Source organism: Cynocephalus volans, chromosome X (assembly GCF_027409185.1).
Source record: "Cynocephalus volans isolate mCynVol1 chromosome X, mCynVol1.pri, whole genome shotgun sequence".
In the NCBI taxonomy this organism is placed as follows: Eukaryota; Metazoa; Chordata; class Mammalia; order Dermoptera; family Cynocephalidae; genus Cynocephalus; species Cynocephalus volans.
Window position 1 is genome coordinate 179,621,913 of NC_084478.1, and position 72,089 is coordinate 179,694,001.

Sequence of the window (72,089 nt, forward strand, 5' to 3'; positions counted from 1 at the left end):
AACTAAGACGGGAGAAGTGGCAGGTGAGGGAAAAAGAGGAACTGAGGACAGCGCACAGGTTCCGGCTGAGGTGTCCATGTGCACAGTGGCCCCAGTGGCAGACGGTGACTCCAGAGAGAGAAGTGGGCCCGAGAAGGGGACGAGCTCCCTCGTGTGCTGTGATCGCTGTGGAAGTCACCGTGGAGGAGAGGCTGACCGACGTCGAGCCAGGGGGGAAATGCAGGGGAAAGAAGAGAGAATTAGGGTGAAGCGCCCGGGGAGGGGAGGGAAGTCGGGCCGAAGCTCTGGAAGGGCTAATTGACTCCTGCTTAGGGGCTGGGGAGCTAGTGCTGATGCACGGGAGCCACGAGGCCATGGAAAAAGCAGACGAGGGCAGAACGGCTTCGTGCATGGAGGGGCAGAGCCACATGGTCCCCAGACCCAGGTCACTACGGCCAGTGGACTGCAGGGCTCTTGCTCAGAGGGTGGCCCGGACTCCCCGACAGAGAAAAGGCAGCCAGAGAGTCTGAGAAGGATTTTAATTACAACCCGCAGCGAACTGAGGGACAAAGCTGTGCTAAGCTTCAGGAAAGAAAGGGTGCCCTGGCAGGGCAGCGCAGCAGGGCCTTCAGATGAGATGCACACAAGGCAGGGAGAAGCGGTGCGGCCGCAGCTCCTCGTCTCAGCGGGGACCAGCTGCTTCTGTACGTGCTCCACGCAGCCTGTCAAAGACAGGAGAGTCAGGCAGGAGCCTCCCGTTGGGGCCAGCCCCCGCCCTCCCTGATGGCCGAGACTGTGACCAGGGCTATGGGATGTGTACCACTGACATCAAAGCATCCGGAACGTGTCAGTCAGGCACTGCACGGCCACCGAAACACAGAGAGGCATCACTGGGCACTCCAGGCACACGGAGATAGAAACCCTCCTCTCACCCACGGGACAGGCCCAACCCAGCAACCCAAACACCCCATCCAAACCTGGCAGTACCCAGCCCTGGGACTGGCCCACCCACTTGTCACCCTAATTAAGTGCAGACGTGTTTTCCAAATGGGAACACAACGTACGAGTAGTTCTTAAACTTCGGTGCGTATCAGAACCATTCACAACCTATTAAAACATGTACACTCCCTGCCCAGCAGCGGCTGAGGAGAAACGCAGTGTCTCCACATGTGCTAAATCAGATCTTCAGGACCTACTGGCAAAGTGGTTCAGACAATGTATTATCTACATGGAGACAGATGCGTGAATGGGTGGATGGGTAGGTGGATGGATACAGAGATTAGATAAGTTAGACAGGTAGACTGGATGACGGATGGATGGGTGGGTGGACGGATGCACGGACAGATAGCCAGACAGACAGACAGATACGTAAATGCACAGAAGGCTCCAGGGCCAGGCCTGCCAGACTCTCCCTCCCACAGAGATGGTGGTCCCTGAGCGGCTGCCTGCACCCCCAGCCCCAGCCCCACAGTGTCGCAGGTTCTACACTAAGACACCCAGGTCCTCCCCCGCCCCAGCCTACCACGTTGACCTCTAAGTTTGTCAATTTCTTTCCGCCGCACACGACACTAGCCCAGCAGATCAGAGGGAGAGTGAAATGGTTACACGTCCTTGCCTCCTCTCCCTCCTCAGCCCTCTCTGGCCCTGCCCACACATCCCAAAGCCCAGTGGCTCGACTGGAAGGGAATGTGCAGTGGGAAGGAGACACCCTCCCTCCAAGTGGGTGGGAGGCAGACAACACGAGTCAGTGTAACTGACTGAGTCAGTGTCACTGCTCAGCTTGGAGAGCAACACTTGAGGGCAGCACTGCACTCCAGGCGGTGGCTGCTGGCTTTCTTGTCGTGGAAGATGGAGAGGTGGCTGTGCTCCACTACAACTTTATCGGCAGGCTGGGTGGCGGCCACAGGCCATAGTTTGCCAACCCCCGAGTGAATTCAAAGGACAGGGAATTCCAGTGCTCACCATTGCTAATCTGGAAATGCAAAGTGAAACCAGAAGTAATTTATCCCACATCATATTTGCAACAGTTAAAGAAGGTAACATTCCAAGGTTATGAGGAAACCAGTATTTGTGCACATGGCTGGTGGGCATGGAAACTGGGACAGCCACTTGGCAGGGTAATCTGGCAGAATCTGTGGACAGGAAATTATAAAATTAATTAGGCTCCTGGCACTCTTGTCAATGCTGCAGAGAAGTATTAACTGATCCCCACAACAGTCCTCAAATTAAAATATGTACTATTATCGCCATCCGTAGGTGAGGAAATGGGTTTAGAGAGGGCCAGCGGCTGGCCGAGGCCCCTTCCACTTGTCAGCAGGATTGAAATGAAGCAGTCTGGCTCCAGGTCCTTGCTTTGAACTGGAAGTATTAAGAGTTTCAATGCCCGTTCCCACTGTGCCCCAGCAGATCCATTGCCAGGTCATCTCCTGGAGAAACATGGGTACGTGATGTACATAAGGATACATGCCCAGGGATGTTGGTGGCAGGAAAAACCGGGAACAATCGAAATTCCCATCAGTAAGGAAATGGACAGATGCAATGAGGCCTATTTATCCAGCAGATTAAAATGCAGCAGTAAAAAGAACGAATGAGCTTCTGTTCACGTAAATGTCAAAAGCATTCCGATCACTGTATAAAACTAGGTGCAGAGCAAGATACAGAACAGGCTACAATTTGCAAGTTCACAGCCCCCGCACCCCCAAGTCCTGTATGTGGTGTGTGGATACATATATACATGTATGTAAACATCTACGCATACTTTTAAAACATCTAAAAGGACACACACCAAGCACCTGACACTGGTTGGGGAACGGCAGGGGGTTGGGTGGAGTGGGGAAGCCAGTTGTTCGTAGTACTTTCCCTGAACTTACGGGTTCCAAGCTTCCCAGAGCTCAGTGCCCTGACATCTGAGGAGCGGCCCTTTCCTGGGTTTCTGTAAGGCCCTCGAGCGTTAGAATTTCTCATCCCCAACAGGCCTCCACCCTTTACATACCTCCCTTCCTTTCTTTCCCATTCACACTCCTGTCCTCCCTTGCCTCTCCCCCACACATCCTGTCCGGGCTGATTTTGCAGAACAGAGGACCGCAGTGTCTGAAGACCTCTTGCCTGCAGGAACTCGATGTCTGATTTTCCCGGGCCTGCACCCGAGAAGCCTACGCTGCTGCCGAAGATTACAGAGCAGGGCACATGGGGTGCAGCATCGATTCACACTTTCCCATCATGGGCCAAGTCTGGCTAGCTCCCTCGTGTCCCTCGATGTCAGGCATACCGGAAGTGATAAAGGAGGAGATGGCAAAGTCAGTGGCGTTGGTGACGTACCTCTCCTTTGCCATGCCCTCCTTCCCCTCGCCTCACCTCAGGCCCCATCTCTTGCTGCCCTCGCTGCTGACTACCTTCCCCTCCTGGACACTTAGCCTCTCCCGTTCAACCACATCCTTCCCGTTGTTTCAAAACAAGAGAGGTTTTTTAATTTTTACCTTTGTAAGAGTGACGTGTGCACATGGTAAAAATAACCTGCAGACCTACGCGAAGGTACACAGTGGAAAGTGACTCTCCCACTTACCCTTCACCTGCAGTCTTCCTCCCCAGGCCATTAACCAGGTTGCTCTGTATCCTTCCAAAGTCATGCCACGGAGATATAAGCAGGTAGGAATAGACATCCTTTTTTGCTTTGCACAAGCATAGCAAACTATATTTGCTGGCTTGCACCTTGCTTTTACACGACATACCTCAGAGCGCGTCCCATACACTCACATGTAGGTCTAATGAGTTATCTGTCACATCCATCCCGCCGAGGACACACTGCCTGCCATTTCAGGACAAAAGGGGCCCAGTGTAGTTGACTGGCACTGAATGTCCAGTTGGTCGCTTCAGGGAGTCCACGTCGGGGACTCAGCGTCAGTCCCTCTTGCTGGCAGGTTGGACATCCACAGGCAGCAGTAGACGGATTAGCCTCGGTAAAGGGAAATCTTTACTCTTGAAGCTTCACCTGGGCCTCCTGGGCCACTCCGTGCATGTGCCAACAGGACATTTTGGGGTCACCCACGGCAAACGTTGGCTAACATCAACTGACCAAGTCATTTTGTCTACTTGCTTGTTCAGCGCCTCTTCCATGGTGGGTACTTTCTGCTGGGTGTTTGCACGTGGTTCAAATCTTTACACTTCACGCCCACTCCCAGATGTCCACCCACAAGCCTCCACTCCAGACCTCCTCCTTGTTCATGACCTTCCAGTCCATTCCCTCCAGGCCGCTGACCAAATGACCAGGCCATGGCTGACAGTGGCAACTCAGACCTTGAGCCCAATAGTCCTCAAGATGTCTAGGTAGAGTCCCCTCTCCGCAGCGTACAGTCACCTGAGTCAATGGCCGCAGTCCCTTTGGAGAAGAGTTGGGAATATCATCGTACGGTTTGCTTGCCATGGTGTTACAGGGTCCTTCCTCCTAGGGACCCAGCCACCTCTTCAGTCAATGGGTTAGGGCTCTTAAAATTTGGCTCAGGACTAGGAACTGGGCCAGGGATAGAGACTTTGTGTGCTGGTGGCTACTCCACCATCCTTGCCTTCTTTGGGTGGTATATGCCACAGCTCGTTCATTGGCTGCCTGTGTATGGTGCCCCTAGGGATGCCAGGCTCTCTCATCCATCTCCACAACTCCTTGCAGCTCAAGCTCCCTCCACTGACCCTCCAAACTTGACAGTCATTACGGGAACGGCGGCCTCCTGACTTCCGGTGTCTATGATCTGCCACCTCGCCTCTTTGAAGACTGGGCCCATCATCCCCACGGATCCTTGACCCTCTGCCCTGCAGTCGAACATGGCCTGCAGAGGAAGCCACGGCTGGGCTTCTGAATGATGCCGGTGCCCTCTCACCGGCGCAGTCCTGACAACCTTCATGAAGTGGAACGCAGTCCTCGGCAGAGACGTCTCAGCCTCGTATAATACACACATTCCAGCCCATGGTGTTGTCTTAGACGGAAGCAGCCAGTTCCGGGATGGGGGCTGACATTAGCATCGGCTGCCGTCTAGAAGATAAACACCCTAACCCCGCTGTTTCAAGCTCTCAACATGACACTTGAACTTGGAGGTGGGAAGTGACGTTTTCAGTCGATGCCAGGCTAGGCAGTTCCCACACCACTGATTCCAGTACACCCACGGTCCTGGGTCTCTTTACACCTTTCTCTACCACCTGCTGGGGCAATTTCAGTATTTCCATGTCATTCGACACAGGCCATGGCTTTCTCCAGGCTTCTAACAGCCACCCTAGCAGCAAGTCTGCCCCAGTCCCTAGGGTCTTTGCCAAGATATTCAATCCCGTGTCCTGAAAAACTGCCCCCCCAAATCAGTCAGTTATTGCTTGTCCGGTGCACGCTAGCTAATTCCTGCCACTCTTGCTGTGCACCTCTTTCCTCCCTTACCAGGCCTGTACCAAGCAGGGGACGCTGCTAGTGAACCCTGGCTGCTGGCCTCTCAGCCAGGAGAGGCTGTGGGGGCAGCTCGTCTAAGTGGGCATCTGTTGCCTCGCAGCGGGGAGGCCGCTGGAGCATCTTCCAGCATGGAAGAAATGCTCGCTCTACTGGGAAAGGGCAGCCCCAAAGAGCCCAGGACTCTGCAGGGCCAACACCCTCGGGGCCATCCCTTCATGTAGCTCCATCTCGAATATTAGAGTCCCAGGTTTTCCAACCAGGCCTCTACCTGAGCATGATAGACCTGCCCTGGCTGAGCAGTTCCCACGGCCTGGAGTCCTGCCACTCTGCTCGTCCTCTTCCTGACTTCTCTGCCATCAGGCCCCCTTGCTCTTGGCGGCTATTAACTGCTTGTTAGCAGCCCTCCATCTCTTTTTATCCCTCTGCTGTGCACCAGCATCACTTAGCAGACAGGCACGTCCCAGAAGAACAAATTGAAACGCCAACAAACATCAAAAGATGTGCAGACTCACTGCCAACATTTAAAAGACCAGCAACTCTTATTGCTGTCAGGGATAAAGTGGAAAACGTGCTCTGGCCCATTCAGGAGGAAATGAGCGAGCACAGTCTTTTGGGGAAAGCAACCAGGCAACACCTATTCCCAGAGAAAGAGAAAGAAAAGCCCCCAAGACAAAGATGTATGTGAAAAGGATTTTTATTGACACTTTTCTCGCAGTGGCAAACAATTGGAAATAATGTGAATGACCAACAGGGGGGAATAGTTCAATGCACACCCTCCAATATTATGCAGACATTAAAAAGAATGATCAGAGCTACGACAACTGATTGGGAGAAATTCACATTAACGACTAAGTGAGAAAAAAGTTGTCAAAAATGTGTGTAATGTGAGCCCAATTTTATGAAACAGAAGTGACAAAAATACCTACGTATTTATATAAGTGTACGTATACAAACGTCTGTATTTGGTTATGTGGAAGGACACAAACTATGGTGTTAACACAATTTACCTGGGCTTGGGGTTGGATACAGGGGCCAGAGGGTGGGGTGGGTAAGAGTCAAAACAAAAAAGCAACAAAAAAATCTGCACCACACCCCGCAGATGTTTAATGAGAGCACATTTGTGTACTTTTGTATTCAAAAACGAATTAAAGAGTTTCCCTCACTCACTCATACACACACACACACACACACACACACAGAGACAGACAGAGAGAGAGAGAGAGACAGAGAGACAGAGAGACACAGAGAGAGACAGAGAGAGACACAGAGAGACACAGAGAGAGACAGAGAGAGACACAGAGAGACACAGAGAGAGATAGAGAGACACAGAGAGACACAGAGAGAGAGAATGAATAAGTACAAAACAAAGACATTTTCAAACACAGAAATATAAAAGGATTTCCACCCACTGGCCTTCATTGAAAGATCCATTCAGGATGCGCACGGTCAGGAATACGATCCTGAGGGAAGGGCGTCAATGATCAGCCCACACGCTAACTATGATGTGCTGGAGATTTCAATTCACTTGTGACAGGAGGAGGAGCAGGAGGAAGAAACTCTAATTCTTTAATATTTAAAAAAATAGACATCCAAATACAGCTCTAGCAGCAGTCACAACATGAGGAGAGATGTCTGATTCATAGTAAAATTATGTCAAGGTCCATGTCGTGTTTGAGAGGAGGGTAGAAATACTGAATAAGTTAAGATCGCCTTAGAAATAATTATGGCCGAGTATACTGTTAAAACTTTTAAGGGAAATTACTAAAATTGCAGAAATTGAAACTATAGCTTCCAAGCAAGCAGAGGGTGGCAAAATTAAGTGAATAAAAAGATAAACAGATACCACTACATAAGATCCTAAAAATACATTCAAATAGATCAATAACTACTAAATATAAAGATATGAAAATCACCTACTAAAAGACACAAATAATTGTGCAGTTTGTTTTAGTAATTTTTAATTTTTATTTTTATTGAATCAAAACTGATTATACATATTTTGGGGTTCAACATTGAGATATGTGGATCAAATCAGTATCTCTAGCATATACATTGTTACAAATTGTAATTATTCTTTACGCCCCTTGTCCAATCTCTCCCATTCCCCCTCTGCCCTCTAATTACCCTAGATTTCTTCTCTCCTTCTGAAAGAACAATGGTTACTCTGTTGATTTGCTGCCCAAATGATCTGTCCAATGCTGGGAGGCATGATCAGGTCCCCCAATACTATCACAGAGCAGATGTTTCTTCCATCACCATGAAATGGGCTCTGCAGAGACAGACATCCTCCTCCTTTCTTTATCTCTGCTGGTGACTCTCCTTGTGTCAAGGCACTCCACTGGCTGGCGGACCATCTGCTTGGTGGTTGTGGCATCAAGCCGCCTTCGCGGCAGACATGGTTATCATGGTAGCTATGGTGGGCCACCCACATGGAGGAGATGTTTTTGGCCTGCTCTACGGGGCTGGCAGTGTGCCTGGTTGTGGAGAGTGTCTGATCCACAGTTCCATGCCCCGGGTCACTGAGTGTGTTCCAAGGCACTGGCACGGGGTGCCTAGTTGTGGGAGGAGTGCTCGGGTCCCAGGCTGCAAACCCTGGATCCATACCCTGGGTCCCCGGGTGGGCCCTGAGGTGGTGGCATGGCTGCCTAGTTTGGGAGGGGAATCCAGTCCCCTTCTCCATGCCTCAGGTCCACGGGCACACCTGAGACACTGGTGCAATGTGCCTGGTTGTGCGATGGGGGTCCTGTCCCCTTCTCCATGCCTTGGTCCATGGGCAGGGCCCTGATGCACTGTCCCAGAGTGCCTGGTTGTGTGGGGGATCCGGTCCCCAGCTCCATGCCTCAGGTCCATGGGAAGACCCGAGGCACTGGCGCAGTGTGCCTGGTGGTAGGAGAGGGATCTGGTCCCCTTCTCCATGCCCCGAGTCCCAGCACAGGCCCCAAGGCACTGGTGCAGTGTGCCTAGTTGTGGGAGCGGTTCCGGTCCCCTTCCCCATGCTCTGGGTCCCAAGGAAGTCCCTGGGGTGCTGGCATGGGGTTCGTGGTTGTGGGAGGAGGCTCTGGTCCAATTCTCTATGCTCCGGGTCCCAGCACAGGCCCCAAGGTGCTGGTGCAGTGTGCCTAGTTGCGGGAGGGGTTCCGGTCCCCTTCCCCATGCCTCGCGTCCTTGGGTGGACCCCAAGGTACTGGTGTCGTGTGCCTGGTTGAGGGAGGGAAGTCTGGTCCCCTTCTCCATGCCTTGGACCCCCACGTGGGGCCCTGAGGCACTGTCACAGCATGCCTGGTTGTGGGAAGGGGGTCCAGTCCCTAGCTGCTAGCCTCGGGTCCCCAGGCAGGCACCTAGGCATTGGTGGTGTGCTGGTATCTGGGAGTGGGGTCCGGTCCTCGACTCCAATCATCAGGTTCTGGGTGGGGCCCCGAGGTGCTGGTGCTGTGAGTGGTTGTGGATGGGGTCCTGCCCCTGGCTCCATGCCTCACGTCCCTTGGTGAGCCCCAAGGCATTCATGGTGTGCCTGGGCCAGAACTAAGGTTTTGTGCTTTGCTTGCTTCTAAAATGTGAACTTCCTGTGGGAACCAATACTTCAGCTGTGTGGTTGACGTAAATTGCTGCCTTGCTGCTGTTTCCCTAGGAAAGGCTTTTTCTGCAGCTCAAGGTTTAATGGCTGACCTTGTAGGTACTTCCGGCTCTCCAGATTCTCAGTGCACCTGGGTTGTGTAGAAACTCTGATCTGGGCCTGAGTTTTTTCATCAAACTGCACCCCATGCAATTCTATACTCCTGACCATTCTCCTCTGAGTGGTCCTGCTCTGATTGAGGGGCAGATCGGCTGTCCTTGCTGTGCCCCAGTGTTCCCCTGGTGGGCCCGTCTCCCCCACCGCCCATACTCCAAACACTTCCCATGGGATGGGTCCTGGGCCTGTCCCTTGTGATGACTCACCGGCCTCTGAGTGGTTCCCCTTTTTCAGTTGTTCTGGCTCCTCACTCCTGTGTGGGTCCACAGGAAAACGCTTAGTGGTCTTGCTGTCCTGGGAGCCACCAAAGTCCTCTTCTCCCCTTCCACCTCCAAGCAACTCCATCTAAAGGGCACAGCTGTGGCGTCAGCCCGCTCCTGATCCATGTACTCCAGCATTAAAGTGGCCATGGTCTGAAACACTGAGGGCAGCTTTTTCTTTCTCTCTTCGTGTGCTCTCCTGCCTTCATGAGTTCCATAGGTCTCTCCTCCTCTTCCTGTGAACTCCAGCAGCCCCAGCTTGGCTGATGCTACATTTTTGTAGTTGTAAATTCATTGTTTTGTGGGGGAGAGTGAGGCTGGGGACCGTCTATTCCGCCATCTTGAGCGGAAGTCTCTATAGAGTTTGTTTTAAAGTCAACCCTATAGTGCTCACAAGAGACACACCTAAAATAAAGCTGTGCTAAAATGTTGAAAATAAAAGGATGGAAAAAATATACCATTGAAATACTAAGAAATGGAACCAGGCAAAATAGAACTTGGGGCAAAAAATATTATTACCAATGAAATTAGGACACTACATAATAAGGAAGAAATAGTCTACTAAGTATAAAATCATGAGCTTAGATGCACACAATTACGTAACTTTAAAATGCATAAAGCAAAAGCTGACAGAATTACAAGAAGAAACTAACAAATGCGCAATCATAGAGAAAAATTTTGAGCCACATCTACCAAAAATGAGCAGGCCAAGCACAGAATATTGGTAAGGGTATTGATGACTTGAACAACAAACTTAGATCAATCAGAAAGACCCGCGACATAGAGAATATAGGCTTTTTTCAAGTGCACGTGGGACAGGCATAAAATCTGACCATATAACTAGGTCACAAATGAAGTTTCAACAAACTTCAAAGAATCATTATCGTACAGAATACATGCACATTCTCTGACGATATAGACCCATTGTTCTACATTATATGTAAAACAAACTTAAAATGATAGCTTAAAATCAAACACACGTGTATTTGGAGCCTTAAAATGCCCTCCTAAATATCTCACTGGTAACAGAGCCAATAATGGCAGAAATTGTGAAATATTTAGAGCTTGATGACAATGAAAGTGTTGCATATCAAAACTTATAGAAGGCAGTGGTCCTGAGAGAGGAAGTTTTAGCCTGAAATACATGGATTTAAAATCTGCGGGGGTGCACCTGGGGTCCTCCTGCAGACCCAGAAGGAGAAGGGGCCGACAGGGTTACCCCCGGTGTTGGGACTGCAGGACCTTGCGGAAAAGTGAGCCTGCTTCCCACCAACCCAGCCCCGTGAAAGAGACACTCAGACACGGCAGGGGTTCTGTCAGGGCAGTTCCACTTTATTGCCCTTACACTGCAATTTATATAAGCAAGCAAGTAGGGGCTTTCCATGAACTAACCAATCAATTAAAGGATCACGCGGGCATGCATTTTGTACTAACATGTTGAGCATAGCAATCACGCAGGGTTCACGAGTGCGGAAATACTGGAGGACCAATAAAACCTTTTGGAGCTATCTTGGGTTATGCCTCCCCTACTTCCCGCGGGCGCCATCTTCATCCTCCACCCATAGGCACCATGTGGCTCACAGATAATGTTTGCTCCTAAAAATGGGCCCAACAAAAATCGTGAAAGACTGGAATGGGGGAAATAGAAAATCACCATCCCATCTCTAGGATGAGAACGACAAACCACTGTAGAGAGAAATTAGAGAGGACACAAGAAGATGGAAAGATATCCCATGCTCTTGGATTGGAAGAATTAACACTGTGAAAATGTCCATAGTACCCAAAGTGGTCTACAGAGTCAATGCAATCTCCGTCAAAATACCAATGACATTTTTCTCAGAATTGGAAAAAACAATCCTATCATTCATATGGAATAACAAAAGACCACCAATAGCCAAAGCAATCACGAGCAAGAAAAGAAAATAATAAAGCCGGAGGCATAAAAGTACCTGACTTTAAACTATACTACAAAGCCATAGTAACCAAAATAGCATTGTACTGTTATAAAAACAGACACACAGACCAATGGAACACAATGGAGAATCCAGAAATCAACCCAATGACTTACAGCCATCTGATCTTTGACAAAGGCACCAAGACTACACATTGAGGAAGAGACTGCCTCTTCAGTAAATGGTGCTGGGAAAACTGGACATTCACATGTCGGAGAATGAAACTAGACCCGTACCTATCACTGTATAGCAAAATCAACTCAAAATGGATTAAAGAATTAAATACACGTCCTGAAACAATAAAACTCCTTAAAGAAAACATAGGGGAAACAGTCCAGGAAGTAGGAGTGGGTAAAGACATCATGAATAGGACCCCAAAAGCACAAGCAACCAAAGAAAAAATAAACAAATGGAATTGTATAAAACTAAAAAGCTTCTGTACAGCAAAAGAAACAATTAACAGAGTGAAAAGACAGACAACAGAGTGGGAGAAAATATCTGCAAAATGTACATCTGACAGAGGATTATTATACAGAATACATAAAGAACTCAAAGAAATTAACAGCAAAAAAAAAAAAAAAAAAGCAAGTAAACCAATTAAAAAATGGACAAAGGAGCTGAATAGGCATTTCTCAAAGGAGGATGTAGGAATGGCCAACAGACACAGGAAAAAATGCTCAACATCACTCAACATTTGGGAAATGCAAATCGAAACCACTTTGAGATACCATCTCACTCCAGTGAGGATGGCTAATATCCAAAAGACTGAGAATAATAAATGCTGGTGAGGTTGCAGAGAAAAAGGAATTCTCATACATTGTTGGTAGGACTGCAAAATGGTGCAGGCTTTATGGAAAATGGTATGGAGGTTCCTCAAACAATTACAGATAGATCTACCATATGACCGAGCTACTCCACTGCTGGGAATATACCCAGAGGAATGGAAATCATCAAGTCGAAGGGTGACCTGTACTCCTGTGTTTGTTGCAGCACTATTTACAATAGCCAAGAGTTGGAACCAGCCCAAATGTCCATCATCAGATGAGTGGATAAGGAAAATGTGGCATATCTACACAGTGGAATACTACTCTGCTACAAAAAAGAATGAAATACTGCCATTCACTGTCGGAGGCCGGCTCCGACGAGAACAAAGGTAACCTGAAAGTAGAAGACCGCTGGGAAATAAAGACAGAGAAAAGCGGGGATCGAGGGGGCTAAGAGCAGGGATGCTGCTCACTAGCAAGTTTATTTAAGTTACAATCTTATTTATATCCTTCTAGCTGAGGTCTAGTGAAGGAATGTAACAAACAAGCTTTTTCAAAAACAATACAGGTGGCCTTGGTATTTCTTTGTTCCCTGCTCTCACGTCAATGGCTCATAAACATCTGAGGAACATGACGTTTATAGCAAGTACCAGATCTAATCTCAAGATGTTTTCTCAAGCAAGAACACACGCATACACTGACCTGTGCATGACCCTTAGCAAGGACACCATTATTCCAGATCTCCTTACATACTTACAGGACATACAAGAAGGACCCTTTTCAAGGCCCTCTTTAGCACCCCGCAAGCTAGTCAGGCCTGCACAGGTCCCCACAATTCCCCCTTTTTTATTTTATAAATGTATATAATCTTTGTCTTTATCTTGGTATAATTGTAATTTTTTAACAGCAACAAATAATTTCATAAAATGGGTCAAGACAATTTTACAGCCAGTGATGAGAGCAAGAGATACAAGGATTACACCAAGAGCCAATATTCCTAAATAGATCAAATGAGTACTTAATTGTTGCAAGGTCGGGAACTGCATTTTAAGATTTTGAATAAAGTGTTGTTGGTATATATATTGGAACATGATCATCCTCCCAGGTGACTGGATGTAGCAAAGGTGGGCTGGGGACGTAAGCCCAATAGTTGTCTCCCGACACCGGCACAAAAGGAAAAAAGATGATCCAAAATATGGAGCAGAGATGTGCCAGGGAGTGTAGTGTGAGGGTCTTCCGATCAGACTCATTCTTGCGCCGAGGCGTTATCCTCAGCCTCATCATTTTTCTGCGTAGTTGAGCCACCCGACTTTTGGGCATGGCGGACACACCGCTCCGGTAACCAGCGAGGGCTATCAGCGTCTGTGGGAAAAACACAAACATAACCTCTCCCCCACATTAGTACTGGATCAGGCCCGTGGAGGGCCCCAGTAAGAGGGTCCCTCCATGTGACCAAAGGGTGAGAAACAGCTTTTGGATTCCAAAACTTTTCTGCTGCAGAGCGTCCTTCTGCATCGATTTGCAAAAAATTTAAGATATAAATAGCATGGGCAAGGAGGGAATGGGGAGACTTGTAGTCCAACTCCCCCTTTTTTATTTTATAAATTTGATTTTTGATTGTCAAATGTGCACGCTCAACAATCCCTTGACCTTGGGGATTGTATGGGATGTCTGTTTTAAGTGCAATATGGAATTGAGAGCAAAATCGCAGAAAAGAGCGACTGGTGTAGGCAGGGCCATTATCAGTTTTAAGATGTTTAGGTGTGCCCATCACTGCGAAACAGGACAACAAATGAACTTGTAGCATAAGCAGCAACAGTTTCCAAAACAGCATCAGTAAATGGAGCAGTAGGTCCATACTGAGCACAAGCCATTTTTAATTCTTTCAACTGTTTGTAAGGCAAAGGCTCGTGAACACGGCGAACATTGCCTTGTTGATCTCTTTGTTCAACAACAGGGAATGCTCCCAATGGAGGGCGATAACCCTCCAAATTTTCTCCGTCTTTAGATGCCGCCCTAAGGACTAACTGTAACGGAGAGATGACATCATCTAGGGTAGGAGGAGGAGGAGGAAGTTTAAGGACACGATACTCTGTCCCCTGAGCATCTAAGACTGGAGCTATTAAGGGAATCTTAGTTAAAGGAAGAGGATCAGATTGCCTTTTTATATCTTCAGAGGGTTCCTTTTGCAAGCCCTTTACACACTCGGCAATTGTTTGAATCTCTTGCCGTAAATCTTTTAAAAAATTGATAGTACTTCCGCCTTCCATGGCAGCGAAAATTCCCTCATCATGATGGTAACAGGCAGCCTGCTCCTCGAGATCCTCCCAATCTCGAGGAGATAATTGTTTTTTGCCCTTAGGAGCCGAGACCTCCAGGTCAGTTAGCATTGGCTCCTGGGGATGAACATCATCTAAAGCCTCTAAAAATTCTTGATAGGTTTGAGTCTGGCATATTTTATGTAAGGCTTCCTTAGGAGGGTCCTCCGACATGTCAGAGGGTAGAGGAGCAAAAGGCTGCATGGGCTCCTCATACCCTGGCGGCCCTCCGCCAGACAGGGGAGGGGGCATTCCAGGCGGCGGAGGTAATGGACACGATGGAGGGGCCAAGTCAGCGGAAGAGTGGGAGCGTCTGATAGAGCTCCGCGCAGCACGCCTCCATCTGTCTGCCTCACTTTCAGTAACTAAACAATCTTTAATTAGAGACCATAATGTAAAAGCATCAATTGGAACAGCTTCCGGCCCATGAGCCTGATAATGCCCCTGAATGCGTTTACCAACTTTCTGCCAAGTTTCAATATTAATTGTGCCAGACTCAGGAAACCAAGGACAAACTTGCTTTATAAAGGCAATAAATTTAGACAGCTGTTTAGTTTCAACTTTAACACCTCTCAAACTAAGAGAACTATGTAACACTTGAATAAACAACTCAGAACTATTAGATTGCCCCATTGTTGATAACCCTCGATTGTAACAACAATACCGAAACCACGAATTAAAAACAATTGCATGCACTCACCTTTCCTGTGGTTCGGGCAGTCTTCAGTGTTTTCAGGTCCCTGTTCGGGCGCCACTTGTCGGAGGCCGGCTCCGACGAGAACAAAGGTAACCTGAAAGTAGAAGACCGCTGGGAAATAAAGACAGAGAAAAGCGGGGATCGAGGGGGCTAAGAGCAGGGATGCTGCTCACTAGCAAGTTTATTCAGGTTACAATCTTATTTATATCCTTCTAGCTGAGGTCTAGTGAAGGAATGTAACAAACAAGCTTTTTCAAAAACAATACAGGTGGCCTTGGTATTTCTTTGTTCCCTGCTCTCACGTCAATGGCTCATAAACATCTGAGGAACATGACGTTTATAACAAGTACCAGATCTAATCTCAAGATGTTTTCTCAAGCAAGAACACACGCATACACTGACCTGTGCATGACCCTTAGCAAGGACACCATTATTCCAGATCTCCTTACATACTTACAGGACATACAAGAAGGACCCTTTTCAAGGCCCTCTTTAACACCCCGCAAGCTAGTCAGGCCTGCACAGGTCCCCACAATTCACAGCAACATGGATGGACTCAGACACAATTATATTAAGTGAAATAAGCCAGGCACAGAGAGAGAAATACTGCATGTCCTCACTTATTTGTGGGAGCTAATCAAAATAAATAAGTAAATAAACAAACAAACGGGGGTGGGGGTGGGGAAAGAAGACACAACCATCACAAAGTTTCCTTGATTTGGTTAAGACAAGTGAACAGATATGATGTTGATGGGGTGGAGGGGCGAGAGGGAGGGAGGAAAAGGAGGGATTGGTAAAGAGACACGGAAATCAACTCTCTTGTATATTGATAATTAAAATAAAATAAAACATGAAATACGACCATTCGCAGCAACATGCATGAACTTAGAGAAAATTACGTTTAGTGGAATAAGCCAGGCACAGAAAGAGAAATACCTCATGTTCTCACTTATTTGTGGGAGCTAATAAAAATAAATAAATAAATACACAAAGAAATAAACAGCGGGTGGGGGCGGGAATAAAGTGAATATGTATCAACAAAGCTAAAAAAATACACTTATATTCTTCAATAATAATCATTAAAATAAGAAGCCATAGAACTAATTAGCTCTTTCCAGCATGTGAGGATCCAATGGGAAACTGAGAGTTTGCAGCCTGAAGCAGGGAGCGCTCAACAGAGCCCGACCATGCGGGCACCATCACCCTGTTCTTCAGCCACCAGAACTGTGGCGTATCAATTTGTGTTGCTCATAAACCACCCTATCTATGGTATGCTGTTATCGCAGTTGGAACTAAGACACCCTCATCACACAGCCATTCTACGAACACACCTGAAGTTTTTCTCTTCTATCTCGTGCTTCTTCCTGTGTGTCAATTGCTTTGCAAGTTCTGCTGAGAATCGTGTGATATGCAGATGTTTTGGTCATGTGTGAGCACACACGCTTCTCCATAGGGTAACCAAGAGGCCTTGCATTTTATAAACCCCATGCATGTGAATGCGTCGTCTGATTTTTCAGCCGAATTTCTTCTTACTCAAACATTTCACCTTCAGAAAGGTTTACGTACTTCCCACTCATGAATACTAAATATCAACCACATCCTTCATCCACGATTCCTACAGTTTGGCTAGGACTGTGTTTAACATCTAATGTACTGCACAGGTGGCATATGGATGTGTCGATTAAGTCGAGTGTAATAATTATTAAACAATGTGTACTTAAATCACCCCATTGTACACCTTGAATATATACAAATTTATTCCTCAGTTAAATAATTTTAATAAAACATAATAAAAATATAAAATCAAAAAAGAAAAGATTTTAAATAAAATAAAATAACCATGATTATGAGATGATTTTTACCTTCTGTCCATGTTTTCCCAGAAGTTTTCAAGCAAAATGGAAAACATACTGGTCTCTGCTCATCCCCCATAGCCCCTGATATGTTAGTTATTGCACCTCATTACTCTCATTCCCCCGTCCTTTGTCCTCCTCAAGACACATTTGTAGGCACTGGGAACGCGGTTGCTGTGCCCCTAGACCTTCAGTCACAAGTTCCCACCCCACTGTTAACCCGACCACCTGTTTTCTGCCCTGTTGTCCATCAACTGTGGTGCACGGCTGGAGAAAATGAGAGGTCGGCGCTGCTGGAGACTCAGGACCCCCAATCTACTGCGCTGCCTCACTCCCCTCAGTGCTTGTTCTCTCCACAACCGTCACCCCCGCGGTCCGTGATGACCCAGACAGAAGCAGCTCCCAGCTCCACTACGTGTGGCCTACCTGAAAACGCTTGCAAATCAAACGTTCGGAAGCCTTGAGCAGCAGACGTGGGAGCCATGAGTGGGTATTCACCGCCGAGCCACCCAGGACACAACTGAAAGGACCCACCCTCACCGGGGGCTCACAGGTGGAGGCCACTGCTACCCAGAGCCACCAGCTACGCGCACATCCCACAGTGGCAGGGTCGGCTACATGCCTGGAGTTTACTTCCTCCAACACACGCATCGGCCACACGTAAAATTGCCAGCTTCGTTGCCTGCACCCGCGCACCGCCTGGCACTCTGGGGTCGTTGCAGTATCTTCCCCATTCCTGGTCCTCCCCTTCAGACACGGCCTTAGCTGCATGAGTCTGAAGCTCTTCCTTCTAGGGACAGGTTACATTCCCCTATCCCACTGATACTGAGCTTGACCGCGCGGCTACCGCTCGCTCACGGAATGGGGACAAGAGCGACAACGTGCTCATTTGATCCTAGGCCTTAAGAGGCATCACGATCACTCCTCTTGCATGTCTTCCACCATCACAAAAAGAACATGTTCAGTAGACAGGTGACCTTCTGGTCCCAGAGGAACGGAGTAGGCCCCCGTGGAGTAGGGCCATCCTAGCGCCATGATGTTCTTTGCTATGGGTGTACGGTGATTCACTTAAACATTGCTCTCCTGCTAAACACTTAGGGCTTTTATTCAAAATTCTCACACGTCCAAAGAGTGCTTGAGCAAGAATTCTTGCACATTTATGTGCCGTGCATGCATTGAGGTGGCATGGTGACGTGTGATGTCAAAGCGGGTCTTTCCCATTTTCCAGGAATTGATGACGAAAGTCCACAGCTATCTAAAGAGGTCCTCAAAATACCTCCCATTCTAAATAGTGAGGACCACCCCCATTCAGGACCAACCACGTCCCTACAGGGATTTCCAAAAGGTGCCATTTCAAAGGAGCCCATTCTACGACTTCCTCATAAAGAGGGTGGAAGTGGAGGAGTCACCTTGGGGAGGAACCACCCTTCTCCCGAAGGCTCTCCCAGTGCTGTGAAGGGTACAGGGGCAAGCACCTCAAGGGTACCATCTGTGGGAGTCTGAAAAAAGTGGATATTGACATCTTGCTCAGGGCAAGGCATTTTCAGAGCCAGCGGGCTTGCAGATCCACCCTAGGCCTCTCGGAGCAGCAAACTCAGAGGCCAGGGCTGCTGCTAGCTGAGGGCCACCTTCCCAAACAAATGGGTCACCAAAATGTTTGGTTTTTACAGCTACTGAAACTGCCTCCCCCAAAAGCCGTAGCAATTTCCATGAACCCAATGGTATTTTCCCAGATCCTCACCAACATTATATACTATAAATGGTTTTCATTTGTGTTAATCAGTGAAAAGTGATATTTTGTTGTTGCATAAGTGTGAATGATTATTCCCTCTTACTGAATTGTGTGTTTGTGCCCCTTGGCCATTTTCTTCTTGTATTTATCTTCTGTCTGAACGCTTTGCAAGAGGTTTTATATACACAGACTATTAATTATTTTCTTATTATGTGTGTTGCAACCTTTGCTTCTCGTGATAGCTTGCATCTTATTTTTATTTAAGATGCACGTGACATATAGTAGTTTTATATTTTAATGTCATCAAATGCTGGTCCTTGTGTGATTGCTTCCACTTCTCAGATGATTTGAAAGTCCTTTCCCATTTCTGGACTCCCACTCACAGATGTGAAGTTGCCAGGGCAGCTAAATCATTTGTGCTGTCCTATCACCCAGCAGGCTGTCATGTGCTTGAAGCATGAGGACTTGGCCCCACAAGTTACTCTCCTGAGAGCAGCTTTTACATCCTTATTTCTCAGGGTGTAGATGAGGGGATTTAGCATTGGCGTCACTGCTGCATAAAATATAGAGACAATTTTGTCCTCATCTTGGGACTTTTTGGCCTGTGGTCTCATATAAATATATATTAGTGTCCCAAAGTAGATGGTGACCACGACCAGGTGAGAACCACATGTGGAAAAGGCCTTAAGCCTAGCCTCAGTTGGATGGATTCTTAAGACAGCCCTGAGGATACAAAGGTAAGAGATAAGGATGAAAGTTAAAGGTACTGGCATTGAAATGACAGCACATACCATCATCATAACCTCTAGGGAAATGGTGTTAGAACAGAGCAATTTGAAGATGGCTTGGACTTCACAGGAGAAGTGATTGACTGCATTATGCCCACAGAAACTGATGGGGAAGAGCAGAATGGGCACGACAGTGAGCAGGAAGGCTGTCACCCACACAGCCAAAGCCATTAAAGTGCATTCTCGAGAAGACATGACCAAGTTGTATCTGAGTGGATTTGAGATAGCCACGAATCGGTCGTAAGCCATAATGGCCAGAAGGAAACACTCAGCCAGTGCCAAGAAGGCTCGGATGGCAAGCTGGGCAAAACAGGAGCTGTAGGAGATGGTGGGATAGTTCTGCAGGGAGTTCGCCATGATCAGGGGTACAGCACTGGTGGAGAACAGGAGATCCAGTAAAGACGAGTTACCAAGGAAGAAATACATTGGGGTGTGAAGCTGAGAACTGACTCCCACCAGGAAAACGATCATGCTGTTTCCTGCCAAAGTTAGTATGTAGAGAAACATTAGTGCCCAGAAAAGAACACTCTGGGATGTGGGGTCCTTGGACATTCCCACGAGAACGAATTCGGTCACTTTGGTGTGGTTTCCAATTTCCTGGTAATTCATTTCGTCTATCCACAGCTACAGGTGGGGAGAGAAGGCAGACGAATCAGCTCTTTGTCAGCAAGGAATTCACCGAGTATACTATCAGGTTGCTTAAAGCACAGCAGCCCTTGACGCAAGCTCACCTCTGAAGTTTTCAGCCCCTAACCTGCCAGCAGCTTCAGTGACCCACGCCCGTGTCTGCATCCTCTGCGGGGAAAATAAAAAAGCAGTCCTCCAGGAAAAATGACCGGGACCCCTAGATTGTGTGAACACAGTATTGGAGGAAGAGAGAACAAAGGACCCACCCAGCCTTCTGGCCAGCAAGCCTCCCATGAGCTCCTGCTCCAAACTAAATGAGGCCTGACCACGAGAAGAAACCGGCTGCCTCTTCATTCAGGAGCAGGAGAATGACAGTGTAGCGGCACAGGGAAAGGTCCTCAGGACAACATTGGCTTGTACTCACTCGAGGTCAACACTCAAGGTCCTAAGTCCCTTCCCACACTGGGGCTGAGACCAAAAGATCCACAACGCTTTCCTCCCACCTCTTCAACCAGCAGCTCGTCACTCCTCAAGGCAGAGAAGAAAGGAGAAAGGGAAGGTTGGAAAGTCAGCATCCTCTAGGACTTGTGAGAGATACAGATTCTCAGGCCCCACCCCAGACCTGCGGAGTGAGGAACTCTGGGAGTGGGGCCCACAAATCCAGTCTACCTGTCTAACTTATCTAATCTCTGTATCCATCCACCTACCCATCCACCCATTCACGCATCTGTCTCCATGTAGATAATACATTGTCTGAACCACTTTGCCAGTAGGTCCTGAAGATCTGATTTAGCACATGTGGAGACACTGCGTTTCTCCTCAGCCGCTGCTGGGCAGGGAGTGTACATGTTTTAATAGGTTGTGAATGGTTCTGATACGCACCGAAGTTTAAGAACTACTCGTACGTTGTGTTCCCATTTGGAAAACACGTCTGCACTTAATTAGGGTGACAAGTGGGTGGGCCAGTCCCAGGGCTGGGTACTGCCAGGTTTGGATGGGGTGTTTGGGTTGCTGGGTTGGGCCTGTCCCGTGGGTGAGAGGAGGGTTTCTATCTCCGTGTGCCTGGAGTGCCCAGTGATGCCTCTCTGTGTTTCGGTGGCCGTGCAGTGCCTGACTGACACGTTCCGGATGCTTTGATGTCAGTGGTACACATCCCATAGCCCTGGTCACAGTCTCGGCCATCAGGGAGGGCGGGGGCTGGCCCCAACGGGAGGCTCCTGCCTGACTCTCCTGTCTTTGACAGGCTGCGTGGAGCACGTACAGAAGCAGCTGGTCCCCGCTGAGACGAGGAGCTGCGGCCGCACCGCTTCTCCCTGCCTTGTGTGCATCTCATCTGAAGGCCCTGCTGCGCTGCCCTGCCAGGGCACCCTTTCTTTCCTGAAGCTTAGCACAGCTTTGTCCCTCAGTTCGCTGCGGGTTGTAATTAAAATCCTTCTCAGACTCTCTGGCTGCCTTTTCTCTGTCGGGGAGTCCGGGCCACCCTCTGAGCAAGAGCCCTGCAGTCCACTGGCCGTAGTGACCTGGGTCTGGGGACCATGTGGCTCTGCCCCTCCATGCACGAAGCCGTTCTGCCCTCGTCTGCTTTTTCCATGGCCTCGTGGCTCCCGTGCATCAGCACTAGCTCCCAGTCCCTAAGCAGGAGTCAATTAGCACTCCAGAGCTTCGGCCCGACTTCCCTCCCCTCCCCGGGCGCTTCACCCTAGATCTCTCCACTTTCCCCTGCATTTCCCGCCTGGCTCGACGTCAGTCAGCCTTTCCTCCGCGGTGACTTCCACAGCAATCACAGCACACGAGGGAGCTCATCTACTTCTCGGGCCCACTTCTCTCTCTGGAGTCACCGTCTGCCACTGGGGCCAATGTGCACTTGGACACCTCAGCCGGAACCTGTGCGCTGTCCTCAGTTCCTCTTTTGCCCTCACCTGCCACTTCTCCCGCCTTAGTTTCGGTAGAAGGGTGGAGGAAGGAGTCACAGAACAGTGGGTTGTGGATCAAAAGGGGGGACATTAATCCTTTCTGCTGACTTGGTGCCAACTTGGGGGAAATTGCCCACAGACAGTAAGAACTGGCATGATCAAGGGGGTGGGGTTTTGCAGCCTTCGTGTCCCAGCCTCCACTGCCTCTGCCAATCTGGGCCCAGGTCCACCCTGGCCATGCTCTCAGGGCCCCGTGTCACCCCCAGACTTCACCAGGCATGGCACACCTGCTGCCCACGTGCCTGTGGTCTTGGGTCCGCATGTTCACAGGCCGAGACCTGTGTATCTTCTTTGCTCATGCACATGCCGTGCTGTCCCAATGGACTTCACTTATGTAACACAAGTGCAGATATAAAGTGATTTAAGGAGTTTAGACTATGACAGGAGAGCATTGGGAGCAAGTATGAGGGCCTTCTGAGAGCAAGGCCCCGTGCAGAGGTCACACGCGCAGGAAGCTGGCTCTAGTCACATCTAATGCCATGTAACTACAAGGGAGGCTGGGTGTAAGTCTCTAGCACGTTGGGAATGTGCACAGATAAAACTTGAAAGAATTTTATTGCTAAAAGGAGAGAGGGGAGCTTAACTACTGGAGGACAATTCGAAGTTGGCCAGAAGTGGAGAACGGGGGACACACGGCAGTCTCTGGTCCACAGCAATGGAACAAATCGCTCCAGGGAGGAGTAATACGAGCACCAGCCCCAGCAGCGGAGCAAAGCCCGTGGCTGGCCCAGCAGGCAGCCTGTGGATCTGTCCTCTGAGAAAGAGGAAAGACTCACTTGTTCTCACACTGTCCTCTATAGCCACTGGCCTTGCCATCCGGGGTCCTGTCCTTATCCATTTGTCCCCCTGGGCCACTCCTGAAGTGACAATTGGGGAGTATGCCCTTCTTGGAGGCCACATGGCATTGGCAGCCTGCTACCTACTGGTACAGGTTTGGGGGCCCCTGGAGGGCGGCTTGAGGGCTGGAGCAGTCACTGGCTTTGGCAGGCCCAGCTTGCACTGTCTTTGCCAGTATGATTCCCTCAAAAGATTGGTTGGCTTCCAGCCAGGTCCACATACATAAATTGATGATCTAGACTTGGTTCTGAAGCATGAAGTCTCTTACCTTTCACTTAGTGGCCTCCCCGCTGGACTGTGCCCCTCTCTGACAATGAATGGCACCTGTCTTGAGGCCATCTGCCTCATCTTAAACGTTGGGCTCAGATGGGGATGCAACACTCTTAAGTTGGCCTTGCGCTGGCCGGTTAGCTCAGTTGGTTAGAATGTGGTGCTGATACACCAAGGTCGAGGGTTCGGATCCCCGTACTGGCCAGCTGACAAAAAACAAACAAACAAACAAAAGAAAAACAAGAACGAAAAAGACAAACAGAAAAAGAAAAGAAACTGGCCTTAACGGTTCGGCGGACTCCTGCAGTCTCTGTCTCTTCCTCAGGAGGATGATTCCAAGCGACCATCACAAACTGCTGGAATTGGGGCTGCAGAAGTGGTCAGCTCTCTCAACGTGTAAAGTTCTAAATGACCAGGCCATCACTGAACAAGGACTGCGGGTCTCAGGCAGAGAGCACCACCCTCAGAAGAACGGCATTCCCTCCCAGCTCTGCTTGCAGACTGCTAGCTCTGGCCCAAGTTCATCCTTCTCTTGTAGAACTTTCCTGAAAGTGGCAAGAAGCCGCTGACGCATCCCCAACATTTTGATTCTTTCTACCATTTCCCCCAGCACTTTGGCATTGGACAGCATGTCTTCTGCCTTACAAGGTCCCGTGGGAGGCAACAGTTTAATCTTAGCAGCTTTACTGAGGAATAATTCACATACGAGGAACTGCATCCGTTGAAATCGTCCGTCAGTGAGTTCTGGAAATTGCACCCACCTGTGAAACCACCACCAGGATAAAAGCAGAACATTTTCATCATCCCCAAAAGATCCCACGTGGCTCTTTGCGGTCGCTCTTTCTCACTACCCCCAACCACGGGGCCCCCTGACCTTCTTCCTGTCACTCTAGATTACTTTGCGTTTTATATAATTACGTAGCATGTCGTCTTATGTGTCTGACTACTTTCACTTGGCATAATGACTTTAAACTTTGTCCATGTCATTGTACTGATGAAGCAACTGAAGCAGGTTCGCAAGCAATCTCTGCCGTGTGTCAAGTGTCATGTTCTCAGGGTCGACATTTTTTTCTTAATCTAAGGATAGAAAGTGGTCAGCTGGAACACACGATGAGTGTAAAATTTGCTGACTGAAAGCAGTCACATCATTGTTTTAAACAGCTGAAGCATGAAGATTTTCTGCTTGAAACTGCACATAGACATTGTTCACTTTCTGATGTCACTTGTAACCGGTGATTGTCATTTCTGTATTTGGTCCACCAACGAGAATGGAATAAGTCCTTCCGGACGTGGTCCCCGCTCCTCTGTCACCTTCCCTGTAAAATCTTTGTTAGTCCTGACACACTCCCAGAGCACTTCCCAACTCTGTTGGCTGGCCTTTGCTGGGCCGATCCTCCCATTTGGCATCTAGTAAACCTTATAAAATTATTTTGCCTCAACATCCTGAATTTTGGTTGACAATATGCATCAGTAGCTTGTTCTTTTTATTGCTGCCATGTGAGCATGTCACATTAGGACTGTTTGCAGTTCTTGGCTACTGTGAATGAAGCTCCTGTGTGCATTCATGTCCAAGTTCTTGTGTGGACAGTACAGGTTTTCTCTCTCTTAGATCCATACCAAGGCATGGTGTAGCTAGCTTCTTTGGCAGGTGTATGTTTAACCTTTTCAGAAACAAGGAAGCTGCACCATTTTGCGCCCCACCCAGCAACGGATGAAAGTCCCATTTCCTCCACAGCCTGGCCAGCATCTGGGATTGGAAAGCTCGTGCCGAGCCACAGACCGTGGTGCACATGTACAGCAACGTCACTCTATGCAAGGGTTGTGTTCCTGCTTCTGTCCATCCCCGCCCTGGGGACCAGTGGCCTTGCGCCTCCCGGGGCAGCGCCCTGGTGCTAGCCTTCTTCCCCAGGTCAGAACTTGCCTGGACGTCTCAGCAGCCAGGAACCCTGGTTGGAAAGCCTCTGCCGAACTTATTCAACCACACAGCAGCCTGCTGGGTAAGCCCCTCAAGAGATGGCCTTTCGAGACAGTGTCGACGTCTTAGCCTAGGGAGTCAATCACATCTTAAGTGAGGGCGTTCTCTTTTCTCTTATTACATAAAATTAGGAAACACCACAATATTATTCTCTGCAATTTCTATGCCTATGTCGTTACTCATGATTAACCCAGTTCTCTTATTTGTTTTATGGGTGATAAAACATTTTTAAAACCACCTATTTTAGTGCCTTTAACTGCATTCCCCCCCCGCCGGCTGTTTGACAAAGAGTCCCACATTTTCATCTCGCACTGGGCCCTCCAAGTTATGCAGCCAGCCCTGCGTGTGATTAAGTTCTACCAGAGTGGTAGGAGCATAAGCGATATGTGCAATTGCTGGCTCATATTCCCTATGAAGTAAAATGCTTGTCTTCTGCTGTTTGCTGCACCTGCCCCTTCCGCCCCCTTCCTTCCCGCATTGGTGGGAAAACAGCCACAGCTGAAGCTGTCTTGGAGCTGGGGTGGAAGTCTCACGTCAGGTATGGAACAGCCACTCCATCGGCCTGCTTCTCTGCATGACCTCGTTCATCAGAGGTTCCCACCTGCCGGGCTCGGCCTGCCTGCTCGCTGCCACTGGACAAGTTCACTTTCATCTTCTGACTGTATTCTAGGGTGTCCTTGGTGGAGTTGCTTGGCTAGAGAGGCACGATCTGGCAGAGATGGCATATTCCATGTATCTTCTTTGCTCCTTCCTTTTAGTAATAGAACTTTCCTCCTGAGATTTTAAAAATTGACATATAATCCACATAACATAAAATTCACAGAGTTGCGCGACCATTACCACCAGTTAGTTCCAGAACATTTCCATCACCCTAAAAAGAAACCCCATATCCATTCGCAGTCACTCCCCATAACCCGCACCCCCGGCCCCTGGTCCTCACTCAGCGCTTCCCGTCTCATTGGATCTGCGTATTATGAGCTTTTCATATGAAAGGAATAAAGCGGTATGTGGCCTTTTGTGACTGGCTCCTTTGGCTGAGCACAAGATTTTCAAAGTTCATCCATTTGGTAGCATGTAACAGTACTTCATTCCTTCCCCCCCCCCCCCCACTGCTAGAGTATAACTTTATTTATTTAGTTTTTTATTGCTTACCACTATTCACGGGGTACAAAGCTGATTGTCACCGTTCATGTTTTATGGACAAATAATACAATAATATTCCATTATATGGATCGATTGCACTTTTTGGGGGGGCTATTATGAATAATGCTGCTATAAACATTTAAGTACATGTTTTATTGCAGCCATATAGTTTCAGTTCTTTATCATTATAAAATGTCTTTCTTGGTCTGTATGAACAATTTTTATTTTAAGGTCTATTTTGCCTGATATGAATACATCCACTCTAGCTCTCTTTGGTTACTCTTTGCATGGTATATCTTTTTCTGTTCTTTTACTTCCAACCTCTTTGTGTCCTTGAATTCTAAAGTGTGTCTCTTGTAGATGGTATATAGTTGGATCGTGTGCTTTTAAAACTTCATTCTGTCACTCTGTGCCTTTTAACTGGAGTGTTTAATCTTTTACATTCACTTTGACTAGGTAGTATTCACATCTGCCATTTTGCTATTTGTTTCCTGTATGTTGCATCTTTTTTGTTCCTCTATTCCTCCATTACTGTTTATTTTGTGTTAAATAGGTATTTTCTAGTGACCGTTCGAATTCTCTCATTTTTTCTTTTACCAGATTTTCTGAGTTTTATTTTTAAGGCGTTACCCTGGTGATTACAAAGAGCACCTTAACTTCTAACATTCTATTTCAGACTTATGCCAATTTAATTTGAATAGCATATAAAATTTTGCTCCTATAAAGCTCCTTACCTTCCCTGCCCCCTCTTTTGTGCTCTTTTTATCACATGCATCACATATTTATACATTATAAGCCCATCAATACAGGTTTATGATTATCACATTATAAAGGGTTTTCTGGAATCAGATAGGAGGAAAAAAACATTATAAACATAAACGCAATTATGCTGTCTTTTATGTTTACCTCTATAGTTACTTTCACATAATTTTTCTGTGTATTTGCATGTCTCATAGCATTTTGTTGAAAACTTGACATTCTAAATATTATAATGTGGCGACTCAGAAATCAGATTCTGCCCCCTCCGCTAGATTTGTTTTTGTTGCTGTTTGTTTCATGAGTTTTCCAAACTAACCTTGTAAAATCTGTATTCTTTCTTGTGTGTGGCCACTGGAGTCTGTGGTTGGTTAGCTGAGTGGTCAGATAATGACTGCACTGATATTTCCTCCAATTCCTGGAACCAATTTGTCTCCAAGTCTTTGCTGATGGGCTGCGTGTGTGTGTGTGTGTGTGTGTGTGTGTGTCTGTGTCTGTGTGTGTTTGTGTTGGGGCACACCTTCACCTCTCAGCCAGGCAGTTCACAACTCTGCCTTAGCTTTCACTCCCTGCTTGGGCAGAGCTCCAAGTTTAGCCAGAATTGAGAGCTTAGGGCCTTCTCAGCTCTTTTCTGAGCAGGAGCCCAGCCTTATGTGTGTTCCTGGCTTTCTAGATTCCCAGGAATGTGTCAGAGCTTTTCAAAGCTCCCAGTGGACATCTCATTCCCCAGCTTTTCCCTTTAAGCTTTTAGGTTAGCCTGTTGTTTGTCTCAACTGTTATCCAAAGCCTGAGGTGGTCACAATGTTAAACAATTGCCTCTGACTGTTTTTTGGCACCCCTCACCCAGCCCCCAGAGAAAGGCTGTTTGCACCAGGCGAGCTCTGACTCAGGTCACGTCAAGACAGCCTGCGGGTGGGCTTTTCTGGGGAACCACCAGACAGATCAGATAATGACGATTGTTTCAGAATGGGGCTTTGAAGGAGCTCCAAACCTGTTCTATCCCTTCCAGTGGCTGCTAGGCTCCTGGTTTTCACCCCGATAGCAGGCTGCTTGTTTGCAAGGCTACTGCAGAGTTGGGGAGAAGGGGCTAGGAAGAAAAAAAGTTAACATGCCACAAAGCTCACTGTCCCCACTAAGATTTAGCTAATGATGCCAGCAGTTCTGGCCCGTGGGCCCCAATGTGAGAAAAACTGGTTGGAGATGAGGTACATGAATGGGGAATAGAGTGAGGCTAACCGTCCTCTTCTAGGAAATCAACTCACTCAACTGGCCTCCTTTTTCTTCTTTATTCAATCTGATCACTGAGTCAGTGGATGTATGAGAAAGAGGGGCATTTTCTGACTTTGGTGGATATTTGAAGGTGAGCCTGCCCCAAGGCACCTCTCAGTGTTCTTTTAAACCAGTGCTTGTAATTGGAAATACTTTTCCTAAGTACAGTCTCATTTGAAGCCCTGCTTGGCAGTGGGATGGGAAGAAGTAGACCAGAAAATGTGGACAGAATTCTCCTTCCCGAGGGCCAATTACACAGTTTGTGTCAAACAAGTAGGTGTGGGAATTGCCCTCCCAAGGTCCTAGGAGTTCCTGAAGCTTCTCCGTTTTCATTCTTCCAACAGTGCTGCTGGTGTCTTCTCACTTCATTCACCCTGCCTTACGACCACAGCCTCTGCTCTCTTGCTCTCGTGGGTCAAGGCTCCAGGGAGTCCCCTGAGCTCCTTGTAAGAAACTTCCTGGTGAGAGGTGCGTGAAAGGACAGCTGGTTCCTACGGGTGGCACTAACGCCAGGTTGGGACGCTAGGTACATACTTAGCTACAAAGATTTGAGTCTTGGCAGTTTGCTTTCCCTGGGCTCAAAAGAACTTCTGCTCCCCTTTGCCCCCCGGGCGGATGGAAGAACTCCCATTCCCATTTCCCTTGGTTTCCAGGCCTGTTCCCAAGATGCTGCCTCTTGTGCCTTATGAAAAAACGTGAGGGCTTGAGGTCCCTGGGCCTGGACAGAAGTGCCATGAACACTGGACACTAGGTAACGAGGGCACTGTAGGGAGCTGTGGCCAACCGAGCATGAGGAAGAGAGTGACAGAAGGCACAGGGGAGCCACAGGGTTTCTGATGCTGGTTAAACAAGGAGACCTGGCCTGGGGACCAAAGCTGCTGTCCAAGGTGGGCAGAGGCCCACACAGAGCACAGCAGAGATAGCTGCTGTTCCTTCCATTCCATCAGTCCATGCCATACACGCGCACTGCTTGCCTAGCATCAGCCAAGACCTGGCTAAGAGTGGAGGTGCCAGAGAGCTCATGGCCACTTGCAGGGGTACGAGGAGACAGGATGAGATATCTACATGTGAGACGTGACCTGGGCAGGAAGGGACAGAAGTCTGGAGGCATCTGGGAGCAGACAGGCAGGCAAAGCTGGATGCTGTATCAATGCTGCACACCTCCAGTTTTACATTGTACATTAGTGTGCAAGTTTGCGTGTGCTCACATGTGTATGATGTGTACACATTTAGCACACGCAGCTAGAGCTGCGTGTGTGTGTGTGAGTGCGTGCATGTGTACAGCTCACGCTCTCAGTAAACCTGGCCCGTGCAGCAGACTGGAGTCTGTTGCGTGCCCGCAGCTCCCAGGAGAGTCTTCAAACTCACGGAGGACTTTGTGTGTGGACAGGAGAAAGTGACCCCCGTCCCGGATAGGCGGACTGCTCTCCATCCCAGTGGCCAGTGGAGGAGCTGGAGAGGGACTTGGCATATATTTGAGTAGGATGGCGGCCTCGTCCCAAAGAGACTGCAGGAGGGAGACTTATAGGTGGGGCAGGGGCTCCAAGAAGGGGAGACTATGGGCGTGAGCATCAGCTCCAGAAGGAAGCAAAAGAAGCCTCCTGGGCAGGGCCTTTAACCCAGCAGGAATGCCCACTGGCACAGGCCTTCCTTTCCTCAGGGACTGAGGACTGAGCAAAACCGCTTTCCTGGCAGAGGAGCAGGGCAGAGTTGCCACCGAGGAGAGAAGCCCATGTGCATGTCGTGGGCAGCTGAGCAGGCCCTGGTCACCCTGTGGCCCCTTTTTGGGGGGCTTTGGGGTCGGTCCCTTAAGCCAGGCCTCAGTGCAGAGGCAGCCCTGTGCTCCCCATGCAACCAGACGAACTGTGCTTTCCAGAAGGCCCTGAAGGAGGGACCCCGGCCAGGAAGGTATGCCAAGACCACGCCTCTAGGTCCCTGATGGAAAGAGCAGGGTGGAATGGAGAGGGGTGAAGAGGCTGTGGCAAAATGGGACACGAGTCTGGGAAGTGCCCAGACAGGGGAGGTGGCACCCCACACGGTCACCGGTGTCCAAGGCCCAGCCCTCTGGTGTACCGGGTGACAATTCCATCCTGGGTGCTCCCGTAGGACAGGTAGGGCCCGGAAGTGGTGGCCCCACATCCCTGACCTCCTGTCCCCAGGGCTGGGCCATTTGCAGAGACTAGAGGTACGGGACAGGGTGGGCTTGGCCCAGAGGCGCCCGAGTGCCTCCTAGAACCTGATGACAGGGCACTGTTGGTCAGCAAGCTGGTCGCGTGTGGCATTGGCCATACCAGCAGGGCACAGCCTTCCAGGCCAGCAGGGGCACAGTCTTCCAGGCCCATGGGAACACTTGGGGCAGGACAGGCTTGGTGGGAACCAGTCACCACGGGGCCTCAAGGGGTCTCCAGGGGCAGGCAGCAGGGCCTATCTGCACAGGAGCCCACAGTGCGACACACGCTAAGGGGTGGGCCGTTCTGGATCCCCAAGGTTTTCGTGGCCCATGTGGTCTTGGGAGTCGAGGCAGCGTGAGCTTGGAGGGATCTGGCCGTTTTGGGGTTTCTCTCTGCAAGTGCACTGGGTAGAGTCATGGGCTCGTGACTAGGCAGCCTAAGGGTGCCCAGGGCTCGTGACAGGGATCTAGTCCTATAGGATCAGGGCCATATCCATATGATCTCATTTAAACTTCATTACCTCCTTAAAGGACCTATCTCCAAATACTGTCACATTGGCAGCCAGCGCTTCATATGAATTGGCGGGGGCAGGGAACAATTCAGCCCACAACCCCAGACAGAACATTTTCAATCTTTTAAAACTTTCTCCATATGCTAACTGTATTGGATTGAATTATGTCCTCCCAGAACTCATTGAAGCTTCAACTGTTCCCCCAAATTTTCTGTCTTAGAAACTTGGCCCCCACTGTGACTGTTAAGAGGGTGGAAAATCCTATTATGGGAATTGAAAGGTGGAGCCTTGAAGAGGTGATTGGATTAAAAATGGTGGTCAGGGATGTGGTTCTGAGGGCTTTCTAAGAAGAGAAGAGTCTTTCTCTGCTCCCTCTGCTTCCACTATCTTGCCATGGGAGACCCCTGGGTCACTGTCGCCACCATCAGATGGACTTTGAATTTCCCAGCCTCAGATACAGCAAGCAAAACATTTCACTTTTCTTTATACTGTCCACTTCCAGGTAATTTGGTCTAAGCCACGGAGCAGACTAATACACTAACTTACAGCATATCTCAATGCTGTTTCACTTCCTTTTTCATTTCCCATATAGATGAACAGCAATTCATCTGACACTTGTCCAGTGGTATCTCCTCTTCTGAAAACTGTCCATTCGTCTCCTTTGTCTCTTTTGTAATTGGGATATTGGTATTTTGTTTACTGATTGGCGAGTGCTCTTTGTATGTTAAAGATATGAAATATTTGTCATAATCTGATAATACTTTCCACCTTAATTGTTTCATTTTATCTTTGTTCATGGTCCTTTTCTATATAGCATTTAAAAAATTTAAATATATTTAGGTGATCGACTTTTTATTCTTATTTCTGGATTTTGTGCCATATCGATGGATGATTGCATAAGGAAACTGTGTTATATATAAACCATGGAGCACCAATCTGCCATTAAAACGAATGAAATACTCCCATTTTCAACAACATGGATGAAACCGGGGAAACTTATTTTGAGTGAATTAAGCAATGCAGAGGGATAAATACCGCATGTGCTCACCCATATGTGGGAGCTAAGAGAGAAAGAAGGAAGGAAAGAAAGACCACGGTAGTGCATTGGACTTACAGAGGGAGAGAACATTCCTTGGGCTGCAAAGTGCTGTTGGGGAGAACGGGGGAGCGGGAGGGAGGTTGAGGATAATTGGGTGGGGGACATGGGATACAAATTCAGTTTCTGGTAACAGGTATACAGCCAGTATGAATCTAGTCCCCATATCATCGGCACGAGGGGTGACAATCAGCTTTGTATCTCATGAATAATCATAACCAATAAAAAGTTTAAATACATTTAAGTGTTCTATTTTTTATCATTATTTCTGGATTTTGTGCCCTATGGAAGGCCTTACCCACTATAAAATTATAAAATTTGTCCCTCATAACATCTGCTTTAAACTTTAAACATTTAATCCACTAGGAATTTATTTTGGTTTCAAAAACGACATTGATATAACTTTGTTGCCCCTCAAAGGTTATTCAGGTGTCCCAACATCATTTATTGAATAATTCCTATTTCCCCACTGAATTGAAATGTAATCTTCACCAAATTGTGAATCTTCTTCTGGTTTTATTCTCGTAATTTTCTTCTTCCAGCTAACTTACGTTGGATGGTCTCTCTGAGGAAATGTCCTGAACTGAGGGATACCGTAGGTACAGTTAGGAACAGTCTGCAGGGGATAGGGCAAGGAAAGAGAGAGACAGACAGAAAGAGAGAGAAAGACAGACAGAGAGAGAGAAACAGACACACAGAGAGAGATCTGATAGCTCAGCTCCGGTTTCCTTCCCAAGGATGAGAAAATGTTCATTTCCTTCATGGTCACTGAAATCCAGGGAACAGAGGAGGACTTTGGAAGATATTACAGGGACGCCACCACTCAGTCCAGACTATGGGAAATGGTATAGGAGGAATGACAGTTTTTTTTTTAAACAAAATAAGAGGCAAGGCGGAAAAAGAAAGGAGAACCTTTTATAAATTTAAAATACTTAAGAGACATATCAACCCAATGCAATGTGAAGATATTGTGTGGGTCCTGATTCAGACAAATATTTCAGTGACAATTAAGGAAATGAACACTTACTGGGTATATGATGACAGGAAGGGGTCAGTGTTAATATTTTACATGGGAAAGTGGTATTTTCATTATATTCTTTCAAAAGAAACTCATTTTCTCTTCGAGATACAAACTGGAGTATTTCTGGATAAAATCATGTGATGCCTTATAAAGTGAGTTGTGAGAACAGTCACAGTTCTTCTATTCTCTGTAAGAGTTTGTATAACATTAGGAACATTTGCCCTTTGAATGCTTGGTAAAATTGTTTGTCCTTAATGGATTTCATCCAGGTGAGGGAAGATTTTAAACCACTGGTTTCATTTTCTCCAAGTACATAGGTGTATTCAAGTCTCACATTTCTTGAGTCAGTTATATTTCCTAGCACAATGTCTGGTTAAACACTTTTATAATTTACTGCAATAAACTTATCTTATCATTTTTAAATGTCTGCAATAGCCCCATGTATGGAATCACCCCACAGGGGGACTGTCAGGCTTATGGGCGGCTATAACCGAATGCCACAGACTGGATAGCTCATGAACAACAGAAATTACTTCTTCCAGTTCTGGAGGCTGGGGAATTCAAGATAAAGGTGGTGGCCGATTTAGTGACTGGTGTGGACAGTTGGCGCCTTCTAGCTGCGTTCTCACATGGAGTCTGTCTTTTCTAAGGACACTAATCCCATCCACGGGGGCTCTGATCTCATGATCCAATCACCGTCCAAAAGCCCCACCTTCCAATATCGTCACATTGGTGATTTGGTTTCAACATATAAATTTTAGGGTGTCACAAACATTCAGGCCATAGCAGGGACTGAGAGAAGGTGGATTATATTGGGGTCCTTCCATTCTGCAGAGGGCAGCAAGTTTTTCTCTCTGGAATAGGCATGTTTTCGTGTCTATGTACTTTCTCTTCACAGCATCCCATTCTTCCAGGTCTTTAAATGGTTTTGGAAGCCACCGGTTCCGTGTGTTAAAGTCGCTATACAAGACCAGCCAGAGAGGTTGAAGTTACCTGCAGATATCCCTGACTGATCCATGAAGGTGTCCTCACGTGGTTCTAAGATGCCTCTGCATCTCTACCCTTGGAGTGTTGGTCAGGGCACAGCAGGAAACAGATGGCACATTCTAACAGCTTTAACTGAAGAGCATTTAGTAGGAGGGCTGCCTAGAGGGCCGCGAGTTAGAGACAGGCACTGATGAACGATGGTGAGCTAGAGCTTGCTCAGATGGGGTTCCCGAGAGCTGACTGGGAAAATGTCAGAAATCTGGGAGCTGGCTGTTCATTGCTGTCCTTACTAAAACTTTAATTGCATACACTAGCAACTACATTGCACTAAAAAGGTGATAAACATAAAACCTGATGGTTTTCTATTTATTTTAGCACATTTGACTGACATCTGTACTCTTTGGGATCTTTAGGTGTCTATTGATTCTGTCTGTGGTGCAAATACTATGCCATGGCATGTGACCTGGCACTGAGAGAGTAAAGGACAAACTACCTACACACAGAAAGGGCTCTGACGTTACCTTTGCCATGAGTCCTTCCCTTCAGACCGTGAATTTGCACTGGCTCCCCACTGCCTACACTATCCAGCCCAAGCCCCTTCGGCTGTCCCTCAGCATGGGAGAGCCGGTCCCTGGCAGCTTCTGCTGTCACCGCCTGTCGAGCAAGCCACTGTGCACTGAGCCCTAACGAGCCTGCTGTGTTCGGCAGGTCCTATCCCCAGCTCATCCCCAGCTCAGCTGCGCCTCGTCCCTTCTTGTCATCGTGAGGCATCCTAACCCACCCTAGTGTGCGCCTCCCTAAGATGCTGTGTGGTCTGCACGTCGTCCAGGTTCCCCCTGGGCTGGCGGCGGGAATGCACGGGGGCCCTCGGCCTGGCGTACAGGGAAGAGGAATTCAGGGCCGGCTGGTGCTATGTGAGCTGATCCTGGCCGGCCTCGGCACAGCCTCACGGCCGGTTTGGTGGGAACTCAGCACGTTCTAGGAGGCCTAACTTCGGGCCTCTTTGCAGGGACGCTCTGCGGAGCCCGGGTCGCGGCAGGCGCCAAGGAGCGGGGCTTCGCCAGGAGCCTCCATCTCTCCAGGGCCCACGGTGTCTCCCAGGGGCCTGTGGACAGCAGGGCGGGCTCGGCGGGAACACAGCGCAGGCCTGGCGCCTCACGGGTGGGCGGCCTGTGTGCGCAGGCTCAGTGCGCCTCCCGCGGTGCACTGTGGGCGAAGGGGCGGAGCTCTGTGCGGTTGCTGCATTCCGTCAGCTGTGCTTGGGAAGGCGGCGGGTGGAGCAGCCATGCAGGCCACAGACGACGGGGCAGGGGGCGCGGCAGGTGGTGCTGAAAGCCAGGGTGGCCCTAGAAGCCCTGATGGGGAGGGGAGCCCTGTTGGCCCTGATGGCCCAGGAGCTGTCTGTGGTGCGAGCGCGGCAGTCGTCGTCCTTCCAGGCATCCTCGATGTCCCGGAGGCCCCGCCTGAAGGACGGCGAGGTGGAAATCATGCGCCTGTGGCTGGATGGCCAGGAACCCAGCTCCATGAATTGTATCCTTTATGGGGAACCCATTATGGCCGGGGACGGCAGAGGAAAGCGGGGTGGCATAAAGGGTGGGCGGAGCGCAGTGGGGTGTTGCAGAAAGGGGAGCAAGGCAGGGAGCAGGGACACTTGGAAGACAAAGGCCAGAGGGGGACATGGACGGCTGCAGGGTTAGACCGAGGACATACTCGGGGAGAAGAGCCGGGCCCGAGTGTGCAGGGAGCTGCCTGGGACTATGGTGGGCCGAGAGGTTCAAGGAGGCCCGAGACACAGGCAGAGTCCTTAGTGGATGGGGCCTTAACCGTTTCTCCTGCAGCACCCTCAGGGTCCCTTTCCTGTCTGCCTGTGAGGCGGAGGTCGCCCGCCAATACCTGACAGTTTATGAGAAATCCGAGCTACGGGCGCTTCGTCAGGAGCGCACAGTGCATGGCAGCGTCCTGGTTGTGTCTGTTCTACAAGGGGCCGGGGTGGGGAGGTGTGGGGACCGGTGGTCTGGTGTTCAGAGGGAGGGTAATTTTAATGGAGACACCTAAGTGTTAGGTGTAAAGAGAGGTGTGGGGTGCCGGGCACAGGCAAGAGTTTCCCACGGTTAACTTAATTTTCGTTTTATTTCCCTTTTAGTAAATGGACTTCTCCAGACCCCGGCGTCCTCCGAGCTTCCGTAATCTCCTTTCTTGACCTGCTTTCCTTGGTGGTGCAGACCATTCAGGCCTTTGGGTCCCAGTTTATCCCTAAATCTCTGCTGGAACGATGGCGCTGAAGCCCAGGCTACTGTCTCATGCCAGCCAACGCTCCTTCCCCAGGGCTTTGATTCCTGCGTTCATGGCCACTTTTCTCTTGAATTCTAATTTTTTGCCTCGACTGGTTCTTGGGTGCTCGGGGCCCACTTGTTTTGTTTCCCTGTTGTTGGAGGAGGGAGATGAGTAAATGTTTGTTACTGGAGAAAATAAAAGTGACCTATGAATCTGTGTCTGAGTTTCTTTTCAGCTACAGCAGCTCCCAATTTTCTAGCTTTTGTCCTCGGGTTGAGGGTAAGTTCTGGAATTCACATACTCAAGTAGTGCAAAGTAATTGAAGGCAATTTAGGAAATGAAAGAAAATGGAAGTCAACTGTGTCCTGCCTACTGTCAACATTTTGGACTCCGTTCTTAGCTTTATAGTTGTATGTATATAGCAAAGCTATAACAGTGACATGAAGGTACAACTTACTTTGTAAGTTTTGCATTACCTTTTTCCTGAACTTTTTTCAATTAAAGTGTGAGTTTTTGCTTTTTCCAAAATCCTCTTGAGAACTTACTGCACATGATCTGTAGTACACAATGACTCCCCAGAAGGTGTGGCCTCCCACCACAATTCTGGTTTCCCGACATCCCTGTCAACGTTGGGTTGATTTTCTGCTGAAATGAATAATTATTTTGTGTGAGAAGAGAAAACAACACAGAAACATTAGAATAGGAATTTTGTGGCTCACTTGCCCTATTTCGGATCAGTGAACAAAAGTGCTGGGACGATTGGGTAAATGTTTGGGTAAGGGCAGTTAGGTCTCTAAAATATCCTGCACCCTTGCTAAACTCACTTATCTAGTTCAAGTCACACTTTTGCAGATTCCATTGTATTTTCTCCACGGACAGTCGTGTCTGCAGATAAAGAGTTTTGCTTCTTCCTTTCCAGTCTGGATGCCTGATTTAATGATTGAATTCTCTCATCGTAGCTTGGGTATACTGAATATTTGCACGCTGGGTGATTTTCCATTGGATAACAGACATCGTGTATTTTACCTTGGGTGGGTGCTGTATATTTTTGTTTTTCTAAACATGTTCATGAGTTCTGTTCTTTAATTTGCCATCAAATTACCTGGCAACACTTTGATTCTTTACATGCTTGCTTTTAAGATTTGCTAGGTGGGCGCAGAGCAATTCATGGTGTAGGAATAATTTTTCCACACTACTGAGGCACGATTCTTCTGAGTATCCTACCAGACACATCCTGAGTTAGGAGATTGTTTTCATTCCTGGGGTGGGGACAAGTGCTCTTCCTGACCCTCCTTGAACACTGAGCATAGTTACCTTTCATCCTTTCTAGTTGTCCTTTCCCAAGCCTGGGGTAGTTTCCTCACATGGGTGTGCTCTTCAGTGGTCTGCCGAACACTTGAGGGAGATCCTCTGGAGATATCCAGGGTTTTTTCTGGGTTTAGGGACTGGACTTCAGTCTGGTTGTCCTTTGTAACCCGGCAAAGGCCAGAATCCGTCAGCCACCTTGGCCTCACAAATGGACTGCTGACGCTGCTGGGCTGCCGGGCTGCCTTAAAACATAAGTCAGGTTGTGTCACTGCTCTGTTCACAACCCTCCATTGGGCTCCCTGTCACTCAGGCTCAAAGCCAAAGCCCTTACAGTGAGTGGCCTATGAAGTTCAGCGTTAGCTTGCCCATTTCCTCTCTGGCCTCATCCCCTCCCGCTCTCCCCCTTTCACACTCTCATCCAGCTACTCTGGCCGCCTCCCCCTTTCTGAAACACATCAGGCCCGCTCCTGCCTCAGGGCCTTCGTCCTGGATCTTTCCTGTCCGAAACTTTTAGCCCGGCTTCCACGTGGCTCACTTCCTGACTTCCTTCACGTCTTTCTCAAATATTACCCCTTCAAGGAGGCTTTCCTAGGCACCCTATTTTTTTTTAAAAAATTTATAAATTATAAAAATTTATTGCTCACAGTTCTGGAGGCTGGGAAGTCCCAGATCAACGTGCCGGCAGGTCAGGTGTCTGGTGAAGGCTTCCTCTCTGCTTCGAAGACAGCACCTTCTTGCTGTGTCCTCATATGGTGGAGGGAGTGAAAGAGCTTACTTGAGCCTCTTTTTCTTTTCTTCTAAATTTTATTTTATTTTGTCAATATGCCGTGTGGTTGATTATTGTGGCCCATTACCGAAACCTCCCTCCCAACAATGTCCTTTCTGTTTGCTTGTATCAACTTCAAGGAATTGTAATTGTTGTCTCTTCTACCATACCCCCCACAGGTTGTTTGTGTATTTCTTTATTTATTTTTAGCTCCCACAAATAAGTGAGAACATGTGGTATTTCTCTTTCTGTGCCTGACTCGCTTCACTTAATATAATTCTCTCTAGGTCCATCCTTGTTGCTGCAAATGGCAGTATTTCATACTTTTTTATAGCAGAGTAGTATTCCACTGTGTAGATATACCATGTTTTGTGTATCCACTCATCTGATGATGGATATTTGGGCTGGTTCCAACTCTTAGCTATTGTAAAGAGTGCTGCAATGAACATTGGGGAACAGGTATCCCTTCGACTTGATGATTTCCATTCCTCTGGGTATATTCCCAGCAGTGGGATAGCTGGGTCATATGGCAGATCTATCTGCAATTGTTTGAGGAAAGCAGGAAGGCACTGCTGCCTCGGCCCCTCAGGGCGGGCTCAGGACAGGGCAGCTGAGGTCGAGGAGATTCAGAGCGAGTGCAGACACCATTGAAGACGTTTCACAGTAGAGCCGGGAGAGGAGAGTTCTAGAGCCCCCAGGTTGAGGTCAGGCCCCGGCCAGGCCCCGGCACAACCCTGGTTATGTTGCTCCTGGTGCTCAGAGAGAATAGGGTCCCAAGAGAATGTCGGGTCTGACTCTCAAGACGTTTGGAGAAGGACACTGTAGCTCGTGCTGCTCTGATAGGGGCTCTCCTCAAACTGATGTCTTGTCCTTCTTAGTGCCTCAAAAGAGACGCTGTTCACAGGTATTATAACAACTTAGTACAAGTTTATCTTGGTGAAAAAACAATTTCAAATCCAGGCATAGTTTTTTCATAATATGCATTTCCGTGAACTTTTTGAAGACTCTCATATTAATATGTAAACACAATATTTTATTTATTTATTTATTTTTCTTATTGAATCATAATGGACCATACATATCTCTGACATTCAATGCTGAATGTGTTCATCAAATCAATATGACCGGTACGTATATTGTTACGAATTGTACTTATTCTTTATGCCCCTTGTCCAATCTCTCCCATCACTCTCTACCTCCACCTTGCCACCACTGACAACCCTAGATTTCTTCTCTCCCTCTGAAAGAGCAATGGTCACTCTGTTGACCTGTTGCCCAGATGATCTGTGTAGTGGTGAGAGGTGTGCTCAGGTCCCCCAATACTATCACAGAGCAGATGCCTCTTCTGTCACTCTGGAATGGGCTTTGTAGAGAGAGACATCCTCTTCCTTTCCCTGGTCTGTGCTGGTGACTCTCCCCATGTCAATGCACTCCAGTGGCTGGCGGACCATCCATGTCACGGCTGTGACTTCCAGCCACCTTCACAGCAGCCGTGGCCACTGTGGTGGCTGTGGTGGGCCACCCACACGGAGGTGATGTTTTTGGCATGCTCCTTGGCACAGGAGGGTGCCTGGTCATGGATGGGGTGGTCCAGTCCACAGCCCCATGCCTGAGGCCCTCAGCTGGGCACCGAGGAGCTGTCGGTGTGCCTTGTCGTGGGTGGAGGTAAATCCCCGGCTTCTTGCTTTACATCCTGTGCCGGCTGGAGGCGCTGGTGCTGTGCCTGGGCTGGAACTAATATTTTGTCCTTTGCTTCTAACACAGGGGAACTTTCTCTGGGAAGATGTACTTGAGCTGTGTGGTTGAGCTAAATTGCTGCTTTGCTGCTGTTTCCCTAGGGATGGCTTTTTGTGCAGCTCAGGGTTTAATGGTTGACCTGATAGGTAATTCCAGCTCTCTAGAGACCCGGTGGATCTGGGTTGTGTAGAAGCTCTGACCTGGACCTGAATCTTTTCATCAAACTGCACCCTATGTAATTCTGCATTCCCGACCAGTCTCCTCTGAGTGGTCCTGCACTGATTGGGGGGCAGGCCAGCTGTCCTTGCTGTGTCCCAGTGTTCTCCTGGTGGGCTTGTCTCCCCCACCACCCGTGCTGCCAACACTTCCCATGGGATGGGCTGGATGCTGTTCCCTTACAATGATTCACTGTCCTCTGATTGGCTCCTTTTTTCAGTTGTTGTGGCTCCTTGCTCCTGCAGGGGCCATGGGAACCCTATTAGTGGTCTTGCTGTCCTGAGGGCCACAAAGGCCCTCTTCTCCCCTGCCTTCTCCAAGCCTCTCCATCTGAAGGGCACAGCTGCAGCTTCTGCCATCTTCCACTCCATGTGCTCAGCAGCTCCAGCCTTGAAGAGGCCACCGCACAAAGTGCTCCAAGCAGTTTTTCTTTCTCTCATTGTGGCTTCTCCCACCTTCATGAACTCTGTAGGTCTCTCCTCCTCTTCCCCTGGGCTACAGTGGCCCCATCTTGGCTGCCGTTACATTGCTATAGTTGAATATTTGGTCATTTGTGGGAGAGAGTGATGCTGGGGACCATCCATTCCACCATCTTGACTAGAACTGTAATCATAATATTTTAAAAGCTCTGTGAATTCTTTCAGCCTTCAGGAATATAAATCATTCGTTTCCTTTAGCTTATCCTATCCCTTAGCACACGTGTGTACACTGCTGCAGTGTGGCATTCCCACCTCAGATGGAGGAGCCTGTATGTTCCCAAATATTCTCTCATTTTAAATTTCCTTTCTTCATTGTGCATGTTTTTGGGGTACAGTTTCTTGTTTCAATACACGCTTGGGCTGTATAACGATCTAATCAGAATAGTGAGCATATCTATCACTTGAACATTGATCATTTCTTTGTGGTTATAACATCCGAGATCCTCTGTTCTGGCTCTCTTTAAATACACGATACAATGTTATTAGCTATGGTCAGCCTAGAGTTCCAGAACTTCCTATCTAACTGTAACTTTGCAACTTTGTGTTAGTCTCCAACATTTCCCGGAACCCGCTCCTTGCTCCCTTTCCCCACCTCTGGGAACCACTATTTTACTCTCTATTTTGCTCCTTTCTTTTGATTTTTCTTTATTGAACCATAATGGTAATTGTGTGCATTTATGGAATAGCACACAATATTTCAGTACATCTGTAGTGTGTGCAGTGGTCACATCAGGGTGCTTAGTACTTCCAGCCCCTCAAACATCTGTCGTTCATTTCTGTTAGGACATTCAACATCATCTCGACTAGCTATCCAAAGATACACAGTACTTTGTTGTTAACTGCAGTCTCCCTATATTGCTACAGAACCCTAGACCCCATTCTTCCTGTCTCTCTACTATTTTGTATCCACTGACCACCCTCTCCACATATCCCTCTCTCCCTTCTGTGTACCAGTCTCTAGTCACCAGTATTCCACGCCCTACTTCTATGAGATCAAATTTTTTAGCTTCCACGTAGGAGTGAGAACATGTGGCATCTTTCTCTCTGTTTCCCAATATTCTTAATAGCTGTTTGATACTGCACGGAATGTATATTTCAAAGGCATTTGAAATAGAACCCGACATATAGAACTTTCCATTGTTTTCAATTACAAAGTGTTGTAAACAATGCTGCAATGAATATCCTGGTACATTTGCTTTCTTGCAATGCATTACATACAATAGATTTTTAGAAGGGGAATTGCTGGATCAAAGAGTAAGTAAACCCTTTTAAAAATGTTTGATGTGTACTACTACACTGTCCTCAAAAATACTTGTAACGATTTACACTCTAACCAATTCTGTAAGAAAGTGTTCATTTAGAAAATTATTATTCCATTAAATAGTTTTCCATGTGATAAGCAAATTCTCATCTCAATGTTGTTTTCCTTTTCTTTTGATTTTTAATGTACTTGTACAATATTTCATGTCATTTGCCAGTGGCATCTTCTTCTGAGAACTGTCCACTTCAATGCTCTTTCTGTTTTCTCTCTGGGAAAGTCATGTTTTTCTTATTGATTGGTAAGTGTTCTTTATATGTTCGGAATACAAAAGTAGTTGTCGTAACTTGAACATACTTTTTCTCCTCATTCCTTCATTTAAACTTTGTTCATGGTCCTTTTGTATGTGGATGTTGTTGGGAAAGGCAGACATTCACAGCCCGATGACCCTTGCACGGTTGCATAAGGGTGTGTCTCGGGCCTCGAAGATTTTCTTACATGGAGATAAAGCCCCCCTCACAGCCTGTGCTGGGCATAGCGTGTTGTTTGGAAACACCTTTCCCTGTTCCAGCCTTGATCTGTACTTCCTTCTTCTGCTTCAGCATGTGCATATGGCACCTGGCCGACCTCACTGCTATATCTGTTTCTGGGGAGGAAGGAACAGAGTCCTTTTCCTGCAACGTGAGAGGGATGCATGCGGATCATCTCCCTGCATCAGCAGTGGGGGGAGACCTGCTGGCCATGCAGGACCAATGCTCACCAGTGAAGCTGAGCTTGCTCTACCTCTTCACTTTGTGAGTAAAGTACTCTTCCATCCAGTGCCTCCTGAATCATTTCCTTCTTTGTGACTCCAACACCTGCAAACCATGCAGTGGGTTGACATCCAGGGACTGCTACTTCTGGTGGTAGCCATTCCTACGCTCCACGAGGTGGGATCCCTCCCCTGGAGGTGGTAACAGGTGTCATTGTTTGACAGAATGTTAGAAAATGTTAAAAGATACTTAAGAACTTCATTTTTTAAACTGTGATTTCTAGACTTCTGTTTTTTACAAAAAGCCTTACTCACTATACTGTTATAAAAATATTCACCGACAGCATCTTGTATTACTTTAAAATTTTAATCTGCTGGGAATTTATTTTGGGGTGTGAGGTGACATTGTGATCTACTTCACCTACCCCCAAAAGTTAGCCAGTTTCCCAATATAATTTATTGAGTAATCCATATTTTCCCCAATTAATTGAAATGTCATTGTCACAAATTCTAAATCCCCATCTGATTTTATTCTTGTGGAGGAAAATGATGGAGAACACATGTTAAAGATGGAGACACTCCTTCTCTCCAGGACTTAGACTGTGTCAGTAGAAATGCAAAAAGACGGGGTCAGCTAGAATTAGCAAGGCTCAACCGCTAACCACAGAGTTCCTATTGAGTTGCCTAGGAGACGGGAAAACATATATAATACATGCCTGTGGACAATAAAGTTGCTTAGTGTGTGTGCTAAGTCCCAGACTTTGTGTCTGATTTCTGGCTGCCCGCCTCCCTAGGTGGCAGCCCCTAGCTCAAGGCATGCCCTGAGCAACTGACCTCACTGCACTCTCTTGGCAGGGCTACGTGTGGCCCTGGTCCCTGGGGGACTCCTTGTTATACTACTTTTCCTTGTGTAATGGAGACAAAAAAATAAAAGAATTACGTGATTACTCAAGCACTATGTATGCATTGAGGCCCAGATGGACTGCACTTCAGTAATTTCCCCATTAGGAGGGGCAAAACTGAATGTGTCAGCCCCATCCATTTTATTGAAAAGACAAGGAAGGTTTACAAGAAAATTCAGTTGATTTAACCATTACAAAAACAGAAGGATATGGATGGACAGAATTATGGCTAACAAATGGAAAACACGTAACATCATTGAAATAAGCAAAGTGATATTCCATAATGCAATTTGCAAAAGGTTAAGTCGATCCTCTATCAAAAGCTTGTTCTTAGCAAGCATTTTCTTTCCCTACAAAAATTTCCTTAGTACGTTTACATAACAATAAAGTAAGGTTAACCTGCACCAAGGACATCTCCGCTTTGAGCCAGCAATTTTGCTGTGTTACAATTCTATATCCACAACAGAGACTTTAGCCTGGGAAACGTGTCCTGCCTTTTGCAAGGTTAACATTTCTATATGTAATTTTAAAAGGTTAGGTTAAACCTGAAACTACAGGGCTTTGGAAACTAGGCCCTGTGAAATACATTTGCCTTATAAATGTTAGCATACTCCACAGCTCCTGGCAGAGGCTACGTGTCGTCCTGCCTCCCGAGACCCCCAGGACCAAGAGAAACATTCATTCTTGTGTATTTGTTCTTTCGACTGATTTAGGTTGGGTGGTCCTGGATGGCTTCTCTGAGGACACGACGTAAAGATACAGTCATGAAAGTTGGAAATGGCGTGAGGAGACAGAGAGAGACAGAGACAGAGACAGAGACAGAGAAGGGGAAAGGAGGGGAGAAGAGAGAAAGGGAAAGAAGGGGTGAAGAGAGGAGGGGAGAGGACAAGAAAGCAGAGGAGAGGGGAGACAGACACAGAGATGCACAGAGATTCTTCCAAGCTGAAGAAACTGATGTCTTTGGGAAAGCTAGGAGGAAGGTTTACAGAACTCTCAGCTGGGTCACTTGTAGGAGGGACCAATGGTCCCTTCTGCACTGTAAAATGCAAAAGCCACTAGCCACATGTGGCTACTGAGCATTTGAAATGTGCCTACTGCAGCTGAGCAACTGAATTTTAAATTTCAATTAATTTCTATTTATATAGCCACTTATGACTGATGGCCACCGTGTAGGACAGTATGGCTCTGGACAGTATCCTGACTCCCTATAATGGCCACCAAGCTCCCTCCTTCTCTGTCCTCAAACATTCTAATGAATCACATTTTACTGTTCTAAAAATATTTATCTTTGTACATTTAAATATACTTATACCTCAATGACTGGATGAAGTGGCTTTAAATTATATGAGTTTTTTTTTCCTTATTGGTTACAAAATATGAAGAAATCAGCATATTTATAAAGGTCTCCACATTTTTCTTCCACCTTCACTTCTCAATTCTTTTTTTGGTAATATCATTTGCACATTGTTATGTTAAATAACATTCACGTTTTATTTTATAACCATAATGGCTACACTCCTGATAGTTTTACTATTTTTTTCACTATTTAGGAAACACTTTATTAATTTCTGTAATCAAATCCATGTACATAAGGCCTTACATATTTAATACAGTGCGTTACTCCCGTACAAATGGAGAAAAGTTAACGTTTCTAGACCAATATGGCTGCTAATTTCGGTGTGATTCCAACTCCACAAGGTAAACTGGGATACGTTTTCTACAGTTGACATCACAGTGAAAGTTTAAAAAAATTCAAATTATACATATATATGTATATGTATGTGTATATATATATATATATATATATATATATTTATGTGTGTGTGTGTGTACTTATATAAAAATACCAATAACAGCAGTATGTTATGCGCCAACAGCAGCAACAGCTTTTCCAGGTTCGGCCGGCATCTGAACTCAATTATGGAGACATCCAGCACAATCCATTTTTAAAAAGGTAAAAAACAGAACCCCAGAACACAACAAAGTTCTGTTACTGTTGTGGGACCTGGCACCATTTTGTTTTATTAGCCTCTCAATCATCATCTGGAAAGAAAACATTCTAAAATGACATCATGAAAAACAGCTCAGAGAAAGCATGGTCACCACCACGTATCATAAAGCAGGTACAAGATATTTTACATTCACAGAGGTATGACACAGTGCTGTCCTACATCTACAGTAGTAGAGGATACAATTAAAAGGCATTATATGAGACCTGATTCTACCTTTCCAGCAGAGGGTCCAAAGGATGCTTTGACACAACTCTGTAAAGAAATGCACCTTCTTAGGATTTCCTTTCACTACTGGCACAGTTCTAGGTACTCTCTCTGCTCTTCATGAACATCAGCTAAAAACCACTAAAAATTAAACAGACGAACAACAGCAACAAAAACCCATTGGATTTCTACAAAGATAAGCCAGTGGAGGCTAGCAAGCCTGGGCCAGTCACCTAAAAGATAAAAGACCTCTCCCAGTTTTTGCTTAAGAGCAGTTCGGTGCTTTGAGAAAACTCTGCTGTTCCAACATAGGGGAGCAAACTCTCGCCTTGCATCAGTGTGCTTTTTATATCACTTCTCAATGTTCACAAAAACTTACAAATAACTCTCTTCCAATTTTACTCAACTTGATCACATAAAATTTCTTTCATGAGCATTGTATCCTATGACAAAGACTTACTTTCCCCTTTCCTTTATCGTCTTCACTACACAAAGCTCTCTCTCATGCAAGAGAAAAAATTACTCTGCCTTCTACTTTGTTTTCCAAGTATATATACAACCTCACACTTATATATATATGTATTTTTACACCCCCTTTTTACTGGTTCTTTCCTGCCTTGTTTCTATTTACCTCCTAAGTCCGTATTTTGGAAGGATCTTTAAGTAACTTCTGAATAAGACAAAATTGCTCCTTCTTAACAAATATATAGCAAGGCCTCAATGTACAAGATTAATAAAACATTTATCACATATATGAGGGTACTTCAAAAAGTTCATGGAAAGGTAGAATTAAAATATGATATGAATCTTTCCTTGAACATTTTGAAGACTCGTCATAGACCAACAATGGTTAATTGAAGAACAAAATTTTAAAATATTATTTACAAAAAATAAATAAGTAGAAATAAATTTACGAAAAAAATTTCAAGACATGAAAGCATGGGGTGCAGTTTGATGAAAAGACTCAGTCCCAGATCAGAGTTTCTACACAACCCAGATCCACTGGGTCTCTGAGAGCTGAAATTACCTATCAGGTCAACCATTAATTCCTGAGCTGCACCAAAAGCCTTCCCTAGGGAAACAGCAGCAAAGCACCAATTTAGCTCAATCACAGAGCTCAAGTACTTCCCACAGGAAGTTCCCCCATTTTAGAAGTAAGCAAAGGACAAAAAATTAGTTCTGGCCCAGGCACAACACCGGTGCCTTTGGGCCCGCCAGGGGACATGAGGCTGGAGCTGGGAACTGGACCACCACCTACAACCACACACACCACCAACACCTTGGGGCCCACCTGGAAACACGAGGCTTGGAGCGGGGGACTGGACCACACTCCCACATCCAGGCATACCATGCCAGTGCCTCAGGACCCACCTGGGGACTTGGGGGATGGAGAAGTGGACCAGAACCCCCTACCACAATCAGGCACACTGTGCCAGTGCCTCAGGGACCATTCGGGTACCCGAGGTCTGGAGTCAGGGACCGGACCCCTTTCCCACAACCAGGCACACTGCCAGCATCTTGGGGACCTTCCCGGGTGCTTGGGGCATGGACCTGGGGACTGGTCCCCCTACCACCACTAGGAACACTATGCCAGTGCTTCAGGGCCCACCTGAGGACCCAAAGCATGGAGTTGGGGACTGGACCCCCCTCCCACAACCAGGCATCCAGCACCAGCACCTCAGGGCCTGCCCAGTGACCTGAGGCATGGATCTGGGGACTGGACCCCGTCCCACCACTAGGCACACCATGCCAGTGCTTCGAGGCCCACCTGAGGACCCAAGGCATGGATCTGGGGACTGGACCCCACTCCCACGACCAGGCACAGTACACCAGCAGTGCTAAGGTTTGTACGTGGTGTGTCCCTGCCAAAATTCATGTTGAAATTTGACGACCAAAGTGGTAGTGTTGGGAGGTGGGGCCTAGCAGGAGGTGTTGGGGTCATGGGAGTGGATCCCTCTTGAATAGATTCATGCCCTCCTGTGAGGGGGTGAGTGAGTTCTCACTCTCATGGGAATGCATTAGTTCCCACAAGAAAGGCTTGATGGGCAAAATAGACAAACCATTAGCTAGGTTACCAAAAAAAAAAAAAAAAAAAAAGGAGAGAAGACCCTAATGACAGCAATCAGAGACGAAGGGGGAGATATTGCAGCCGATGCTACAGAAATACAAAGAATCACTGGAGACTATTGTGGACTACTATACACCAATGGGTATGAGGGCCTGGAGGAGAGGGATGGATTTCTGGGCACATGCAGACTGAACCAAGAATAGGTGGGAGGCCTAAACAGACCAATGACGGGCAGGAGGGTTGAGGCAGTGAGCAGCAGTCTCCCAGCAAGAAAGGGCCCAGGACCAGATGGCTTTACTACTGGGTTGTGCCAAGCTTTTGGGGGAGAATTGATGCCAGTTCTCTTGGAACTGTTCCAGGAGATTGGAGTAGAGACCACTCTCCCAGGCTCATTCCGTGGGGTCAGCATCACCGTGGTGCCAAGGCCAGATGGGGATACAGCAAGGGAAGAAGACTGCAGGCCAATGGCTCTGATGAGCATGGATGCAGGGGTCCTCAAGAGAGTACTGGCAATCAGAATACAGCAACACATCAAAAAATTATGCACCACGATCAAGTGGGATTCATCCCAGGGAGGCAAGGATGGTTCAACATATGAAAGTCAATAAATGTGATACATCACATCGACAGGGTTGAGGACAAAAACCATATGATTATCTCAATAGATGCAGAAAAAGCAATCAACAAAATGCAACATCACTTCGTGATAAAGGCTCTCAGCAAATTAGGAACGGAAGGAAGATGTCTCAACACATTAAAGGCCATGTATGTCCCACCCATGGCCAATATCATCCAGAATGGGGAAAGGCTGAAAGCTTTTCCATTAAAAGCAGGAACAGGATGGGAATGCCCACTCTCACCACTCCTATTTATCATAGTATTGGAAGTTCTGGTCAGAGCAATCAGGCAAGAGAAAGAAAAGAAAAGGCATCCAGATTGGAGAAGATGAAGTCAAAGTGTCCCTGTTCGTAGGTGACATGACCCTATATATAGAAAAGCCTAGAGACTCAGCCAGAAAATTTCTAGAGCTGATAAACAGAAAAGTTGCAGGATACAAAATCAACACACAAAAATCAGTGGCTTTTTTTATCTTCCAATAGAGAGCTAGCAGAAAAACAGGTCAAGAAAGCAAGCCACTTACAATAGTCGCCAAAAAAATAAAATGCCTAGGAATCAATTTAACCAAGGTGGTAAAAGATCTGTGCAACGAGAAAGACAAATCACTACTGAAGAAACTGCAGGGGACACAAGAAGGTGGAAAAACTCTCCGTGCTCTTGAATTGGAAGAATTAACATTGTGGGAATGCCCATACTACCCAAAGTGATCTGCAGATTCCATGCAATCCCCATCAAAATGCCAAGGACATTCTTCACAGATGTGGAAAAAAACAAGCTTAACATTCGCATGGAACAACAGGGACCCCAAATAGCTAAGGCAATCCTGACCAAAAGGAATGAAGCTGGAGGCATGACCCTACCCAAGGTTAGATTATACCATAAAGCTGAAGTAGCCAAGGCAGCATGGTACTGGCAAAAAACAGCCACTCAGTCCAATGGAGCAGGGAACCCGGAAATCAACCCATACACTTGCAATCAGCTGATCTCTGGCAAAAACAACAAGAACACACATTGGGGAAAGGACTGCCTCTTCAATGAACGGTGCTGGGAAAACTGGACATCCATAGGTGGAGGAATGAAACTGGACCTGTGCCTCTTGCCGTATACCATAATCGGCTCAAGGTGGATTAAAGACTTAAGCGTAAGTCTTGAAACCATAAAACGACTAAAAGAAAACACAGGGAAAACACTTCAGGAGGTAGGACTGGGCAAAGACTTTATGAATGGCCCAGCAAAAGCACAAGCAACAAAAGAGAGGGTAAACAGGTGGGATTATATGGAACTAAAATGCTTCTGCAGAGCAGAGGAGAGAATCAACGGAGTCAAGAGACAGCCTACAGAATGGGAGAAAATATTTGCAAACTGTGCATCCGACAGGGGCTTCATGCCCAGAATATAGAAGGAATGCAAACAACTTAGCAGTAAAAGAGGAAATAATCCAACTGGAGAATGTGCAAAGGAGCGGTATAGATATTTCTCCAGGGAAATGGCCAGCAGGTGCACGAAGAAGTGCTCAACGTTACCAGTCATCACAGAGAGGCCGCTGGAAATCACATTGCGATATCTCACTGTGGTTGAACTGGCTATTAGCGGAGGTGCTGAGAACAACAAACGCTGGCAAGGATGTGGGGGGTGCGGAGACTCTTCTACGCTGTTGGTGGGACTGGAAATTGGTGCAGCCATTGTGGAGAACAGTCTGGAGGTTTCTCAAACAATTACAGATGGAGCCGCCACATGGTCCAGCAATCGAACTTTTGGGTGCATGTCCAGAGGAATGGAAATCGTCATGTCACAGGGATACGTGCACTCGCAGGTTCATCGCATGTGCGTTTACAGTGGCCAAGATATGGAGCTAAACTCAATGTCCCTCAACGGATGACTGGATAAGGACAATGTGGTCCACATACACAGTGGATTATTCGCCGTAAGAAAGAATGAAAGTCTGCCATCCGCAGCAACATGGATGAGCTTGGAGAAAATTATGTCAGGTGAAATAAGCCAGGCACAGAAAGAGAAATGCCACCTGTCCTCACTCATAAGTAGGAACTAAGAAAGAAGGAAAGAAAGAAAGAGAGACAGAGAGAGAGAGAGAGAGAGAGAGAGAAGACCACAGTGATGCATGGAACTTTCAGAAGGAGAGAACAGGCCGGTGGTTGCTGGGGGTGGGTGGGGGTGGGGCTTGGGGAGAAATTAGGTGTGGGACACAGAGAATGGTTGTGACTCGTAAGGGTGTTGAGCATGCTGATAATGTTGATTTGACCATCACATATTGTACATGAATACGGGTAGCCAACTCTGTATCCCCAAGTCAGGTCCCAGTCACAGGCACCCAGGGATTAGCGTTTCGACATATCATCGTGGGGGTCACAGCTCAGCTCAGCGGTCATCCTCCATTACTCCCCATTTCCCTCAGAGCACCAGCCCTCGGTCTGACCTCCGAGGCCCTACACCCTCCGGTCCCTCGCAGCCCTCCGGCCCCTCTCCTGCTGCTCTCCTCTGCTCACTCTGCTCCAGCCACAGACGCCTGCTCACTCTCCCTGGCCTCCTTCAAGTCTTTCTTCCCGTCTTATCCTCACAATATAGCCTCCCTTAAGCACCCCATGGAAAAGTGGAAGCCACTCCTGCCAGCACGTCCTATCCTTCCCCCTGCTTTCGTTTGTGCCATCACACCCTCCACCGGCCAGCGCACCACGCAGTGTACCTCTCTGTGTTCTTTATTGACTGTCTATGTCCATTAGCATGAAACCTCCATGGAGGCCTGGAACCATACCCAGTCACAAATGTTTCTGAATGACTGAAGAAATAAAGTAAATACAGAACATGTAAAAACATATCCTTCTCACCTAGACGTGGGGGGGGGGGCTTTTTAAACTTTGTTTAAAACCAAGACAGGATTAATAACAAGAACAGGAAGGAAAAAAAAAAAAAATCAAACAAAAACTCCTGCAGATCATCAGGAAGACAGCAATCCCAATTGTATTTTTTTAAGCTAATTTATTGTACGTACCTGTGGGGCACAACGCTGATTTTCAGTAATTGTGTACAATGTGTGGTGGTTAGACCAGTGGAGTTAGCTTACTCGTCATTACAGCACACGGTCGTGCTGCGTCTGGTGACCAATTCCTCATGAGTGTCCCCCCGCACCTCTGCACCTCCAGTAACTGGAGTTCTGTTCTCTCCTCCTAAAAGTTCAACGTCCTGTGGTGACTGTTGTTTCTTTCTTCCTCTCTCTCTGTCTCTCCTTATTGTTTGTTTGTTTATTTAAGAATCCAGCTCCCGGTTATGAGTGAGAACGTGCGGCATTTCTCTTTCTCATCCTGGCTTGTTTCACTAAGAACAATTTTCTCCAGGCTCATCCATGCTGCTGCAAATGGTGGAATTCCACTCTCCTTTATGGCTGAGTAGTATTCCATGGTGTAGATATACAAAAATTTTCTTATCCAGTCATCCATCCGTGGACATTTAGGTCGGATCTACTGCCTGGAGACTGTAAATTGAGCTGCGACAAACATGGGAGTGCAGGTCTCCCTTCAACATGATGATTTCCAGTCCTCTGGATATATCCCCAGGAGTGGGGTTGCTGGGTCATGTGGAAGTTCTGTCTGTAGCTGTGTCAGGAAACAACATACTGCTCTCTGTAATGGCTGTAGTAATTTACAGTCCCATCCATAGTACAGAAGGGATCCCCTTTCTCCACGTCCTCACCAGCATTTGTTATTCTCTGCTTTGTAATACAATCGCCAGTCAGAGCGGGGTGAGGCAGTATCTCAAAGAGCTTCTGACTTGCATTTCCCTGATGATTAGTGATGCTGAGCATTTTTTCATATACCTGTTGGCCATTCGTATGTCTTCCTTGGAGAAATGTCTGTTCAGCTCCTTTGCCCATTTTTTAATTGCATTGTGTGTTTTTTTTTGCTGTAAAGTTGTTTGAGCTCTTTGTATATTCTGGATATTAATCCCTTGTCAGATGCATAGTTTGAAAATATTTTCTCCCATTCCGTAGGTTGTCTTTTTCCTCTGTCGATTGTTTCCTTTGCTGTGCAGAAGCTTTTTAGTTTGATTTAATCCCATTTGTTTATTTTTTCTTTTATTGTCTGTGCTTTTGGGGTGTTAGCCATAAAGTCTTTGCTCAGTCCTAAATCCTGGAGTGTTTCCCCTATGTTTTCTTCTAGGAGTTTTAAAGCTTCAGGTCATATATTTAAGTCTCTAATCCGTTTTGAGTTGACTTTGGTATATGGCGGGACATACGGATCAATTTCATTCTTCTACGTATGGATATCCAGTTTTCCCAGCAGCATTTATTGAGGAGGGAGTCTTCTCCCCAATGTATGTTCTTGGTGCCCTTGTTGAAGGACAGTGGCTCTAAATTTTTTAAATGGGCCGAGGGTATGAATAGTCTATTTAGAGAAGAAGAAACCTGCATTCCCCAGGATACAGTGGGAGTGCAGATGGGTACAGTCATAGCAGAGAACAATCTGGCACTACCGAGTCAAACCAAGTGTGCCCATCCCTAAGCACCCGAAATTCTGCTCCTGGGAGATTGTCACACGCCCCATACAGGGGTAGGCCTGTGAATGTTCCTCATGGCAGTTTGTGGAGGCAGGAGTTGGCACCACCTAGAGGTCCCACTGACTTTTGCTTCTGCCCTTCTTTCAGACCCTTACATGGGTCTGGTTAATTCGTGGTCTTCCTCTTGTGATGTGGACATTAGCAGAAGTCACCAACATGCGAAACTGTGCTCAGGATGTTCTTTGTGGTGTCTCCCGCATATCTGACCAGACTGTCCGTGCCTACCTTCTACCCACCTATGTGAATCCAGTTGTTCACTGATATGTCCCCCACCCCTCAGTGGCGAAGACGAAAACCTATTTGCCAACCCTAAAACTGTAAAAACCTCTGCTCGAGCCTCTACCTCTGCATCTCCCCCAGGGGAAACCCGAAGGAAGAACGCATCTAGTCTTCTCTAACTGATGGTGCGACTGCATCCCACTTAGCAGTCCCCCTTCCCAGAAGAGCATGTCTGGGCCTCCCATGAATGGGCCCGACCGTTGTACAGAGAAGCCATTGGCCTGCTCCCCTTTGTCTCGTGTTTTTCTGTTACTCTGGTCTAAGTCTTAATCACTTCTACAGCCTTTGCTTTCTCCTGAAAAAAATGAGGCTTCACAATCTGGGTAACCTGAATCACTTGCTCTTGAAGGAGTTTACTGACACTACCCACTCACTCCTGCTGTACGTTCCTTTTTCATCCCTTCCAAAATAGGTCTGGTTTATCATCCAAAGCCTTCGACATATGTCTCCCTCGACACGGGTTTCAACCAAGAAATCATCTTTATTACTGATAAAACTGATTTGGGAGAATGTGGCTTAGGTGGGAGAGCCAGTTGAACTTGCTAACTCTCTTCTGGTAAACCCAGACCTTGGTACAGCCCATCTGAGAAGGTTGTGGCTTACGACAGATGCCCTGCCATGTAATTCTGATGCTAACTACCCAGAATTAAGTCAAATTTCATTGGCCGAGGGCACAGTCCTCCACAAGACTTCCCGTACTTCAGACAATGGTTGCAAGCTTTGGGGTTCCCAAGCCACCTGCACTTGTGATCAAGACGCTAAAAGTTTGGGGGTTTCCATTACTTCCTCAGGTTTGATAATTCTCTAGAAAAACCCACAAAACTCAGCTAAACACTATAATTACAAGTACAGTTTTGTTATAAAGGATACGAATCAGGAACAGCCAGTGAAGGAATGCAAGGCTGGGAGGAACCCAAACACGAAGCTGCCATTTCCTCAGGGTGTGTGTGTCATCTTGCTGGCACATCAGTGTTTGTCACCAACCAGGGACACTCTCCCAAGCCTCCGTGTCTAGACTTTTTTATTGGCGGTTCATTGCACAGGTACGACTGATTGAATTGCTGGCCGTGTTTGAACTCAATCTCTGTGCTCTCTCCCCTTTCTAGAGGTGCAGCAACTATCACGTGGTTCAAAACGTCAACTCTATAATCACATGGTTGATTTTTCCAGCATGGCCAGTCTCCATCCTGAAACTAACTAGGAGTCCACCATGAGCTACCTCCTTGAGCACAGACTCAGGTGTGGTCCAAGAGGCCCACCACGGATAACAAAGATCATCCTATCCCCGGGGAAATTGCAAGGATTTAGAGATTACCTCCCAGGAACCAGGGAGAAAGGTCAAACAAATTCTCTATTATATACATACTTATGCAAGTTGCTTCCTGCTACTGGTACTGGTGGAACCAGAAGGCAAAAGACACTAAACCCTTTGCACCTCGGAGAGATTAGCTCCACAGACCGATGCAGCTCACTGGCCAAGTAACGTGTTCCACTTGCAAGGAGAAGAGCAAGGAGTGGGACAAGAGGCCAGGGATGTTTAGGTGAAATTCCTGTTCATGGAAACTAGCGAACTGAAGAAGAAATATTCCTCTGTAACAGCGGGCAAGGGCCTCTGGTATATTTTCTGTGAACGGGTGCTCCCAGTGATGTGGTTCCTGCTCCCCTCATTCTGAACACTGACCTTTGGGCTCCGCCTGGGGCTTCGCCACCTTATCCCCCTTAAGGATCAGCTCTTTCTGTTCACATGCATGGTCGATTCCCAAGACATAAGCCAGCTCCCAAAAGGCAAGTCTAGCATTTATTTTACTGCAAACAACTGAGATATCCAGAATCCCTTCTCCAGCAATTATTGACTTTCCAAGGGATAAGGTGGATTTTTAAGTCGATCAGAACACAGAGAACCATGTCACAGTCCCTTCCAGGACAACGGGCCTGCTCACCCCAACCACTATAAAACTAAAGTAAAAATTCTAAGTGACTCTTGGCAGAACCAAGAAGAGCTTTTAAAGGTAATTGACCCTTCTTCCAGAAAATGTGGGTTTTAGTCACTCTACACTCAAATGAAATAACATGTATAATATGCTTAGTGCCATGTCTGACTCATGTTAAGCACTAAATGAATGTTTGCTGTTGCTGCCATGATTACTTTTTACATTCTTATTCCGCATGAAGACCGTTCAAGTGATTCTTCCTTGAGCTAGAGGTTCTCCTAGTGATCCATGGCCTGTAGAAGAGGGCGTAACGTGTTCAGTAGTTTTGCCTCAATATTCACCCTTCCGGAAATGATTTAAAGCAGGGGAATGATGTGAATTATGTTTCTAAAGCCTCCCTGCAGCTGCAGAATAGAAAATGGACTGTTGAGGAGGGAGTGTGAAGGCAGGGAGACCAATCGAGAAGTCCAGGTGAGAGAGGGCAGTGGCAAGGTCTTGGCTGGTGGCACTGGACAGAGAAATAATGCCTAATTTGTGAGCTATTTTGGAGGTCGAGTTCCCAGCACTTGGTATTTAGAGACACTGGCTGTAAGGAGAGTCAAGGGAGAGGAAAGCCAAGGACGACACCTTGGTAGAAGTCCATGTGCTGCTGCAGGTGGGGAGACAATGAGTTCAGATGGGGCCCCACTGAGGTTGAGGTCCCTGTGGAATACCCCATTGGAGATGTGTGCCAGGAAGTTGGATAAACAGGCGTGGAGTTTAGGATAGAGATCTAGGCTATAGCCAGAAATTTGGGAGACAGTAGCATAGAAGGAACAGACAGGTCAAAGCTATGGGTGTGAATGAGGTAACCTAGGGAGACAGTGGACAGAGCAGAGAAGAAACAGCCTAGAGCACATCCTGAGACAGTCCAGCATAGAATTGTCGTGGACTGGCCTGCGCACCGCAATTACTCCCTTGGGAGACGTGGTGTTCAGGCAGGAGAAGTGCAACCTTCATGTTGAGATGTCAGCCTTAGGGAGCATCCTTGTGGGTTCAAGGGTGGACTTATTCGTCATGAATTCATAGGTCAGTATCAACCCGGCATCTGTGTCTCAAAAGAATAATATTCCCGAGTAGGTAAAAGAAAAAAGAGAGACAGCGCTTCATGTTACTAAAACCAAATATATACTCGAGAGACACAAGTACATGCTCAACAAAGAAACATACTGTAGCGGTTTTGAAATATGTCTACAAATTCTTTGATACTCCTCCCTACAAGAAATGGAGTTTAATTTTCCTCCCCTTAAGAGCAGGTTGAACTCAGTGACTCACTTTGAACAAGTAGCACATGGCAGAGGTGGCAGTGTGCAAATGCAGAAAGCAGGTCATAGAAGGCATTATTACTTCAGTCTCTTTCTCTTGAAGAGAGACTTGAAGTCTCTGAGAAGGGGAAGGCAGCTGCATGTCATGACAGGAGGTCCAGGTGGTGAGAAACTGAGGCCCCCCAGTCCGTAGCCGTAGAAGTGAGCTGTTTTAGAAGTAGATCTACTTGCGCAGACAACCCTTTAGGATGACTGCATCATTGATTTTTCATTGATTGCAAAGTCATGGAAGACCGTGAACTAGGAGCGCCTGGCTAGGCCACTCCCAGGGTCCTGACTCAGAAACAACAAATGTTTGTGGTGTTAGCTGCTACATTTTGGGATAATTTGTTACGTAGCAACAGATAAGTAATAAAAATGGGCATGGCTGTTCCTATTAACTAGCGCTATTCATAATAGCCAAATAGAGGAAACAGTCAAATAGAGGTAAATAGTGTTATAATCATGAAAAGGAACACTGCCCCAGAGTGAGAATTAATGTACTGAAACATTTGACTACATGCATGAATGCCACAGACATACTGCTGAGTGAAAGAATCCAAGCACAAAGGAACACTTCCTAGGTGATTCCATTTCACTGAATAAAAAATGGCAAAAAGCTAAGCTATGGTGTCACAGCCAGGACAGTGGTTCCCTGAGGGTGGAGGTAAAGAGTGGAATGGGACACGAGGGGTGCTTACGGGGTCCTAGCTGTGTTCTGTCTCCAGATCTGTTGCTGGTTATGTGAGTATCTTGAGTTTGTTAAAGTTCATTGAGCTGCACCCTTAAGATATGTGTACTGTGCTGTACATGAGTGTTTTGTCTGGGTACGGTAAGGAGACAGAGTATTATTTTATGAATCCCACGGTTTGTTTGCACACAGAAAGGTCCTTTTCTTCCCACAGTGCTCAAAGACAGGGAAAATAAAGAGAGGAAATCTTGCAGGAAACACAGTCCATAGATGAGGTACATTAACCACCTAGTGAGTGAGTTCCAATTCCCTTTAGAGTGTCATGATTAAAGTCTACTTGCTCAGTTAGGATGGAAAGAGGCCTCTGTGGACGGAACGTCTCACGGAGGCTTGAGGCATGTCTTTCAAGGAGAGGTTCTCTGGAGAGACAGTCTGATCAACAGCAGAGATCCACGGTGACACGCAAGGTCCCTCAAAGCTACAGAGCAGTGCCAGTGTTGGTGTGCAATGCTTTGGAGAACAGCTCAAAGACTGGCTGAGAGTAGCCCTGCCACAGCCTGACCTCTCAATGTGCCTGTGACAATCTTGGGTTTGTATGTGTCTGGAGTCCAGTACCCGAGGCCAACAACTTCACATACGTGTCTGATGGCATTCTTGTGGGAAGGGGGATTACACTCCATGCTCTTATCACAGCAAGACGGGCGCCGCTCACGTAGTAGGTTTATGGAATCATTTCAAATCTCCGTAACAGTAAGTTTTCTTTCAGTAAACATTTTATTTACATTTAATAAAGGGAGAATACTTCTCAGTAGAGGAGAGTGAGGTGAGAGGAAACACCTTCTGATCAGCAGCAGTCTTTGCTAACTGGTATATAAGGAAAGGCATTTACCAGATCCACAGCTGCATGGTCGTTGCATACTGAGAACAACTTCAACTGGTGTCAGCACCTGATTAAGCATGCAGTGGTATACTACTATTTTTTTCAAGAAGTATCTGTCTTCTGCAAAAGACAGATGGGGTAGTATTTGGGTACTCACTTCTTTGTATGTGTAGGGGCTTTGATGGAGGCATTAATCTCTGTGATTCACCCAGAGATGCCTTATTTCTTTTATGTTGTGTGTTGTTTGGGAAGAGGAGCTCCATCAGTTTCTGCCTGGATCTCCATCAAGATAGTCCTCAATTCACACCTCTGCTTTCCACACCTAGAGAACTTTCAGTTTTGTGGATCAGGCAGGCCCTTAGGAATTGCCCATCTGCTTCAGTGCCAGAGACCCAACAATTAATTAGTCATCACGCACTGTCAAAGTGCTGCAAACAACATTCTGCATTCAATGAACATACCCTTCCATAAAAGAGATTCAATAAGAACATTTGAGACAAATGAAAGCTCAGACAGTCTGTTGCCAACAGACCTGCACTGCAGTAAATGCTGAAGGGAAATCACATCAGGCGATAACCTGGAACTACCACAAAGAATGTGGTGCCCTGAAAATGGCGAGCATGTGGATAAACACAAAGAATATTTCTTCCTCTTAAAATTATTTAAAGGACATTGGGCATTAGATGCATCAATGCTAATTTATGATGAAATTTACAATGACACATACCCAACAACATCGCACAAAAGATTGCAGTGGTGAATGGCAAGCTGTAAGGTTCTTAGATTGTAAGTCATGTTTATAGATTATTAATTCAAGGTAGACAATAATAAATGAATGGTTCATGTTGTGATACCTGGAGCAACCAGTAAAACTACACCAAAATGCATACCAAACAGGCTAATAGGAAGGAATTACACTTCTCATTCAGATGCAGCAAGATGGAAGAGACCGTTTCTCCCAAATCAACTAAAAATAAAAACAGGTAATCTACAAAATAATTACTTTTCTCGAGCACACCAAGAGCTGAGGTCACACAGCAACCAGATGACCTGATCCCAAAGAGTAACAAGCTCCTCTGAGGACAGGTGAGACATGGGAACTCTTTCACCACTGGACATGAATGGAAGGACGGAGCAGTGGCCAAGATCAGAAGAAAACAGCTGAAATGTTCACAAATGGAGCAGGCTCAAGAGAGATTGTAACAACAGGAAACAGAAAGAGCACATACAGACAACCCTGTCAAATGTTGCTGTAAAGGAGAGAAGAGAAATGGTGCCCTAGCTGTCAGAAGCGATCGGAAATTGAGTAGAACCATGTCACATGGTCACGCCCACCCAGCTGCAGGGGAGGCTGAGAACATGGGTACTGGCTGTACACAGAAAGGGAGACAAGACGGACATGGAGTTAGCCTCCAGTGTGGGTTACAGGGGTCTTAAGTCTTTTTCTTTTTTTTTAAGATGACCGGTAAGGGGACCTTAATTAACCCTCGACGTGGTGATTTCAGCACCACGCTCTCCCAAGTGAGCTAACCGGCCATCCCCATATAGGATCCGAACCCGTGCCCTTGGTATGATCAGCACCGCACTCTCCCGAGTGAGCCACGGGCCCGCCCTAGAGAACGTAGTTGTTGACTTTGAGCTTTCCGGATCAGGTCCCACAAGACCTGGCTGTCCTTTGCTTATTGACACCGATGTCCATGTGGTTACCTGTCCTGTCGTTATAATAAATGTCCCTTTAGTTGAGCTGTTTCTATAGGTTTCTGTATGTCATACGTGAAAGTGCTGGATGAGGAGAGAGACAGTGCCACAGCAAGGTGGTGCCAAAGCCAGTCCTGTCTCAGAGGAGCAGGAGTTCTCATGGCAGAGGTGGGAGTCATGTCTGGAAGTCCCAATGGGAGGCAAAGAGACTGCTAAGCCCACCTTCCTAACCTGAAGGATGTGAGCAGCTTCCTTCTCTGGCGACCAGTGCTTCCCCAGCAGACACCTGGGTTGCACTCAAGCCCAGAAACGGACGAAAGCTGACAAAGTTGCTGAGAGGAGGGGAGCTTGTTGATTATGGAAAGGGCGGTGGGGCGGTGGGAACTCAGCGAATTCCCTCTGTTTTGGCCCAAGGTGCACAAAGGAAACCTGCAAGGGAAAGAGCAATGGCCTGGAGACTTCCTATCGTGCCACCAGGATTCCTTGGGAACCAGTGAGCTCTCCATCCCTTGAGGGCTCAGTCACAGATGGTGACAGCATTTAGTAGGGCTTGTGGGAGAAGAAATCCAAGCCCTAGATGCAGATGTTCCTAATGGTTCCCGCCAGCTCTGATATTTCATAATTCTAAGTCAAGTCCTTAAGCCTCAACTTAATATTCATCTTCTCCAATATGTAGAATGGTTGTCACACATGGTCAGAGGAGCTCGACTCATGCAGAAACAAGGAGGCACGGGCAAAACTGGCTACCAGTCAAGCATGTCGCCCCCCCCAAAGGGAAGCAACACCCAGCGTGGCCACCATGCCCCAGGGCCTGGTCCTCAGCCGTGCTGGTTCAGAAGTCCAGCTACGTTACAGTTATAACTGCTTCCAGACACTTTAAATCAGAGTCTGAACAACTGACTTGTGCACCCAAGTTCACAGGCGCTGAAGTACAGAGCCCAGGTAGGAAGTATCAAGAGTTATGAGGATAGTAACTGTCAGGTAGAACAGCTGCTAGTCACCTACCTGTGGTTACAGGTGCTTCAGGAGGCCCCTGGAGTGACTCAGTGGCTTGCCTCCAGAGGGTGGTCCTTCCTTAACTTGAGCTGCCTCTTCACCTCCTCACCTAGGACTTAAATCACCACTTGTCTGAAATATTGAATGAACCTGGGAGCTGGGCTCCCACACCACCCACTTGATTCATCTGTCCTCTGAGGCCTCGTTCCCTGAGGTTCCCAGAGTGTCCTCCTTTATTTGGCTCGTCTGTAACGTCACTGAGCAAAGTCCCCAAAGAGACCCCGACTGTGGGGCTGAGGCCGCCTGCGTCCTGTGCACTGACACTTTCCACTGGGCAGGCAGCTTTCATCTCTCGGGCCTGTGCAGGAGGGACCTGCAGCCAGAGAACAGGAGCAAAGACCGCAGGGCCCCCTTGACCTAGGTCAGGTCATGGGCTGAGGAGCCTGACCAGGACAACGTCCCTTCAGATGTAGTCAACTGGGTTTTCTGCTGCGTCCTCGAATAATAATCTTACCCCAAGTAAAATCATTCAAACACTGAAGAAATGACTAGGACATAGAGTCAAAGTTTATACATACGCACCCACCGACACACACACCCTGTAAGCACTGCTGATGGCCTGAAAACGCGCATGTTAAAAAAAAGTAAAAAGAGGAAAATACCTCTCAGGAAACCAAGAATAGCGGAGCCTGCCCCAGCACGACAAAGGGCATTTAGGAAAGTCTTTCAAGCAACTTGGTACTCCCCGCCCCCCTCACACCCACCCCGGGAAAGTAGCATGATGGTAGCCAAGTCACGAACGGCCTTCAAGAACATTGCTGGAGGGATGTGGGATGTTTCACATGCTCTCTGAGCTTTCAATACGACATCACTAGTGAGGAGGGGTTTTAGGTAAGACACAAAAAGTAGGTAACAGTGGAGGATGAGCAAGAAGAGAATAAACCATGGAAAAGGGTGGGCGCAGGGAAAGACTTGGAGGAGGCACCCACTCTCTACCAACGTGCTGGATCGAGATTAGACCAACCAGAAGACTGGATTCAGAATTGACAAATCAGCTCCTGACTTGATGAGCCTATCACCCTTTGCCGTCTCATCTGACTCGGATTTAGCCCGTCAGAGATCCCGAATACCCCTTTAAGCCCATTCAGCCTCCCGTTTTGGGAGACAGATTTGAGAGCTCTACCTCCTGTCTCCACGCCGGTTGCCTTTGTGAATAAGGCCTTTCTTCTTGCAAAAGTCGGTGCCATGGTATTGGCTTCTGTGCGCATTGTGTAGCCAGCCACACAATTTGCTCGCTAACAATTTGGTGACCCAGATGGGACAGAAGTCTTCTGGGACCAACTGCCTGATGGCACTGCAGCCCACGTGGCAAGGCATGGGCCCTCTTCGCTGATCCTGAGTGGCCACCTAGACCGCATTTGTCTAGAGGTTCAGATGTGAGGTTCCTGCTTCCCTGCTAGAAGCCCTTCGGTGTTTAGTCAACATTTGTGTGGAGAAACTGCTGGGATTGGTTTGCAAGATACCCGTTGGTCTGGCAAGTCCCTCTCATGCAACAGCACGTGGGGGGTTTTCCTGTCTTTCCCCCTTATCTTCCCCGAACCCCTTGGTTTTGACTCTCATGTGGGAGCCTCAGTTACATTTCCATGAGGAAGCCCTGCTCCGGCATTTTGGTGTTGGGGGAGAGATACATTGGAAATATTAAAAAGTCCACTCACGGGGGTCCTTCTGGTCATCTTAGCTTGACTATTGGTCTGGGACATCTGCTCTGGCTTTGGGAGTATACTCAGTCTGCTGTTTCTGTGCGCGTGTTGGTATTTGATTTTCTGTGTCTGCCACCTTTTCCGCAGACCCTGAAGGAGTTGTCAACGGCAGTCAGGCAGGCCTAACTCAGGAGAGCTGTCCGTTCCTCCTCAGCCGGACTAAGCACCCACTCACCTGCTAGCTCACTGTAGGTCATCCCTCCCACCTTGAGTGGATAAAAGGTGTCTGGTGCAGGCGAGGACAAGTTCAAATCTTGTCAGGGTTCCTCGTGAGGGATTCATACTCAAGGTCCCGGGACGTGGTAGTAGACACCCGTCTTAGGTGTGTGAGTCAATTTGTTTAATTTGGCTAACTGAGGCCGGATTGTTTGGTGACCATAACAAAATGCCCCTGGGTCCTATGTTCATGAGAGTCATAGGGCTCCCAAAGAGACATTGCTTCCTCTGGTCCTTTGGGACTCTCTTAGGTGCCTAAGAGTCCCGAAGAGGTGTCAGGAGTTATTATCCACGACGCATAACAGTCTCATAGGGTCTTCCACCAGAAGAACATGCCCCATTCCTAGGTCAGATGGAACTGTGACTTGGACAGGGTTGACATAGGGGTGGGCATCCCCTTTTGTGCACATGAGGGTTCAGTCTCCCAGCACCCTGAACACCCCAAAGAACTCTTGGTGATTGGGATCGCCTGTGACACATGAAAAAGCAGACACGCAGAAAGAGCTAGTTTACAAAGAGCTGTCTAAAAGAGCTGCACATAAAACAGCAAGCTGATAGGCCCAAAACACTTTCCCTAGAAATTAGGGTTTAGTGCTGGTCACCTTAGATAAAGTTCTCTTTAAATTATGGGGAATGTAAATAGCATCCCGAAGCACAGCCCATTAGGCTCTATCCTCCAGAATTGGCCAGGGTTTAGTTATAGGCCAATGGAAAGAAAGCAAATGGTCTGCTTATGTAGCTCAGCTTGGCCCTGGTATTTGCTAGGGTCAGGTGAGAAACGGCCCAAGAACGGGTCATTAGATTACAATACCATTTTACAATTACACCTGCTATGTAGGAGGGAGGAAGATGGGGTGAGATCCCATGTGTACAATCTTTCACGGCTTTGTGTCACAATGAGGTTTCACAGAACAAGTGTGAGACCCTAGTTCCGAGGGGAAATCCTTGGAAAAGGCAGGTTTTGCCTGACTCAGGGCCAGAGGAAGACTTTGTCATGACCCATTTAATAACAGGGCCTTCCACCCCACCCTCTTGTCCTGCCCTCCACCCCTATATAACAGGGATGTTTCCAAATGTGCAGGGGTTCTCGAGGATGCAGGCTCAGCTTTGACAGATAGCCAACCGGAAGTGGTCTCTTCCTCTCCTCCCCACACCCATCAAGGTACACAATTTGGCCCAGGGAGCACCTGAACTCAGGCAGGGCAATTTCCATTAAGGAAAATCCCTACAGGTCTTGATGACCAAGGCCAACTCCATGGATTTGCGTATGTCCATTCTGCCTTCTCCACTTCAGATTTACATAACTGGAAGAATAGCATGCCCTCCTATCGGGATGACCCCCCAAAGATGGAAAACTTATCCACATCTATATTGGCAACTCATAACCCAAATCTGGGCTGATATTCAGGCCCTCATGAATACGCTCCTAACTCCAGCGGGGTGTAGGATGGTGTTAGAAGAGGCTCGTCGGAAAGCCGAGAGACTTCACGAGGTGTAACCTAACAATGCAATTAAAACTCCGGCAGCTGGCGCAGTACCTGGGATTGAAACCCGATGGGATCCCAATGACCCAGGGGATTGAGTTAGGCTCAATCTTTATGAAATATGCATAAGAACAGGAATGAAGCATGGGGCACCTATGCCAAGGAGCTTGAATACGATTCAGGTGATACAACAAGGACAGAAGGAGAATTCTTCTGCCTTCCTTGAGAGCATTTTTGAGGCTTGGAGTCAATATAGTGACACTGACTCAGAGCACCCAGATAATATGAGGCTTGGGAAATGGCTTTTATTAGGCAGAGTGCTGCAGATATAAGGGAAAAGCTACAAAGACTAGAAAGGGGATTTTGAATACCAATGTCTCATTTGATGGGGTTTGCCCTGAAGGTGTTTAATAGTCATGACCAGGTACAAGAGAGGCAGAACATGCATGATCTGAGGCCGTAAGCTGCACCACTTGCTTGGGCTCTCAGACACGGGTGACCAGACCCTGAGAGGATGCCTATTGGAGGAAGCCAGTAACCACGGGGAAGCCCCCAGGGCCACCTTCTAACTGCAGAGGTCATCGAGCCATGGGACCATGGCAATGTGTCTAGTCTAGACAAGAAGGCCATTGGATCTGTGAATGAACGAACCATTCCAGAGGGAGAACAGAGGAAATGGGAGCCAGCCCAAACCCAAGACACCAGCTATGCCGCAACTCGCGGATAGCGGTCAGGAGTGATGAGGCCCAGGGCTCCTCTCGATCCCAATGACATCTCCCACAAGGGACATCAGGTAACAATGACTGTGGGGAAAAAGACTTGTAGACTTTCTTATTAACACTGGAGCCACAGATTCAGTTTTGAACACACAGCAGGGCTCCCCCTCCACCCGAACCACTACGGCAACAGGTGTCTCTAGACAGGTCTCTTATTAGACACTTCCTTCACCCCCTCGAATGTCATTTAGGGAAGACTTGCTTAAAGCATAGTTTTATTGTTGATGTTCTTTCTTGACGGGAGAGAAGACAAAGTTCTTCATATGCATTTGTGAGCACACAAAAGCAGTGGCTTCCTCAACAGCTAAAAATAGAGGTTTATACTTTAATAGGGGAAAGGGAGAGGGGAGAAAGAGCTTCTCTGGGCAGATCAAATGGTTTCTTTTGGAAAGACAAATGGATTTTTAGGGGAACAAATGGAAGATCAAGTTAGTGATAACATTTGTTTATGTAGGTGTGAGTGGTCTTCCCATTTTCCCTGGCTGTAAAACTTCCCCAGAGAGATTTACGGCAACCTTACTCCCTGAACTTTCTGCTTCTAAGAGGAGAAGGGAAGCTCCTCTCCCCCAAAAGCTTCTTCCTGCATCTGTTGAACCTCAAATGTCTTCAGGATAATATAATCTGCATAGCAACTGTAGAATGTATCAGTACTTCATAACTTTATTTCTTTTAACATTTACTTGTACATTTTTGTGGGGTACACTGTGTCGTTTCAATACATGCGTATACTTCACGATGATTCACGTGGGATAGACAGCATAGTTTTATACACATTAGTCCATCACTTCTGCTTGTACATGCTTTAGCGTCCAACACCTTTGCTAGGCCTCAATTTGCTGCCTAAACTAAACATGTGAGTAACTTTCACACTAAGAAGGGTGGATGTTAAGGTGTCTTCCATCCATGCCTGCGCTCTCCAAGTGGCACTCCTGTAACTGGAAGAAAAACCTCAGCTAAAGGTACCTACAGGAGATGGTCCTACGGGAGGCAAAAATAGATGTGTGGGCTGAAGGGAGGCCAGAGCAAGCTAGAATGGCATCTCTGATAAAAGTAAGACTCTGGGCCGGCCCCGTGGCTCACTCAGGAGAGTGCAGCGCTGGTAGCACTGAGGCTGCGGGTTTGGATCCTATATAGGGATGGCCTGTGTGCTCAATGGCTGAGCGTGGTGCAGACAACACCAAGCCAAGGGTTGCGATCCCCTTACCGGTCACAAAAAAAAAAAAAAAAAATGTAAGGCTCTAACCAGGAACAAAAGTCCCATTCTTAAGATAATACCTTTTGAGGAGGTGTGCTAGAGAAGGTATAAAGCCCCTGATAACTGCCTTTCTTGGGTACCAACTCATTTGGCCTTGTTAGTCCCCCTATAACACCCGTGTCCTGCCTGCGCAAAAGTCAGGGGCTAATGATTATTATTTTGTACAAGACCCGAGGTCCATTGGCCAAATTATACAACATAGGTATTGGTGGTACCAAATCCCTACACCCCGCTAACCGCTCTTCTGGAGATTTTTGTTGGTCCACAGTTTTACATTGAAAGGATGCCTTCTATGGCACACCTCTAAGCCCAGAGTCCCAAGGGCTGTTTGCCTTGGAGTGGGATGGTCCAGAGTCCGATATGAAGCAGCAATATTGCTGGGCTGTGTGGCCTCAGGGACTTAAGAATGCCCCTGCCATTTGGGGGAAAGCTCAAGCCAGAGATTTAAGAGAACCTCAGGTGGAAGAGGGGATTCTGTTTCAGTATGTAGATGACATTCTGATAGCTAGCAAGACCGAGGGAGCCTCTAACAGGAATGCTATCCCAACTTTAAACTTTCTGGCACACAGGGGATACGAGGTTTCTAAAAACCGGCCCAAATGACACAACCGGCAGTAAACTATTTGGGATTCGATCTATCGACGGGACAGAGAGCCTCGCACAAGAATGAACCAGACCTGAAAAGACAATTGCTAAAATATGTAAAGAACCCAATATAACACTGGATAAGGCCTTACCAGTTGCCCTGCTTAGAGTGAGAATGGCTCCTAGAAGCAAACTCCAGTTAAGCACCTATGAGATGCTGTACAGGAGGAGCTCTTTCCTTAAAACTGAACCTTCCTGTGGCCTCAGTAACTGTCACGTAATTAAGGAACTAGACACTGTAGAACGTGTTTGGTCTTTAGTAGCCACCTTGGCATCATTTGATATGTATTCTTCTAGCTGCCCAATGACTCCCACTGGTGTTCCATTACGTTGTTTCAGTCCTGGAGATGAAGTGATTCTAAAAACTTGGAAAAACCAACATCCTGATGGCCAGCTTTGGCCCAGGTGGAACGGGCCTTATGAGGTTATCGGGGTTACGCATTCATCGGTTAAATTAAAAGGGGTCTGAGCCACGGGCCAAGTGGACAAAGGAATCGAGATCTGTGGTTAAAAGGCAAAGTATAGATTTAGGAAGGAAACAAGAACACGGTAGAAAGGAACCAGTCAGTAGGGGAGAGAGAGATAATGATGAGAGATATGGGTATGAGGATGTATTTTTGGCAAGCAAGGTGAAAAGGCAAAGAGAGTAATTTTGTATGGAAAGGATTATCGTGTAGTAAATTTTGTCCTAAAATAGAATGGCTGGATTGTTCCAGAAAAGGAAGAAGAGAAGCATAGGACAAAACAGAAAGTCTAAGCGTGTCCCAGAAGGTCTGAGTAAGTCGTAATAATGGTGTGTGGAGGGCAAAATGAAAAGAACGTTATGTGTGATCAAATTGGCTAAGATTGGAAGGGAATTATTTATGAGTTTTGCAAAACTTGAGCACTCACGTATCAAAAAGCACACTGATACGAAGCCAGAGTTTGCTCCGCTAGGGTGGAATAACAGGATTTTCTCAAAGCACTGAACTGCTCTTAATAGAAAATCGTGAGCGCTTTTTTTTTTTTTTTTTTTTTTTTTATCTCTTAGGCAACTGACCTAGGAAACAGCTGATTTATGAACCTACTTGTTTAAGCGTTTTCAGCATTTGTTATCTGACAATCTTCCCAAAATTAAATGCAAAAAATAAGTCTCTTGACTCGAACCACTTTTCGGATGTTCCAAGGAATCAAGGGCTCTATAAAAGAGAGACATTAAAATCAACTGGGTTCATCTGACAGGTTAAACTGTATGAGAAGTATTCTCAAAACAAGGACTGATCTTTGTCGTAATAGTTATATGGATGGGATCCAAAGTTGTATAAGGTACCCAGAAACCAGATGTGCCTTGGTAGAAATGCCATCGGTTATAATTTTGGTTATGTTAAATGGTTCTATGCCCCAGAAATAACCAAACCATCTAATAAAGAAACCAGTTGGTTTCACAAAATTGCTACCATGACATTGGGCCAAAGAAGAAGTAAATGAAACACTTTGACATGTTTTTATGCTAAGTCAACCAGTACTGAAATTGTTAGGATATGCAGTTTGAACACACTCCATAAATTTCCTCCAGGTCAACTCCCCTATGATGGTCTGTTTCATAAACAGCACGATGCATCAGATTTAGAGAAACAAAATTGGTGTTGAAGATCCAATGTAAGCACGGACTCATAAAGGGCCTGGTCCTCCTCGAATCTGTACGGTTTCAGTGTCAAAAGCCTTTGCGCTGCCCAACTCCATAGAAAAGCCCACTGTGAAAGAGTATGAGTGGAGTGATTGTTCTAAAACTGCTAAAAAGTTTTATGGTCAATGATCCGTTGATGGGGAGACACCAGAAAACGTCAGGCCCATTTAAACATTAAAACTACCTGCCATAGAGACAGCATTGGCACTAGCATCCCAGCAAAAGTGAAGAAATTCTCTGCCAAAGGTCATATAATAGAATATGTGTATGTGTGTGTGTGTGTATATATATACATATATATATACATATATATACACATATACATATATATATATATATATACATATATACATATATATATACATACATATATAATAGCACTAGACTAAATGCTGGCTGAACAGGGAGGTGTTTGTGCTATAGTTAATACATCATGTTGTGTTTATACTAACTCCTCTGCAGATGTCCAAATTCATGCAAAGAAAATTAGGCAGCAAGCCACTTAGCTCCAAGGGGTTTCTCCTGAGGAACGTGGGCTTAACCTGATCAAGAGCATGTTTCCATGGATCCCATCAGGAATCAGGTCTACCTTTGAGGCCTGCTTAAGCTGGGAATCGTAATATTGTTTATATGAGGATTTCTCTTTCTCTTGGTAAAATTCTGTACTTGTCGTCTGACTCCTATATGCAACTCATCTTCTCCCCATAATATGATGGCAGTCCACTGGGGAAATGTTTGTGAAAAACTGCAATTAAGTGCAAAACAATTTCGTTCTGCACGTCCCTAACTACATCCGTATCCAGCAGGAAGTAGCCAGAGTGGTCATCGCCCCAATCCCTCAAGACTGAGAAGTGTACAAGGCAAAGGGGAGAATTGCACCTGCCTAAAACCAGCTGAAAGAGGTTTTATTTTCTTATCTCAAGTTACTTAAAGTTTGTCTCGTAGGGTATAAGCTGAGCATGCACTGCAAGAGGACCTTGCCCTCCTGGAGCTTCAGGAACCTGAAAATTCTCTACCAAGGTGCCAGATCCGGATCAGACCAATCACAGGACTTGATTCACAATCGACCAATCAGCTCCTGACTTGATCTGCCTATCCCCCTTTGCCAGGCCATCTAGTCCGACTTGAAGCCCATTCACCTTCTGGTTCTGGGAGGCAGATTGGAGAGCTGCCTCTCCTGTCTGCACACCAGTCGACGTCACGAATAAAGCGTTTCTTCCTGCAAAAGCCAGTGCTGTGGTATTGGCTTCTGTGTGCATCGGGGAGTGAGCCCTTGCTCAGGAACAATTGAACCAGCGGCAGTGAAGACGGAAGAAGGTTCAGTTTTGGAAGGCTCCTTAGGGGGTGGTTAGGAAGGGACCCCTTGCTCTAACCGGAGGATTTTGGCCTCCCTCACATTCGCCTCCCCACCCACCAGAAGGCTCGTTGTGATGTCTAAGCCACCCCAGGACTGCCACTGGCTGGGAGGAGCTCCCTGCTTACCAATCAAAGCTAGGGGTGTGGCTCTTCATCGTCCTGGGGACAGGATATATAGGGAGGTCCTGAGCCCTGGGGTAGGCCACTGTTGGCTTAGACAGGGCAGAGGTGACTGGGAAACCAGCACAGGAAGCACGGGAGCCCAGCACAGATTCAAATCCACCAATGATAAGCACTATGGTGACAGTTAAAAATCTACAAGTTTGGAAGAGATGTGTCTGTATTTCTGTGAGTCCTCTGATGGTGGGAAGGGACAGAGAAAGGGAAGAGACGGGCGTGTGAAAAGGCAGAGAGGTAGGTTCTGTGGAGTTGGGAGTCGGACTGGCAGGTCAACACTTACATGGACATCGGGGATGAGAACCGGGTCACGGCTGAGCAGTGAAGGCAGGTTTTCCTCCTACACTTTAACCCACGGGCAAGGAAGAAAAGGCCTTGGCTTTTCTGGGGGCGGGGGGTGGGAGGCATAACAGGGAATGAGGAAAGAGGCAAACACCAGGGCTTGGATGGCCGGAACCCGGATGGGGAGACCTGTGATGGGATGACGGTGGCAGTGTGTAATAGAAAGTCTGACTCCGCGTTTGAGTGCTTGACTGCTGACAGCTTTGATGGCTCTCCCCTCCCTCTTCCCCTACTGCCCCACATCTGGGCAAGCGGACGAGGACCCCAGGGAGTTTCTGAACCTAAAACACAGACGAACAGATATTCCTCACCTTTGCCCCTGAGACTACTGACTTGCCCAAATTCCCCATAGACATAGCACCCATTGCTCTAAAATAGCCCGTGCTGGATACGGATGCTCTGACCCGGCAAGTAATCACTTAAAAGGAAATTCTTTGGCACTTTCAATCAGCTTTAAAAAATGGGACCCCATGGACCTCACTAACAGGTAAAATCGTCAATGATCAACACGTTCCTCCCTAGTTTGAAAACAACAGCAACAGCAACAAAAGGTCCCATCGAAATGAACACCGAGTCTTCAAGGTTTGGAACCCACTTCACAAAGCCTGTGGACAGAAGGGGTGATTGTCCCCATCTCTTCTCCATTTAAGAGCACGAGATCGCCTACCCTTACCCTGGGAAGAATGGACGTCACCTCATGGTGGACTACCGCAACGTGAATGCTGTGGCCCCGCCCATCAAGGCGCTCACACCCTGTGTTGTTGACATTACTGCCTGACTCCATCCAGTCAGAAATTTGGCTAATAGGTCGCTTTCAGTGCTTATTTCAACCGCCGCTCAGCAGCAGTTTGGCTTCACTCACCTCTGACAGGACGCGGCATACCCTTTCACGACGATTCTTGGGGTAGACCTCAACACGCCTGTCATTGTGCTGGCAAGATCTTAACCGCATCTAACCTTCCCCGTGAGCACAGTCATGACACAACATGGGTTCATTTGGCACAGTCATTCAAGACGTACAAGACTCACACAGGAATTCACAAAAAGAGGGGTAGGCCATTGCCTCACATGCAATGCAAGGCCCCGCCTCAGTTAAATTGCTGAAAGTTATTTGGCAAACTAAAGGCTGCTCCATCCCTTACGCTGTCAGGGACCATTTATTGACCCTCTCAACACTACCAGTGTTAATAAAAGTTCAATGTCCCTTAGCCCTTTGGAGTACTGGAGGCAACACATTCCTCATTTACAAATTTTACTTAGGCCCATTTGTGTGGTTATTTGCAAATCGGCCCACCTCGAAG

General features: G+C 47.2%; 1 protein-coding gene across 1 annotated transcript; it reads right to left on the minus strand.

Annotated features, from left to right (window-relative positions):
* Positions 1-19,117: 19,117 nt before the first annotated feature.
* Positions 19,118-25,829, minus strand: LOC134368654 (olfactory receptor 13H1-like). Its single transcript, XM_063085071.1, has 3 exons — positions 25,711-25,829; positions 22,783-22,849; positions 19,118-20,119 (listed from the first exon to the last, which is right to left on the minus strand). Exons 1-3 carry the CDS (start codon positions 25,827-25,829, stop codon positions 19,118-19,120), a joined length of 1,188 nt encoding a protein of 395 aa, XP_062941141.1.
* Positions 25,830-72,089: the final 46,260 nt, after the last annotated feature.

Coding starts and splice junctions, on each gene's coding strand:
- LOC134368654 (XM_063085071.1), bottom strand. CDS start 25,829: ATGAAAGTGAACTTGTCCAGTGGCAGCGAGCAGGCAGGCCGAGCCCGG. Junction 22,850..25,710: donor GTGGCTGTTCCATACCTGAC/GTGAGACTTCCA, acceptor CCTCTTTCTCAG/AGGACAGATCCACAGGCTGC. Junction 20,120..22,782: donor CGCTGCTGGGGCTGGTGCTC/GTATTACTCCTC, acceptor CCCCACCTGTAG/CTGTGGATAGACGAAATGAA.